The sequence below is a fragment of the Protomyctophum parallelum genome, assembly GCF_964188405.1.
Source record: "Protomyctophum parallelum genome assembly, chromosome: 12".
Classification (NCBI taxonomy): domain Eukaryota; kingdom Metazoa; phylum Chordata; class Actinopteri; order Myctophiformes; family Myctophidae; genus Protomyctophum; species Protomyctophum parallelum.
In genome coordinates, this window is record NC_139712.1 from 27,639,889 (window position 1) to 27,690,437 (window position 50,549).

A 50,549-nucleotide genomic window follows, 5' to 3' on the forward strand; every position below is an offset into this window, starting at 1 on the left:
ACACTGTGATATTCCTCTTTAAATAACTCATTACACAACCTTTAGCACAATCTGGTCATCTTATTATTCATATACTATTAGCTGTTTGGCCAGGGTTTTCATCCTATATACTATTTATGAGCTTGTACCCAAGCTTTGAATTATTGTAATGGAATTTATAATTATATTATAATTTACCATGGTTAGTCTAATGACTTGTACAGCTCCAATCAAATCACACAGTAATTTCATTCAAACAATTTTATTCACATATTCAACATATTGTATTACTCAATAAAGTAATGGAATTCCAACCCATTTGTATGAAACATAAAAGAGTACTTTCGCAAGTTTCTAAAACTACAATATAATTATTTCAGGGGAAGTTCTGCAACCACTGTCTTTAAGTTGTACTGTACATTCACTTGCACCTCTCAAAGCCTTTGCTATGCAAAATGAAACAAACAGAGACAGAAACATAAGTTGACAGGAGTTGGGCTCTGTAGAAATATAGAAATATGAACAGAAGCAAAAGAAAACACACTGGAAACGGTATAATGTCGTGCAGCAAAACAAGACTGTTTCTACTATCTACCGGTATTAGATTGAAAATGATGTCTTAGCTGCAACCTGGGTGCCCATAGTACTTTCCTTGGCAGTGTTCTCCCTTCTGATATTGAGGAGCAATGTGCAGTAATATAAGATTCAATAGTACAGGTTACAAATGCAGCGTTTAAATTCAAACTCAGTGCTAAAGAGTATTTAGTTGTCACAGTAACATGAACAAAAAAGCAACACACAAAAAACAAAACACAAGAAGCAAATAATTATAAATGAGTCACACTGTCAATCACATCAACTCCATGCCAAGCCCAGCTCCTTAGGTAGGGATGCTACCAAGTCGCTCTCCTTGAACTGAATCGCGTTAATGCTGGTGATGTGAAACTCTTCTTCTTGTTTTCTGGGTATGTATGACATCATTTGCAACTAATCTTATACTTGCAGTCTGTGTGATCACCTGTCCGTCACAGAACCCACACCTCCTTTCAACAGTCTGCGATGGAATCTCTTTGGAAGTGCCTCATTCAATTTAAGGCCGGTGCTGAGAGATGTCCCAATGTGTCACAGGAATGGGAGCTAAGGGTCAGTAATCACATTGGCCAAAGGAGCTGAATGCTGCTAAAAAAAACGTCACCCAGGGGTATTTCAAAATGTCCTTCACTTATGGTACTTTACTTATCAATATTACGTCCAACTCGATGAAAAGGCTTCAAACATGCATGTCTCTATAGGAAAAATGTCTTTATGAGACAATGGCTTTGGATCAGGCAGCGGAGAAAAAAAAGAAACACACAGACAAGTGGGTAGATCAGAGAACAGAAACAGGATATGTAGAGGGCTAGAATATCTTTGGCCCTGGAGTTTCTTCTAGGGAGCATCACACACAAAGCGCTCTGGGGAACCTGTACATGGGGAAGACGAGAACAAAAATATTTATTTGGATGCCGCACTGACTAATCTTCCATACCAATATGAGAAAATATTTGGGCCAATACGGCAATTTAAAGGTTTCTATATGTGCCAAGATATAGCATATCAGTGCATTTAACAAGTTGATTACGGGCTCTATTCTTACCTGCCCTCTGTGAACCCATCCATCTCTTCCTCATCATCAAGCTCCATGTCCAGCTCATTGTCAAGGCAGCCTTGACCATACCCGCTCATGACACTGTGGGAAGGAGACCTCGTTTAAAACATTGTATACAGTACATACTGATGTTAACTTAATATTCAAATCCAATATAAGATCGAAGGGCTGCTATTGTGGCTGCTAACCTGACTGAGCGACAGGTGAAGAAAACAATCCTCTTCAGCTTCTTGTTGTAGAAGAAGTAGTTGAACGACCAAAGGCTGCCCTCTTCGCCGAAGGGGTCAGAGTCCAGGTCAGGGTTGTAGCTGTAGGCAGACATGGACACATCCGTATCAAACCAGTAACATACCAAGTGAGTATTAATGCAAAAAAACAAAACATGAATAGCTTTGCCCTTGTGTACACACAGACGTCAGACACACACCTATAAATGTCACAGCCCTGTAGGGCGATCTCCTGCTCGATGACATTCCACAGCTCCGGCCCCAGGGAGTTGAACTCTTCTCCGACAGCTGAAAATAAGCTGCTGTTCACAGCATTGGCCACCTGAGGGAGAGGTGGACAACACAGTCACACGCTTATCCTGTTTGGAGGAATGGAATGGCCTTGTCAGGGGGGAATCCAAATCAGTCCCCAAGGGGGTTGCCTTACGCACACAACTTTCAGATAATTCAATGGTATCCCTCATTTGTCTTTTTATTTATGTTAGGTTAGCAGCAGCACTGACCCAGTTGATGCTTGGCTCCCGGCTGAACTCGTGGGCCCGCGCCGCGCTGAAATCGTAGTCGGGCCTGAATGACTCGTTGAGCGTCGTGATGAGGTAGAATAAAGTCTTCCTGCAACACTTGTCACTCAAAGGGCTCTCGCCATCCTCGCTGCTCTTCGCCAGTCTGGATAAAAGGACGAAGTGCAATAAGAGATGAAGAAAGAATTAGGAGGAAAACCTTCATACCGTAATCGTATCCATCTCAATCTTCTTTTTCAATGTGTATATCACAGAAGGATGTAATATACTCCTTCTCCTATCACGATTAGAGTAATGACTGAGGTAGAACTGCTACTAGTCAAACCATATAGTAACCGGCCCGCACTGTGGTCTGCAGTACTACTCACTGTGAAGGACTGGCGGCAGATGTACCGCTGGCAGACTGAGGTGGAGATAGGGCCTCCAAGACATGCGGCTCCCCCTCCTGGCAGAACTGCTTAAACATGTGTTTGTCATCCCCTGCCATCTTACAGGAGTAGCTCTCGATCCTGCAAAGACAGCCAGAGATGTATCACTATATCATTATACACGTTATTAATAAGTAGTGATACATTTTATGCTTGTGCTATGATGAATATGCATAATGGGCTAATTAAAGGCTGAGTGATAATGTGTGTTGAATTCCTTTACACACAAGTAACACTTGTTTATTTTCAAAGTACGTTAAAGGTATATTCAGTGATTTCACTCAAAAAACCTTAGGTTTCGTTTTTGGCTGTGGGACCCAGCCTTTCGTCCAATCAGGATAGAGAGTCAAAAACGAAACCTAAGGTTTTTTGACCCCCAGGGGTTAACTGGGGACAGGGAGGAACTCCTTATATGGCCAGCACACTCTATAGTAGGGAGGATTATCACAACAAAACAAAAAAATAAGTGATATTTGAATTAAGTGAAATCACTGAATATACCTTTAAGTTTGAGCAAACTTGATAAACTTGGAACAAATTTCAGTTCAGTGTTCCTTAATCTTTACTTATTTTTGTCTATCTGTTAGCAATAAGCTACAGATGACTGTAAGCTACTTTGCAAGCAGAAGGCTGATCGCTGATGATGTAACATGGCAATGTTACAATAACTCCCCTAAGGTGCTGTAAAAGTGTTTCTGGGTCAGAGATCGTAGGCACAGAGATAGGAACAGGGCTGACTGGTGTGTGTTTACTTCCACCCACTGTATCCAACACAGTTATGCAAGAGCAAAGTTTGTGAAACTTAAGAACAGCCTGTCTCAGAGCCTCAGATACCCTGGCTAGTCTAATTATAGGGGCAATGATTTTGCTGAGGGTATACGATGCATTGTATCATTTTGTCTACTAAAACTATGACGTCTACTAAAACTATGACGAAAGTTTGTTGACTACCAGGGACTAGTGGAGAAGAGCTCCAGTATAAAACAAAATAATACATTTTATTCAAAAGACTATGACTGAACTAAATCAAAAGTTGCTGTCAAAATAAACAAAGCATTATGCATTGTTGTGACTGAGTGATGTAGCCCTGGCAGCCCCGCTATCATCCGCAATGCGCAGCATTGTGATCTTGTGGATCTATTTTCATTGCGCAACATGATGCACTTCCAAGTATAAATAAACCAGGCTTTTAAGCTTGGGAACTGCTGCTGTCATGATGGCTGCTGTACTAATCCACTAAGCAGCCTAAACACCAGCAGACTAGTTTTGGCAGCTACTGCAGCACTCAGCTGTGATATGGAGGTGTGTATACGTGTGTGCCCACTCCTATTATGATCTCCATTACAGTCTTCAAATAGCCACAAAGACATGTTAGAGGACACTGTGTGGTGCCTCAGAGCAGGTCACACGGCCAGTGTAGAAGCACAATCGATGTCCTGAAAACGGCTTACGTAGTACCAATTGCTGTTTATGTGAGTACCGAGTATACCGACTGAAATATGCAGAGTCAATGGTCGGGCGAAAACAGCAGGGGTTGTGTTGTGGGGAGTGTTGGTGTTTGTGTGTATACTGTAGTTTTGTCTGTAATCAGACTGTAGCCACTAGCCAGTCACGTTCAGGTTAGTCAGCACAATATAGTGGAGATGTGGGGTGGTGGCATTTTCTACACAAAAAACTCTGGAGTCTGGACTTGTTGTGCAAATGAGAAAGTGATGTACATGTAATGAGGGCGCTCCGTCTGAGAAATTGTTTTACATTTTTAGGGGATCACTGCCGACCCAGGCTGCTGTGACCTCCCCTGTTGTCAGCTGGTAGTCAACGTGGTCTATTTTGGTCGTTGCCGTTTACACTAGGTCCCCCAAAATAACACAGATAGAAGGAGCTTTAACATTTAGACCTGAGGACGATTGTACAAATGTCTTCTAATCATGACAGTTTTGTGAAAAACCTATGTTTCTATGTCAGTGGTGCTCAAACTATTTCATGTGAAGGACCCACAGAATTATATGTAATTGGCCGCGGACCCCCATCTCAAAATATGTTGTTCCAGAGACCCCCCCCCCCTCCCATATATATATATATATATATATGTATTCAAAGATTTGCGCCACATTTTCACGATTAAAAATAAATATTTTTCAATAGCTAAAGTATAACGTAATGCTTAAAACACCAAAAGGGGTTAATGTATCCTGTGGAGGAAGAAATAAGAGCCACCAGAGGCAGCAGAAGTAGTTTTACAGAATCAAAAGGTCAAAAGTCAATGTTGAGTGAGTCATAATTATATTAACCAGAAATTGTTTGTTTGCTCTGCTGCCCTTAGCTATCAGCAGTACTATGTCTGTGATCTCTAGAACAGCCACACCTGATGAAGCAACCTCATACGCCCCCTTTACCTACTTTTATGACACCAGACAAAGAAAACCCCCATTGTATTTGTCAAAGTAATCATGTAGGGACTTGTTAACTTGTTTACACTGACTGCACTACGTCTACTTCCAATGCTTCTCCTTCCAACTACTTGGGCACAAGTGTTTGTCTGGCAGGACTGTTGATGCTGTGCCCATTGAGCTTCCCAGTCTGGACTCCAAAAATAGAAACACTAAACTTTAAGCTAGTCACAAACACACTCAGCAAGGTGGGTGTGAAGTGTGTTGGCGTGCGCGCACACGCACGCGCACACACACACACACACACACACACACACACACACACACACACACACACACACAGAGGGGTATGGCTTAAACGAGCCATGGCAACAAAAAAAAACAACAACAAAGAACAGTGGTATTCATCACAAAAGCTTCAAGACCATCTGTTCCATGTTGATTTGATAGATAATGGAAGTGAATGTCTGCCTGGCCCTGCAAATAGTGCAGAGGTCTGGACGCTGTCACTGTATTTCTGAGTATACAGAGTATACATGATATTACATATTAAAAATCTGGTATTACTGTAATGTTATGGCTAGTCCGCAACAATACAAATACTTGCAGTCTTTGAAGTTGTTTCATTGGTGTGGACTGGCCTTGGAATTGTGACTAGTTGCATTGGTGCAGCCTGGCCTTTAAACAAGACACATTCATGGCATGCAGAGACACCAGCGTTAAAGGGATTGTGACATTAAAAAAAAGGTTTTGGAATTCTTCTTAACATTCAGTAGATTTTCTGTGATCTGGGGTTTTCTGGCTCAAACAGGTGCTCTGATTTGTAGTAAGTGACATCACTTACTGCAAATCCCATATATGTCAATGGGATTTGCCAGCAGATGTCACTGTTTCACTGTGTTGCCTGTTTTCATTGTAGCTCAAAAGGCCCAAAAAACCCCAAAGAAAACTTCAGACCACAGAAAATCCACTGAATGTTCAAAGTTCAGGTTTTTTGGGTGTAATTGAGGTCATAAAACCTAAAAGAAAAATAAATGAAAATGAATGTCATAAAACCTTTAACATTGGAAAGACACCAGATAACATTGGAAAAACACCAAGATTCGAGCTGTTACCTGCCAATGATGCGAGACTCTCCTGTTTCAACACACAGCTGAGAGCTCATAGCCTCAAAGCTGGAGTTCTCCAACAGTTTCATGTTGTCTGCAAGGGGTGTACAAAATGCAAAATACATGTTAAAACATCAAACACAGATACTCGTATGGGGATAGCTGGCATCGATATAAAGGTTGCCGTTTTGTACATTTGGTCCTATTTGTCTTTTGTTTACTGATCTATGATTGTTAATTCCCAGTTCACAGATTTGCAACTGCATTGTAGTTATAAAGAACACCTTATTAGTATTGTGATGTTAGTACACACATACACATCATATGCTGTAACTATTTATTTATTTATTTGGATCACAATGGAATTAAGTCCTCTGACTTTTTGTGCAATCCTGATAATTCTGTACTGCTCTTTTATGAATTGTATCATGAATAAATCAAAACAAAAGCAGCCACTGTTCCGCTAAGCGTCAACTGGCAAGATAATGGATCAAGACTATCAAGACTAACTTTTTTTTATCGAGTTCGACTTTTACTTTCGTATCTAGATATGCAGATGTCAATAAAAATCTATGATAGTCTTGATCTAGCCCTCCAAGCAGAACCCAATGGTACTGAAGTTTCTGACATTTTTGACGACCCAGACCATGGGGTCCTGTTCCAGCAGTACCCTGCCACCTGGTACGCGGACATAAATAAAACATAAACACCGTGGATAACGCCTGTCTGCGCTCTTTGACGACTTTTTTCCGTGTGAGGGCTTCTGAATATGTGAAGTATAAGTACCTATACATCGCGCTGCGAATATCTCCTGTGGCGCGGAAGCCGTTAAGTATTTTTAATCTTTGTTTGACCGATTTGGTCGCTTTGATTCTTCTCTTCCTTCCTTGTTTATTGACACCTCATTGTACCGCCTATCTGGCTAGCTAGTGGCGCTATAGCTATGACAGAGCAGATCAGAGGCAGGGACGTAGCCGGCACAAGCCAACCGCACACCGGGAGGCGGTACAATAAACGGTAAATAAACAAGAAGAATCAAAGCGACCAAATCGGTCAAACAAAAATACTTAACGGCTTCCGCGCCACAGGAGATATTCGCAGCGGTATGTATAGGTACTTATAGTTCACAGATTCAGAAGCCCTCAAAGGAAAACAGGCCGTCAGACGGAAAATATAGATATGTACAGGGACCCTACACAAAGCGACATCCAAATTTCAGAAAAGCTTTATGGAGGGTTCCGAGAGGGGCTAGATCTAGCCATGGTTCATGACTCTCGTATTCATACCATGATAATCATCATGGCAGTCATGTTTCAGGGCTAGTCTTGATCCAAGGCTAGACTACCATAGACATAGATGCATTTGATGGAGTCTGACATTAAGCAAAAGTCAGACACGATCACATTACATGTCTTGATTGATCCGAGGCTGTTGTTTACACAGTCAACAAGACAACAACTTACAAAGAGAACGACGGTTGCAGAGATCATAAAACATGGACGGTTTCGCTCAGAAACATCATTTTTGTGTATAATAAATAATAATATAACTGGTTTTGTAGCATGGACCCCGATGGAAACAAGCCGTACGGCTTTATTATGCTACCCTATTGGCATCCTTTTGTATGAAACTGTACCTCTCTCTTTTTAATATCAATCAATCAAAACTGACAGTATGATAGACCACAGCGCCCCCCTGAGACCAGTTACATACAGTAGGGGGGGGCGGAATTTCCTCTTTCTGTAATCTCTACTGCCCCTCCCCCACCTCAATTCAAGACGAAGTTGCTGTAATTTGTCTTCCTGGTTCTATTTTACAGTTTTACACCCGTTTCACTCACACAACTTACCCAAATAATAACAATATCAAGAAGCGGAAAGTTACGTCTTCTGAGACACTCGAGTCGTAGATAAGAACAGTTATTTCGTCCGCTAATTCGTAGATTTCGACGTCCGTCCCGCTTTGTTGTTGATCTGCGTTGGTTCGCTGGCTCGAGCTGCTGCTTATTTATTTAATAGAGTCTCTTCTTAATTCCAGGCTGATATTAAGCATCTTTCGAAAGCACTCGGTCGAGAATGATTCGTTCTTCTGCAAACGTTCGTCGTCGTACTCGTCGTTATAGAAAAACTGCTCTTGCCGATTAAATGTGACGATATTAAATCCAAAGAACGGTTTTCGCTCTGCAGCGACGGCATCCCTTTTGACCTGGTTTCACAAAAGGCTTTTTTTGTGCGCGAGCTGGATCAAGTCGCCTCCACAACAAAGCGACTCGATCATAAAATTCAACAGTGGGGGAAAACGAGCTGTCTGAATCGAAAAAGCAGGAATTAAGAGACACAATTATGTGAAATACTCCGTGCGTTCCTGTAAAATCCTCTGTGTCGGTCGGATCCACAACAACTGACAACAATCCCTCCTCCTCTACGGTCTCCACTGTACAATGATGAAGGTTGCCAGGTTTGGGTAAAAACAAGCAACCTGGTCTATGAAAACAAGCCCAAAAGAGGCACCTATTATAATGATAATGATCTTTATAGCACCTTTCTTCCCACATAATGCAAAACTCAAAATGCTTTACGAAAAAAGAAAGATCATAACATTTAAAACAATAAAATAAAAATGCAAAGTACAAAGAAATGTGCAGAAATATATAGGCCTATACAAATGAACAGAAAATAAACCCCACTATCTCTCAATACTAATCATCGCGATAAGGAACTGAGCTCAGCTAGGCATTATGTATTGGCTATTTGAAATTGGTTATTTCACAAATCTTGCCATAAAATATTTCCAGATGGGGGGGGTCTGCTGATAAATACATTAATTTGGGCGTCCTCGTCGTCGTCGACATAAATGAAAGTGTTTGAGAACCGCTGGTACAACCTTTACAGTCTATGGGTACAACCCACAAGGCCACAAGTTCCACACTAGCAATATTTAAAAGCAACTTTACAGAAGAATATGATGAAGCCTAGCCCAATTTTCATAGTAATTTATCTTTGCCACACAACACGCCTACTCTGCGTGTCACCGTGTGTGATTGGCTGTTAGACATGTCGTACATTAAATCCGATGAAGCGATTGGCTAAAAATGTTAATTTAGCCAACAAAGCCTTTTTTATATTGAATATTGTTTTGCTTGGGAACAACATTTAGTAATATAACAAAACATTATCATATATAATACAGTTAATACTTAAATTGTAGGCCTGTAATTGGAGCGCAAAAAACAGCCCGATGGGATAGGTTGTTTTTGTTTAAAATTATGTTTAAATAGTCCATTTTGCAGATGCATGATGCAGCTTATAAGCGGCACAACAATTCGAAATACTGCTTATTTGCTCTGTTCCGGTTATTGAAACGGGAGCCTAGGGTAATTCATGGATAGACTGGATATGTGTAACTACTGTTAAAGTTACAGTCCATTTGGTTTAATTTTAAGTTTAGCCTACTCTCTCAGATGAAAATCTGCTGCAGTAGGCCTACTGCGTATACTATTTTTGAGATAAATTGAGAAGAATGTGTGGGTCTGGGTCGTATTTGTCCGCGCTATATTAAAGTTTCAACTAAAAAACATGCAGTACTGCCAACAGTGCAAAGCGCTAATTTCTACATATTTGTTTAAATATACCACTTAATAGCCTGGCCCAGTGGCCTAATGGATAAGGCATCAGCCTCCGGAGCTGGGGATTGTGGGTTCAAGTCCCACCTGGGTCGAATGAAGTCAGGTTTTGACCTAGATGCTACATTGTAAACACTGTTATCTCTTAAAACAGAACGCTTTGCAAATGTACTGAATCTACTTTGACCTAATTCCCTTTCACAGATTTGCAACTGCATTGTAGTTATAAAAATAGCCATCTTTTCTAATGCTATTATGCATTATATCTGCTTTGCAAATGTACTGAATCTACTTTGACCTAATTCCCAGTTCACTTATTTGCAACTGCATTGTAGTTATAAAGAACACCTTAGCCAAATGCATATTTTCTAATGCTATTATGCATTATATCTGCTATTTGATGTCTTATTTGCACACTTCTATTTCATTCTGGTTTTGATATTCAATACATTGCATTTAGCTTGTATGAGTAATCGATTTAATTTGTATAACTTCATATTTGACACAAATGTCAAACTGCTGGACTGCATGAGTCAAAAGAAAAATGATTTATATAACCGCGATAAATATAACCTTCTGATTATTCTGATTCAATAAGTAGGAAGCTTGGACTAAAGAATTTCACCAACTCTTTTACACCTATAAATGTGTCAAGTTGAAAGTAATTATTGGAAAAGGAATCTTAGGCCAGTTGTTTTTAATAAGAAATGTAGTAATACAAATATACAGTAAATAGAAAACAATGCAGTGAGTCACTCAGGGACATATTCAAGCACATTCTCCAGGGATGTGGTTTCATTGTCCAGATACTCCAAGATCACATTACCCCCACTGTATAGGGGTGTCTCTGGGTGAGCCAGGAGGGACTGCAGCGTGTCATCCATCCGCAAAGCTTCACCTGTCTGGGGATGGCACAACCGCAGCTTCTAAAAATCACCAGGACAACGTGAGTAAAGAAGACATGTTGTTAGCTACATGTGTAGAGTTGTGCAACCGTAACTCACAAATGTCTTATAATCCAAAGAAAGCTTTAGCAGAATGTATCTTAAAAAAGATAGATAGGCTGCAAAATTCCTAAATTAAATAAAATGTAGTTTTTTTTATAAATCTATAAATGCTATGTTGATTAATTGAATACATAAGGCCACAATGGAAATAAGTTCCCAGTATCTTTTTTTTTCCTTCTTCCTTTTAGCTTTACATTTTAAATGATTAATTCACCCCAAAAATGACTTATTTTCGATCAATTACACTCCCCACAAAGCCTTTTTTTTCCTCTCGTCACATTTGGATGACCAGGTCATCAGTCAGTAGGAGAATCTTTGAGTCTCAGCCGGTCAATTATTGGCTTAGGAATGTGACAAAAACAATCCATGAATTTGGCTTCATGGGGTGTGTAATTGATAGAAAATAATAATATTTTTTGTCTGAACTACTCCTTTAATGTTACTGTAACACATGCTGTTTATATTTCGGACTAATAAAGTATTCAATCAATCAATCGATCCTCCCTGGGGATGGACTGGAAATATGGTTTGGCCAGGGTAGAGGCGAGGACACTGGATGCCTCGACATTCAAATTAATAAATTAATGTTATACTTGGCTCAGCCATGGTATTGTGATTACCTTAGCTGCCAGGACATTGTTGTTATTTTTTAGGCTGGCTAGAGTGGCAGCATAATCCACCACTTTTCCCACACTCCACTGAGAACAGAAGAACATGGGTTTGCTGGAGTCATCAGACTCTTTGGGGAGGTGCACCTGAAAATAGGTTCTCTCTGTCTGGAAAGCCAAATTGAATATAAATGCATACACGTATCACATAATTACTGATAATCATAAGAAATTTGCAGTCGCATATACCAACATTTTGATGATAGATTAAACAAATTTCACAAAAACCCAGCTCAAACTTATTTTAATTAGAATTGTACCTGTGGTAGTCCCTTGTCTCCCACAGCATGCAGTTTCAATTTCATCAATGCCACCTTTGCTGCAGTTGCACTATTCTTTGCCCCCTTCCGTCCCTTTTTGGTAGGTGCCGACTTTGACTCTTAAGAGGGGAGGAAAAAAATAAGTCAACCAAACAAATATAATTGGAGTATTGGACTATTGTTCCAGACTAAAGTAGTACAGAGTAGTGATACAGAGCAGTGTTCTATACTGCTCCCGTGTGGATAAAGAAAGAATGGCATGAGAAACATGTAGTGACATGTAGGCAATAGACATGGCACATAATTCCATTCCAATACCCCAAATATCGGTCAATCGCTCACTCACACTCAGTCACTCCCAAGGCCCCAGTGAGGCTCTCCAACGTTGAAGCACTGGGCCCTAGTGGTAAGCTGCTGTACTTTATACCTCATACTTTAATGCTTAGTATGAGGTATAAAGTACAGCAGCCTTGTGTTCCTAAAACAGAAAGATTGGGTATTGTATCTTTCAGGACCTTTCACTGCTTTGTCTCAACCATTACTCAATGGCTCTGGTCTCAGCCACAGGCAGTAGATATTTGTCTCCACCAGGCCGAAGGCATGTGGGGAGAGTATGTTTTGCACTCCGTCCGTCCGTTTGTGTGTCCGTGTGTCCGTGACCAGCTAATCTCGGCCACCGTTAACCCGGTCGATGCCAAATTTTGCACACACACTCCCTGGATGCCAACGATGAACCTCTGCCCCAAACTTTCCAGAACGGCCTGTTATAGCGCCACCAAGAGGCCGCTTTGTGCAAAAACTTCACCGTTAACCCGGTCGATGCCAAATTTTGCACACACACTCCCTGGATGCCAACGATGAACCTCTGCCCCAAACTTTCCAGAACGGCCTGTTATAGCGCCACCAAGAGGCCGCTTTGTGCAAAACAAGTTTTTGCACAGTACACCTACAGATTTTGTCCAAACATCACGCAAATTGGTACACAGTCTCTCTAGAGCCATTCAACGAAACGGGTCTTTCAGATTTATCACACTCCATCCTGATTGGTTAAGATTGGCTTCCAAAGTTCACAGGAGTGCTCAGTTTCAAACAAAATGCTGCAAATCATGAACACATCGCGTGATTTCCGTGAAATTGTGCACCCACATTCCCACTAGGCCGAGGACGAAATGCCACATGAACAATTTCAACTCAGCCTCAAGGTGGCGCTATAACTGGCCGAAAAGTGTTTTTACCTCTAACTGCACGGATCTGTGGATAACCTGGTGGAGACCTGTGCCCGGAAGGGCACTTTTTCTAGTTTGACATTACGTTTTTTTTTAATGTTGCCACTACTGTTGGAGCAGCCATAAACTACACAGGTTCATCCCGATGTTCTGGGCATCTTTGTAATGTTAGTGTTACGTTTGAGGCAGACTAACATCAGCCACTTTTCCATTCACTGTAGTAGAAGCTTGGTGCGGGGAAACCGCAGATGTGTTGTCTCTGCCTACAGGAAATACGTAGACCCGTTATAGAATCGGTCCATACTCTATGGGTCACTCCAGCTTGGCAGTGTTACGATATATGAAGTCCATGATGGTCACCAATTTAACCGTAACACCACCATGCTGGAGTGACAGAGTGTGAGTGAGTGGGTGGCTGAGATTTGGGGTATTGGAATTCAGATATAGAGTAAGACATGGCTCTGCTGCTACAAACCTGGTTTATAAAACAAGAAATAAATAGGATAGGCCGAGATTTGGGGAATTGGAATTTGGCTTTAGCCTTAGGTTGTCAAAATTGTCACAGACCCACAATCCTTTGCACTAGCGCTTTGGTGGCAGCCATTCGAGGCTTGGGTGTCTCCAGTTTCACACACTTGTGATCATCTTGATGCCGATGGCTGTAAAATAAAACAAGCAGTGTCACAGGAGAAATGGGTGCATTGAAATAGGTTACACACTACAGTTTGAATCACTGAATTGAGAGGCTTCATACAACAATATGTATAGTAGTGTACAAATAACATTGGCTTAAAGAAGAGTGTGAACCTACGCCAAACAGAAATGATTTTCACACTGTGGGCAAATAACTGGTAACAGTTCTTTTCCCTTGCAGTCTTGAAATGAACATGGATAACTTGAACTGCCGCCCGATGTCTGACACTCCCTTTGCACCGACACCTGTATAATGAATATACAATATTGATATTATGTGCAAAAACGTATATGTATAGGCCAAAGGCAAATTCATTCCAAAGGTGACAAATGCTCTTGCCGCTGTTGGGTGGAACCTCATCCTGAGTTATCCATGTCCAAAACTATTCCTTTGTATTATTAAAAAGAATAATACACACCGCTCTCGTGAGCGATGCAATTTACGTGTCACATCGCATTGTGAGCTTTTAGATCAAAATTACAGACTAAAGACAATAAATATTTTAATTGAAAAAAATAGAATCGTGTGAGAATCGTGATCTCAATTCTTGTGGAGAATAGATTCACATTTGATAAAAAATCGTGCAGCACAACAACATGTATTTGTGTTAGTTTGTTTAGAGGTTACTACACATTTGAGTGCACTATAGCCAGCCTACCTCTGGACATGAATGGGATGCTCTGCTTCTGTGCTCAAGACTGTAAAAGAAGGTAGCGTGGACATTTGATACACAGTACAGGAACACAAACACCCAAATATCATTGATAAAGTGGTTAAATGATGTATGGTATGGGATGGGATGAATTAATCTTACCAGAACATGCCACTACATGAAGCACATACAAAAGGCAGGAAATCTATTGGAAGAAGGAAAATACGTTATACGTCTGACACTATAAAGGGCAAGTTCAAAATGATGATTAATTAATAATACACCTGATATGCAGTTGACATTAAACTTTATTTAATGCTATAGCACAGGCGTCCGCAACCTTTTTGACATGTAGTGCCATATCTTTATTTTCTTGATAATCAGTGTGCCACCATGTCAATAAAGGCAGATAAAGCCCAAAAAATATATATCTTTAAAAATATATATATTTCCAACAGATTTTGATTGTCCATAGGCTGTCCATATAGCTTTAGAAATATTTTTCTTTCACATCAGGACATTGCAATAAGACACCCATCTCCCAGACTCCCTCCCCATTTAGTTTGAATGAATGTAGAATTTGTAATCCCCTCTCACACACTTTATTAGCCCCTCTCGGAACCCTACATAAAGCTTTTCTGAAATTTTGATGAGTTTTATGTAGGGTCCCTGCTCATGACTATATTTTCGTATGGGAATTCTGGAACGCGGATGATAAACATGCTCTCTAAGATCGAATCTGCGGCGTTTGACGGCCTTTTTTAGTTTAAGTTATTCTGAATTCGGGAACTTTAAGTACCTATACATCCCGCTGCGAATATCTCCTGTGGCGCGGAAGCCGTTAAGTATTTTTTTGTTTGACCGATTTGGTCGCTTTATTTCTTCTTGTTTGTTTACCGTTTATTGTACCGCCTCCCGGTGTGCGGTTGACTTGTGCCGGCTACGTCCCTGCCTCTGATCTGCTCTGTCATAGCTATAGCGCCACTAGCTAGCCAGATAGGCGGTACAATGAGGTGTCAATAAACAAGAATCAAAGCGACCAAATCGGTCAAACAAAGATTAAAAATACTTAACGGCTTCCGCGCCACAGGAGATATTCGCAGCGGCATGTATGGGTACTTATACTTCACATATTCAGAAACCCTCACACGAAAAAAATTCATCAAAGAGCGCAGACAGGCGTTATCCATGTTGTTTATGTTTTATGTATGTCCGCGTACCAGGTGGCATGGTACTGATGCAACAGGACCCAATGCACTGGGTCTAACAAATGTCAGAAACTTCAGTAGCATTGGGTTCTGCTTGGAGGGCTAACACTTTATATGCCAGTGAGTGATCAAACCCCCTTGTGCCAGGGCCAATTAGACAGGTACATGGGTCTACCCCTGCTATAGCGTGTTTAGATTATTTATTAACAGTTTGGAGAATTACAGTACATTTCAAGCACGACTCAATACAAAACTGTTAACTGTGGACGACACCAGGCATAAAGAATTACACTTGTTTACAATAGGGTCCACCTAGCCCCTCTCGGAACCCTCCGTAAAGCTTTTCTGAAATTTGGATGTCACTTTACGTATCTGGGTCTCAAAAATGTCAGAAACTTCAGTAGCATTGGGTTCTGCTTGTAGGGCTAGGGTCCACCATGCTCAACTATAATGAACAGTAGCTATCTAACGCAGCAAGTTCTTTATCAGTGACAGTTTACATTTTAAGCCTAAACCATCTAACAGTGAGATGGTACTAAGATTAAACAACTCGGTGCTTAGCCCTGAAACATGACTGTCATGATTATCATGAAGTATGAGCGTCATGTGAACCATGGCTACTCGGTGCTAAGCCTCAGAATTTAGCGTTAGCCACCGTGATAGCCAACATTGACAAAACGACTCTGACAATTAGATTAAGTGATCGCGATTAACTGGTCAAATGGACATTTGTATTCGACACTTTCGACACAAACCTTGTTGATTACATGTATCGATTTGGCAATGACTCCCGATGTCTATTTCAGCCATGATGATTCTGAATGAATGTCAACATCAACTTTGACCCGACGAGTCATATATCACGTGACTTGCCCCGCCCCTCCTTTGGCTGAATTGAACAATGTGGACCCTGTTGTAAACAAGTGTAATGCTTAATTGGGTCGTCTGGGGACCCCCAGTAGGCCTACCTACCTGTCGTTTCTTTTTTTAATGAATTGAACAAGGTGGACGACGTCCACTCACAGTTAACAGTATTGAGTTTGTGCTTAAATGTACTGTAAATTCTACAAACTGTTAATAAATATTTCAATCAATCAATCAAAGGCTCTGCCCCCCATAGATATATGCTGCCCCTTACTCTATGGCTGCCCCCCAGTAAGAAAGAAAGAAAGAAAGAAAGAAAGATTAGACCAAATACAGTCTTGAAATATTTAGGTGAAAGAGAAAACTGCATATGACAGAGTCAGACAGGCGTATTTCTGATAAATTAATTAATTGTCTCCACCACCACCAGGCCGAAGGCTAGCCCCTCTCGGCACCCACCGTAAAGTTTTCTGAAATTTGGATGTTACTTTACGTAGGGTCCCTATGCATTTATTCCACGCGATATGGTATACAGATGTACATACCCTCCGTGCTGGCCGTGCTGCGGGAAGCACCCATAGAGTATTAAAAGGATAGAGACTGAACTGGCGCGAAGCTCCGCCCCCTCCGCTATTCATGTCAGTGGAAGTTGCTCAGTGGCGTTTTGAAGCACCCGGAAGGCTGCCGGAAGGACCGTCTATTTCCGCATTTTTTCGCTGATTCAGCATTTGGACACAAATTGTGGTGTCCAAATGGGGAAGTGCAGCTGGGCTTTAACATTGGGCGCTCGGTTGCACGGGGTTTCCTCGTCAAGAATCCACGGGTCCGCCTGCAGTCCTTCCTCTTACCACTAGGGCCCAGCGCTTCAACATTGGAGTGCATAGCTGGCCCCTTGGGAAGCACCCTATGATCCGACGGACCATTGCTCCAAAGGAGCATTGGGCTGCGGCCTTTTCGTGGTGGTGAGATGTTTCAAAAGAAGCATATATCGGCTATAGGAGACAACAGAAACGTGAGAGAATTTTCATTTGGCGCAGAAGCCGTTAAGTATTTTAAATTTTTTAACTTTGTTTGACCGTTTTGGATGCTCTGAAATTCTCTCTTCCTACCTTGCTTCCTTATTGACTTCCCATTGTACCGCCTCCGGGCTCCCGCACCTAGAGTGGCTATCTGCGCGACCCTACGTTCCTGCCTCTGAGTCTGATCTGCTCTGTCTCAGACTTTTCTGTTTGGACATGGGCTGTCTGTCTATGGGAAGTTGCACCTAGTTAGCACCTTGCTGACGAGATGGCAGCCGTGTGCTGCCATAAACCAGGTTTGTAGCACCAGATCCATGTCTTACTCTATGGAGCCATGTCTTGATGTATATATGGCTCTGTGTAGCACAGAGTACCAGAGATGTCACATGTCACCTGGAGGTTCAAAGGGCGTCAGTCTTCAAGGCACGTAGAGTACGTCATGCAGGTGGTGTGAAAGTTCACTGGCTATGTCTGCTTTTTAATGCAGGTAGAAAGCATAGACTGTAATAAAAGGATAGAGGGTAGAAAGCCGTTGGGCAGGAAGATCAACTTCTTACTGAGATACCGACCAAAGTTTTGACCCTGCGGTTAGCTTATCGTCTAAAAAGTAGTGAATGCAGCTGTAGACCCGGGCAGTGTGTGTACCAAAACAAAAAACGGCTTTACAATGAGCAAAATATCGAAATTGTTCGATTGGTCGCGATCGGGATCGAGTCCGACCCCACAGGAGGCAATCCACAGGCTGCGAGAAACCGAGGAGATGCTGTCCAAGAAGCAGGCCTACCTGGAGAAGAAAATAGAAGAAGAAATAATGGTAGCAAAGAAGAATGGCATGAAATACAAACGGGGTATGTAGGCTGTGTTGTCTTTTGCAGTGTGTTTGCGCAGAGCAGACACATAAAATTAGTGTAGAGACGCTACACAGTGCATAGAAGTCGTCCCACATAAGCCAAGGAGCAAGTGTATAGGTAGCCCCTCTCGGAACCCTACATAAAGCTTTTCTGAAATTTTGATGTGTTTTATGTAGGGTCCCTGTTCATGACTATATTTTCGTATGGGAATTCTGGAACGCAGACGTAAACATGCTCTCTAAGCTCGTATCTGCGGCGTGTGACGGCCTTTTTTTGCTTGAGTTATTCTGAATTCAGGAACTTTAAGTACCTTTACATCCCGCTGCGAACTTTGTTTGACCGATTTGGTCGCTTTATTTCTTCTTGTTTGTTTACCGTTTATTGTACCGCCTCCCGGTGTGCGGTTGGCTTGTGTCGGCTACGTCCCTGCCTCTGATCTGCTGTGTCATAGCTATAGCGCCACTAGCTAGCCAGATAGGCGGTACAATGAGGTGTCAATAAACAAGGAAGGAAGAGAAGAATCAAAGCAACCAAATCGGTCAAACAAAGATTAAAAATACTTAACGGCTTCCGCGCCACAGGAGATATTCGCAGCGGCATGTATGGGTACTTATACTTCACATATTCAGAAACCCTCACACGAAAAAATGTCGTCAAAGAGCGCAGATAGGCGTTATCCATGTTGTTAATGTTTTATGAATGTCCGCGTACCAGGTGGCAGGATACTGATGCAACAGGACCCAATGCACTGGGTCTAACAAATGTCAGAAACTTCAGTAGCATTGGGTTCTGCTTGGAGGGCTAGTGTATAGGCTACTTAATTTTTAAAACTTTCTAGTTACTTTGAAGATTTAGGTTATTTAATATTACAAAACAATTTACAATTTAGGCATTTAGCAGACACTCTTAGTCTTAATCCAGAGCGATTTACAGTAAGTAAGAACAAAAACATGGTAATACATCATATACATAAAAATCGTCATCATGTACGGGATTATGATATTGATATCTATATATTGAAACTATGCATAATAGGCCTACTATAGTGCTATGTCTACATAAAATGCTATCTTAAGTTAGATGAGTTGAGCCTGAACAACGCCTGTAAAGTTGTCTGGGCTATATTTGGGTCATTTATGGCACTTCCGTGACCGTGGAGAGCAATTAAAGGTCTGGTTCTCAATGGATTTGTCATCTAGGACTAGGAGGGTTAACAAATTTGGCCAGGGTGAATTTTTAATGGTTTGACCTAGAAATGATGCAGAATACATGGTCTCAGAATACATGGTCTCAGAGCTTATTTTGGTCAAGGAATACATATTTGGTATATAACATGAACAGATTACTGTTGCAAATAAATCAAATATCAGAGGTAGCCAAGAGGCTAAGAATTGTGTTGTCAACTCGTGAAAATATGTGAATCTTATTATATGTGATCTTCTGGAAATCCTTAGAAGATCTTTTAAAATAATAATTGAGAGACGGCGAGATCCGGACGGTGAGATCCGGACGTGACTAGTTTCTTACTAGTCAGGACTAGTTGCTTACTAGTTGCGACCTGGTTGCGACATATAGCTTCTGGTCGTGACCAATAAGAAACTAGTCGCGACCTGGTCGTTGGTCGCTATACCGGATCTCGCCCTCCCTGGAATAATTGACAAACGTTAGGAAACAAAAACATGAAGGTATATTCACTCGTAACCCATGGAAATGGATCTGTGACCCACAAATGGGTCCTGACTTAAGCATTGAAGTTGTTGAGTGTTAGCAAAATGGCACAGGGCAGATTATGACAAATAATCATGGGGTTGATTTAATTTGGATTTCAAACAAACGGCAAACATTTATTTTTTGTGTAATGTAATGTTTTTGTTTCAGATGCTCTGCAGGCCCTGAAGAGGAAGAAGCGTTTCGAGCAGCAGCTCACCCAGATTGACGGGACCCTCTCCACCATTGAGTTCCAGAGAGAAGCACTGGAGAATTCCAGCACCAACACTGAGGTTCTGAAGAACATGGGCTTCGCTGCCAAGGCTATGAAGGAAGCCAACCAAAAAATGTAGGCTAAGTACCACTGGGCAATAAAAAATTATATATATTTAGATTAAATAATTTTTAGATTCAATAACAGACTTATATTATAGTTTTTTTGGATATATATATTTTTAAATAATAAACTAACTCAATTAGTCTGATCTTTGATTAACCACCATTTTTGTACAGTGGTGAAAATAGTACAAATTGTGAAAATAGCCGCTGTACAAGTTTACAATGCATCGCGTTGTGAGCTCATAGATCTGCTACAATTTTTCTTTTTTTATGAGACATTCATTAATCGTAATCGAGGCAAAAGTTTAAAATAATTGTGATGTTGATTTGAAGTCAGACATACGACTATCTTTTCACCACATGACTAGGTGTGATAGGCAAGAATTGGTAGCGCGTTGTGAGCTTGTCGATCATTGCTGCATTCCACGTTGTTTAATAAAAAGGCATTTTTATCCGAGCGCCCCGGCTATTTCTTTCAAACGGGGTGTGTTCGGAAAACTCACCTATTAGTTTGTATTGGCAGTCCGGTCAGCATGCGTATATAGAACACACCCAGTGTTTCAGAGTGAAACACTCCTTCCCCACCGATAGGGGCACGTGGTTGAAAGCCTATGGCAAAAAAACAGCTCGGATAAAAATGCCTTTTATTAAACAACGCAATATGCATAAATGCTAATCGCTTTACAAGCACATTTCTAACACCCATGGCCCACGTGTTGAGTACTTTATATTTTAAATCGGAATGTTTATGTACACGTTTTCACAGTAAATGTAGCGATCGCGTAACACAGGCGGAAGTTAAGCCATGCTCGTGAAGTAAATGTGAACCATGGCTAACGCTGGGCAAGACCTACTCTGTAGACGGTATAATTTGTTTTTGTCGGCAGTTGCAGGATTTGGGCGGAAGTACCGCTCAAGGAAATGACGTTGACGCTTTACAAATTTGAAATACATTTGACGGATGTTCCGACCCGCCGATACCGTCTCTGCCTTAGGTTGTGCCCAGGCTTTTCTCTTTGCAGATGAGTAAGCCTCATGGGACCGAGGCTAATAGGATAGGGGGTTCCAAATGAAACCTTACGGGACTGTAACTCCATTTGTACACTCTCAGAGTTATGGTGGTCCTTTACTTTTGAGAACCACCGGTATTATAATTATATAACAGACATGAAGTCGGTTCCAACTTCCAACCGATTCTGGTTCCTTAATGTTGGATTCAGTTCCTCCGGTTCCGGATCCCAACCCTAGTACTGTATGGAATGCATAATGGAACATGCCACAGTCATCAACTAATTTAATTTCCTAATATGATACCGTGTGATCTGATATCATGGTTTGATTGATTGATTGATTGAAATATTTATTAACAGTTTGCAGAATTACAGTACATTTCAAGCACAAACTCAATACAAAGACTAACAGTCTTGTGAGTGGACTGTGAGTGGACGACCCAATTAAGCATTACACTTGTTTACAAGAGGGTCCACCATGTTCAATGCATCAAAACATTTAGAGACGTACAAATAGACACTTCTATATAGTTAACTATATATTAATTATATATTAACTATATATTAACTCTTATTATTATAATAAGTATTATTATTATTATTATTACTATATAGGCCAAATCTAAGCCCTGCTTAGATTTATTTTTCTCAGAATCTATGGCCAGAACTTTATAGTTTATTTTATTTAATTTTTTTCATGGAATCTAAATCTGACACTATACTCTGCTTAGTGTAGTCTGTATGTACTCCTTTTATTAACCAAAATAAAATCTATCTATCTAAAACTATATGGTTAACTCTATGTGCCTGCTTTGAAGACAAAACGCATGTATTAGTAACAGTGTGTTCTTACCACTCACTCTCTACTCTCTCTTTCTCAGGGACATTGATAAGATAGAATCCATCAGAGAGGATATCACAGAGCAACAGGAAGTGGCTCAGGAGATCAGTGATGCAATCTCCCGACCTTTCGGCGAGACATTTGATGAGGTAATGACATTTTTAGTCATTGATCAAAATGAATCCCATATCTATGTTTTTCCTCCTTTCTTTGTAAATCCATTTGTTACCACAGATCCTACTATGGCACATGTCATGTTAATGATCTATAATCATAGAATGCATCTGAGAAAGTATTAACTTGTGGCTTTCTGCTCATTATTTTCTTTTTTTTAGGATGAGCTGTTGGAAGAGCTAGCAGAGTTGGAACAGGAGGAGTTTGAGGAGAGCATGAAGAACAGGGGCAGGCTGCCCAGTGAGCACTCCTCCCAACTCCCCTCCACACGACCGAGTCAGCGTGCATGTAAGTATTACACAATTTCACTTTTCAACTTTAAATAAACAACAATTTGAACCCCGGCATCCATATTCTGTGTGGATTTTGTGGAACATTAGCCCAAGAAAAGCAGATCTACTCAAGCTTGTACGTAGTTTTTGTAGAAAAAAGTGGCCGATGTACAGAGCCAACTCGGGTCCAGTTTACTAAGTCTAGACTAGAGGGTTGAATGGAATAGTATGTGAGCCCTTAGAAATGGCTAGTTTTAAATGTCAACTAAATTGGCAGCCATTGTCACTCATAACCAATGATAATGATTTCCTACCATATAATATTATTCCCAAACAATAGTGTATAAACAATTGTATATAATATGATGTACAGTAATAGAGAGTATGCGTGTGACATCATCATCATACCCGACAGTCCATACATCCAAACAATCATTAAATGACGTTAAACAACATTTAACTCACTTTGCCACTCGATATGCAATTCACTTTATGCCTGTGCATACCCTCTATTGTGCCTCCTCCATTTGCAGCATCCAAGAAGAAGGTGGTTGAAGATGACGATGACATGCAAATGCTCGCTTCCTGGGCAACTTAAGTACAATAATGTGAATTGATTCAGATTGATACAGCACACATTTTGTATTATTAGCCATTTTGATGGTAAATATGAAGTACTTTCTTTTTTATGCACACATACTGTCATGTGTCTTGTTCTGTGGTAGGCCCAGGAATGCATGAAGGATTCAATATATGGCTCTATCTATGCTATTTTCTTCTTCCCATTGTTTGTTTCATGTTTGCTTGCTCATTGCTAAGATAATGTTGTATAGTTTAATTGATATTAATTTATTCGTGCATTACATTTCCCCATGGATATGAATGGGGAAAATGCGAAAACTCACATTAAAGTATGTTTTCCGCATTCTGCATTTGTCAGACTTTGTCAGAATTTGTGTTCCGTGGTGTGACTATACCAACATCATTGACATGTTTCTACAGCTATTCATTGATCAGTTGATCATTCATTGATTCATTGATCAGTGCTTATATTTGTTAGAAAACCACGGGTCACAAGTTAACAGTCATGTCTGGCTATGCTGTTCCCAACATTCACACCTGGACAGAAACACATGAGATCAAATGCATATAATTTCCTACGGCAGGCCGGCAGCCATCAGCGCCTCAAAGGTAGAGCATAGCTCTACAGGTTTTTTGGGTTCATTGCGAAGACAGATTGAATCCCACACAGTGGTCACTGATATTTCTTTATTTATATTTTATTTTCATCATTCTTTCCCCTATTTTCATAATTCTAACTGTTTTATAAGTTCATGTTGTCACTGTTTCATACAAGTGAGATTCCACAATCGGAAGGATATGTAATGATCTTTATTGAAATAACTAGAAACTCTCGCTTTTAGCGCCACATGTCGTTGGCTCCCTCGTGACGTTGTCACCCTTGCAATGTTGCACTGCTAATTGTAGTGAGCAAGGAAGGTGTTGGTGTGAGTAATGAGTGTTCTTTTTTTGCACATGGAGATAGGGTGTAAATGCAGATGGGTAGCAGTGTTTGTACTGTACCGTACTGTACAGTACTATTCATACTGTACTGTACTGTACTACTTTTACAGATAGACACTCCGCAAACGATGCATCGCGATTTCACCCGTCAATTGTATATGATACACAGTGACTGAACCGATGCACTCGCATCACGCACATCTGTATCAATTTTCCGATACGTATCGATTATTTTCCACATGCCTTGTGTGTGTGTGTGTGTGCCCTGAGTCAGTCCAATCCATTTGTGCTATAGCCATTTGTGCTATAGCCATTTGTGTTATAGCCATTTGTGCTATAGCCATTTGTTCTATAGCCATTTGTTCTATAGCCATTTGTTCTTTAGCCATTTGTGTTATAGCCATTTGTGCTATAGCCATTTGTTCTATAGCCATTTGTTATATAGCCATTTGTTCTACAGCCATTTGTTATATAGCCATTTGTTCTATAGCCATTTGTGCTATAGCCATTTGTTCTATAGCCATTTGTGCTATAGCCATTTGTGCTATAGCCATTTGTTCTATAGCCATTTGTTCTATAGCCATTTGTTCTTTAGCCATTTGTGTTATAGCCATTTGTGCTATAGCCATTTGTTCTATAGCCATTTGTTATATAGCCATTTGTTCTACAGCCATTTGTTATATAGCCATTTGTTCTATAGCCCTTTGTGCTATAACCATTTGTGCTATAGCCATTTGTTATATATCCATTTGTGCTATAGGCCTAGCCATTTGTGCTATAGCCATTTGTTCTATATCCATTTGTGCTATAGCCATTTGTGCTATAGCCATTTGTTCTATAGCATTTGTTCATTCGTTCTATAGCCAAAAGGCTAATCTGGTGGCTTTTGGCCTGCCAGGTAGGGTATAAAAGATGCATACAGTACTTTACCCTGCTCACTTGTTCACAATGAAACCACCACCAGCCAAGAAGAGATTTTCCCGCTGTGGCGGGGGGTGCGCGGGCCCCGTGACAATTATAAGAACTCTTCGTCTCTGCTGACTCGAGTCTAGATTGATTCTCAGTATATATGTCTCTTTATTTTTTGGGGAAAACTCGTTATTGTCTCCACCAGCCGAAGGCATGGGGAGAGTATGTTTTGCACTCCGTCCGTCCGTCCGTGTGTCCGTGTGTCCGTCCGTGACCAGCTAATCTCAGCCACCGTTAACCCGGTCGATGCCAAATTTTGCACACACACTCCCTGGATGCCAACCATGAACCTCTGCCCCAAACTTTCCAGAACGGCCTGTTATAGCGCCACCAGGAGGCCGCTTTGTGCAAAACAGGTTTTTGCACAGCACACCTACAGATTTTGTCCAAACATCACGCAAATTGGTACACAGTCTCTCTAGAGCCATTCAACCAAACCGGTCTTTCATATTTCTCACACTCCATCCTGATTGGTTAAGATTGCCTTCCAAAGTTCACAGGAGTGCTCAGTTTAAAAAAAAATGCTGCAAATCATGAACACATCGCGTGATTTCCGTGAAATTGTGCACCCACATTCCCACTAGGCCGAGGACAAAATGCCACATGAACAATTTCAACTCAGCCTCAAGGTGGCGCTATAACTGGCCGAAAAGTGTTTTTACCTCTAACTGCACGGATCTGTGGATAACCTGGTGGAGACCTGTGCCCAGAAGGGCACTTTTTCTAGTTGTTGTTGTTTCATTTGTAATATTTTACATTTTTTATTACATGGCATGATGCCAATAAATAAAAACGTAAAGGAGTAGCGCCAGAAACAAGAATCAATATTGTGTGTCTACAATTTAGACAAACAATCTAACCCTCTGAGATTAATTTCTACTTGCAAAAAATAGATTTCAACCTTACTACTACTTTGTACTACTAAGACAAAAAAAAGATCAAAAAATCAAGTTTGAAAGACATTTTTAATTTGTGTGAATTTCAGCCTCTGTGGGGGGTATTTATATGCAAATATCATGACCAATGGCATTGAAATGGCATTGCAATGAACATCACTGATGACGTTTAGGTTAAAAAAAGAACAGAAAAAAAGAATAATAATTAAGTAATTAATTTAAATATAAGCAACGCTGGGTCTTAGAGGGCTAAAGGATTTGGGAGATGTGTTTCTGCTGTTGCATCAGGAAGAATCAGCCTCTATTACAGATAATCTGGTCACAGTTGAAGTGAGTGAGCACAGTGATATGCTGCCCCCTAGTGTCATTTGTTCATGTAAAATGTCTGCGGTGTCCTTTTTTTCATTACATGTTGTGGTATATCAAACATATATACAAAAGGCAGGAGGGCCAGAACCAGATTTAAATATTTATCCCTATCCTATTGATTTCTTGTTTTATAAACCAGGTTTGTTATAATGGCTCTGTAGCACAGAGTAGCAGAGATGAGAGATGTCACCTGGAGGATGTTCAGACTCAGAGCTGGTTCAGAGGGCGTCGGTCTTCAAGGCACGTAGCGTGACGTCAGGCAGGTGGTGTGAATTTTCTGTGAAAGTTCACTGGCTGTCTGCTTTTGAATGCAGGTAGAAAGCCGTTGGGCAGGAAGATCAACTTCTTACCGAGATACCGACCAAAGTTTTTGACGCTGCTACGCTGGACGGTTAGAACTTAACTTATAGTCTAAAGTAGTGAATGCGGCTGTAGACCCGGGGAGTGTGTGTGTACCAAAACAAAAAACGGCTTTACAATGAGCAAAATCTCGAAATTGTTCAAGGGGAGCAGCTCCTCCAGCTCACATTCACATTCATCCAGTAGTTCTTCGAGGTCCAAACAGAATCGGTCGCGGACGGGACCGACCCCACAGGAGGCCATCCACAGGCTGCGAGAAACCGAGGAGATGTTGTCCAAGAAGCAGGACTACCTGGAGAAGAAAATAGAACAAGAAATAATGGTAGCCAAGAAGAATGGAATGAAAAACAAACGGGGTAAGGCAGGCTGTGTTGTCTTTTGCAGTGTGTGCTGCTTGTTAGATTTGAAAGCATAGAGACAACAACAAAGTAGCCTTCAACAGATTTATCAGGGCTGCCATATTTCAGAAAATGTCAAGAGTGAGACTCTATTGTCTTAATGTGTTCGACGCCGTTCCGAAGGGCGGCGGCGAAAAAAATGGGCTTTTTTTTATGTCGATTTGGCCCGTTTTAACGTTGATATTTAACCTTAACACTGATGTCTTCACCTCCATGCCAGCTGCTCTCCCTGCACTGACAGCCTCCTCATGCTTAAAGTAGAAATGAAAAAGATATCTATCTATGCTCCTTAGCCCCTCTCGGAACCCTACATAAAGCTTTTCTGAAATTTTGATGAGTTTTATGTAGGGTCCCTGTTCATGACTATATTTCCGTATGGGAATTCTGGAACGCGGACATAAACATGCTCTCTAAGATCGAATCTGCGGCGTTTGACGGCCTTTTTTTGTTCGCGTTATTCTGAATTCGGGAACTTTAAGTACCTATACATTCCGCTGCGAATATCTCCTGTGGCGCGGAAGCCGTTAAGTATTTTTAATCTTTGTTTGACCGATTTGGTCGCTTTATTTCTTCTTGTTTGTTTACCGTTTATTGTACCGCCTCCCGGTGTGCGGTTGGCTTGTGCCGGCTACGTCCCTGCCTCTGATCTGCTCTGTCATAGCTATAGCGCCACTAGCTAGCCAGATAGGCGGTACAATGAGGTGTCAAGGAAGGAAGAGAAGAATCAAAGCGACCAAATCGGTCAAACAAAGATTAAAAATACTTAACGGCTTCCGCGCCACAGGAGATATTCGCAGCGGCATGTATGGGTACTTATACTTCACATATTCAGAAACCCTCACACGAAAAAAATTCGTCAAAGAGCGCAGACAGGCGTTATCCACGTTGTTTATGTTTTATGTATGTCCGCGTACCAGGTGGCAGGATACTGCTGGAATAGGACCCAATGCACTGGGTCTAACAAATGTCAGAAACTTCAGTAGCATTGGGTTCTGCTTGGAGGGCTATATGCTCCTCAGACCCAGCAAGCCACACACATAGTACTCAGACCCAGCCAGCCAGCCAGCCACACACATAGTGCTCAGACCCAGCCAGCCAGCAAGCCACACACATAGTGCTCAGACCTAGTCAGCCACACACATAGTAAGGGAGTGGTTGCACCACTCAAAAAATCTTCAAAAAGCTGAAGAGGCTACTGGAGATTGGAGAACCTGATTTGGACATGATCTGATGCAGGACAATGTCACTATGACAGAAAGAGAAGATGGGTCTGGCCACATTAATTCACCCCATAATCTCAGTGGAAATTGGGGAATATGTCAGAAAACTGGAATGTGGGAAAATTCCTTATTATTACATTTTCTTAGTTCAAACACATCTGTGGGCTCTCTCTCTATGAACAGAAACAAGTCGCGATGCGGCCCCTCCCCCTTCACTTCACTTCTCACACACACACACACGCCTATAATGTGCACGGGCTATGGCACCGTTCCACTTCCTCATATCACGCAAGAGACGCCACACACCAGTATAGAAAAGAGATAGTCACAGGTCACTTACTCACTTGTTGTAACTTGTGGGGGCTATATTGTCTTCCATGAAAAATATTTCGAAGCGATGTTAAACTCACATGGCTCATTTCCATGCGTCACACAGTCAGGGACCCTGCTGACGATTTGGTCCACTGTTTACCCTCCTGCATATATCAGAGCTGCATGTAGCCCTGGAACATGACTGCCATGATGATTATCATGACAGTCATGCAGAAACTTTGCCCTGTTTTTTGCGCTCGCTGCATTTACAAGATATCCGTATATATAAACATTCAGATTTCAAATATAAAGTACTCACAAAGTGTCCCACGGGTGTTAGTTAGTAGCAGCGCCAGCGATTAGAATTGCTGCGTCCCGCGTTGTTTAATAAAAAGCATTTTTGTCCGAGCTCCCCGGCTACTTTTTTCAAACGGGGTTCGTTTGGGAAATCCACAGTTGCACACCGGGAGTGCACTCGCCTATTAGTCTGTATTGGCAGGGCGGTCAGCGTACCTATATCGCACACACCGAGTGCCACCCTCCTCCCGACCGATAGGGGCGGGTAGTTGAAAGCCAATGGCAAAATAACACCTCGGATAAAAATGCTTTTTATTAAACAACGCGGGATGCAGAAATTCTAATCGCTGGAGCTGCAACTAACTAACACCCGTGGGACAAATTGTGAGTACTTTATATTTGAAATCTGAATGTTTATATATACGGAAATCTTGTAAATGCAGCGAGCGCAAAAAACAGGGTGAAGTTTCTTCATGACTCTCGTATGAATACGAGAGTCATGAACCATGGCTAAGCTGCATGCAGATCGGCTATTTTACCATTTGTGAGGACGCACACATGAGCGTGCGTTATTACGCGGCGGAGCCGCAGAGAAAATTGTTATTTATCATTATAATGCGTGTGAAATGGCATGTGTGGCGTGGTGCGTGGTAAAGGGTTAAATTGCGTGACTGTCACACTCAAAGGGTGAGACATGGCAGTTTTGGCTTCTCTGAAATTCTCTCTTACTCAATTTCTTAACTTTCCATTGTACCGCCTCCCGAGCCGCGACTGGCTAGCTGCACGTCCTAGTTACTGCCTCTGATTGGCCGACCGCGTGCATGCATGATGTTTATAATGCTGTTGTGTCGTGGGAGGCGGGACATGGGAAGTGAGGAAGAGAGAATTTCAGAGAAGCCAAAACTTTAAAAAAAGATTAAAAATACTTAACGGCATCGGTGGTTAATGCGATTCCGCCCACGTTTCCGTTGTCTCCTATAGCCGTGTTATGCATCTTTGAAACATCTCGCCAACACTCAAGCGGCGTGCCGCTCTCCATGAACGGAGGGTATATCTGCATCCCATGGAGGGCTTAATAACCAATTAGGGAACCTATAGGGCTAGCGATGTCCAAACTTCAGAAAAGCTAACAATGACTTAACAATGATAAATTAATATGATAATACCTTTTTATATAATCACCAACATGAATTATGTTTGTTATTTACAGCTAGGTAGAGTAGTGGGGCGAGATGGAAAAGGGGCGTGTGTATATATGTGTGTGTTACTTTGAAGTTTTAGGTTATTATTTAAGCAATATTACACAAGAGGGTGTTGTTTAACGTGATTATTGCCACGACTTGCGGAACTCTACTTCGTCTTGTTCCCCTACCGCATCACTGAAGTGGCAATAATCACGTTAAACAACACCCTCGAGTGTAATATTGCTATTCTACAACAGTACAAAAATATATATTTTTAATGACAGATGTAGTCACTACGACCACAAATGTCCAAAGAAACTAGCTAGCCTAGCCACCGAGTTTGCTAGCGCTCTGGGAGAACAGAGCAGCTGAATTCTTTGTTTTGATTAGGTGGTGAACAGTGCTGGTAAAACCACCAGCTAGGAGGCTCAGATTGCTTCCTCTTAACGACCTGTTGTAGAATACAAAAGATTAACTAGTAAATGATTATTCTAGCTCAGTCCCTGCCCCTTTCGGGACCCTCGGTTTTGGATGGCATGAAAAGAATGCTATAATTTAGTTGTCAACTTGTGACGATATGTGAATCTTTGGAAATGTTTAGAAAATCTTTTAAAATGAATGACAAAGGTTAGGAACAACAGTCCACGGTAAGGCCTTTAGGAGGGCCATTCAAGCCACGGAGCCTGCCACCGTTCCCCTGCAGGTGGAGCCTGCGGGGCCATTGCGGCTCAATAATCCGTCACTGCTGAATTAAGTGTCTGGTGCTGGGAGTCTGGTGCAACGCACAGGTCCTGGGCCTGGTGAGAGCAGGAGCAGACCTGGTGAGACGTCGGAGGGGCCTGGACATGAGTCAACCCACAGAGCCTAGTCCTTCCACACGCCAGACCTCCCAGTCCCGACAGAGTAGTTTGGGTGCGACCGACTGTGTGGCCCTGGTCTTTCCCTAATGGGACTGATCGTGGGTTGCTACTGGGACGTAAGTCAGGACTTGATCACCCCGGCTGGGTCACCTGAGTAAGGGTTATGATGTTGCGAGACCCGAAACCCAGATGACCTTGGGATACATCACTGAGGATACGTCGTCCCAGGTGCATCCATGCAATGTTTTTTCTTCGTTCTTAAATTCACACGCAACCCATGAAAATTCATCCGCGACTCACAAATGGGTCCTGACCTACTGTTTGGAAAGCAGTGTTCTAGCTTATGCTACCGCAGGCAGGGCTTGACATTATGGCTTTTCCGCTTGTCCGGGACAAGTAATAAATCTTACTCTTGATTTCACGTTTTCTGTGACTCCTATTAGCCAACAACATTGTCTGGCACTATTGTCTGGCTTTCCTAATAATCACCTTCCCAATATTGTTAATAGTGCTAGAATGTCTGTGATCTTGTATACATTTCATGTGTTCCAAATACACAGCCATACACAGTCAGTGGTCACAGACAGCAGATTGACCACGTCGTTGTTTAAACTACACACGCAGTACAAACTGCGTGAGTAGTTCTTACAACTAACTCAGTATTTAATTCCCAAGATTGGAGTCAGATATTGTCTTCTAGTTTCATATCCATTTGAGAGTTCTGGCAGAAAAAATAAAATATCGCCACTTTTCCAAGAGGAAAAGCTGGACAAGGAACAGTGTTTGGAAAGCACAAACGTATGCGGCACACAATTGACAGGTGTGTTGCGATTGGTGTGGGCCGTGGGGATCACACCACCTATTTTGTGGGCCCCATACATTTGTGCTTCCTAATGGCCCTTACACACTGTAGGAGTCTGCGAGTCATCAGATCGTTATGTATTTCACACTACAGGAGTCTTAAAAGAAAATCGGCTGTCATATTATCTTTGTGGCTTTCACACTAAACGATTGATCGCTGACTAGGCATTACACACGGCAAGAGTTCACCAAGATGCGATCCAGACCCAGATACATATAGGCTATATCATTTGTTTTTTATTCCAATTCATGTTGACATCTCACGCACGTGCAGGATGCCGTGATACAAGCACGAGACGGGACCCACACTCTCTCTCTTTGTGTGCACGCCACACACAGGAATAGCCAGGCTACACAGGGCAACATGTTTGTGATAGCGCTGCGCTATAGCGAGACAGGACGTTATAATCTTGAGTTTCATTAAATAACTCTGTCTCTCTCCGCGCATACACACACACAGCGCACAAGGTCCAAAAGTTTGCTCTGCACTGTTGATTCTGATGCGGTTTTATCAACATTATTCAAGTGAAATGCAGCGATATTGGGCTAATATATCAATATGTACGACACTGGGATTTACAGACGGAATGAAGAATCTTATCATCTGATCATCAATACAGACAGATAGACAGCAGTGCTGTGAGCAGTGTGCTCTCATTGGCTGTAATACAGGCCGTAAAAACTTGGCGATCAAAGTATGATCTTGCATCAGATCGAGGTTTTTTCGCCAAGCGCCAGAAATGCTCCCCGACAGCATAATCGGAGCATATATCGGGGAGTGTGTACGAGGCATAACGGAAGTTTGATATGTTCAGTCCTACATTCATTCCGGGCCCCTCACCAGAGAGAATGTCATCCGTGTACAACAGATATTTTACAGTACAAAATACACATTTTCTGCCAGAACTTTCTAATTAATATGAAACTATTCCCCAAAACTACTACTAGTCTTAGGAATTTATTATTGGGTGAGTGCACACGCAGTGCTACAAGTTTAAAGGCCGACGAGGTCAGTCTGCTACCCGTGTGTGAATAGGACCTATCTATGGCTGTGAAATTGGAATACATATAATGTATTTAAGATCAGACATTCTAGGGCTATTCACTTGTAACCTGAGAATATTCAAACATGTATTCACCAAAACCCAACTTTCTTACAGTTAGTTGATTGTCTCCACCAGGCCGAAGGCATGGGGGGAGAGTATGTTTTGCACTCCGTCCGTCCGTCCCTGTGTCCGTCCGTCCGTGTGTGTGTGTGTCCGTGAGCAGCTAATCTCCGGCACCGTTAACCCGGTCGATGCCAAATTTTGCACACACACTCCCTGGATGCCAACGATGAACCTCTGCCCCAAAATTTCCAGAACGGCCTGTTATAGCGCCACCAGGAGGCCGCTTTGTGCAAAACAAGTTTTTGCACAGTACACCTACAGATTTTGTCCAAACATCGCGCAAATTGGTACACAGTATCTCTAGAGCCATTCAACGAAACGGGTCTTTCAGATTTCTCAGACTCCATCCTGATTGGTTAAGATTGGCTTCCAAAGTTCACAGGAGTGCTCAGTTTCAAACAAAATGCTGCAAATCATGAACACATCGTGTGATTTCCGTGAAATTGTGCACGCACATTCCCACTAGGCCGAGGAAGAAATGCCACATGAAATTTTCAACTCAGCCTCAAGGTGGCGCTATAACTGGCCGAAAAGTGTTTTTACCTATAACTGCACGGATCTGTGGATAACTTTGTATGCCAACTCCCTAGTTTACTTTTGTTGCCCTTTTATCCAACCACCAGATGAAGGCAAGCTGCAATGTCCTACATTCCTATCCTGGTGGAGATCTGTGCCCAGAAGGGCACTTTTTCTAGTTTAAAATGTATTTGTGTGTGCTCCGGACAAGTGACTTTTGTGCCCGGACAAGTGAATGGCAAGTGAATGCCTCAAAAAGTCAATGTCAAGCCCAACTACCGCTACCCTGTAGTCCAAAAGTGCACAGGGCAGATTATGACAAATAATTGTGCGGTTGATTTAATTTCAAACTAACTAAAAGGCAAACATTTTGTTGTTGTTGTGTAATGTAATGTTTTTGTGGTGTTTCAGCTGCTCTGCAGGCCCTGAAGAGGAAGAAGCGTTTCGAGCAGCAGCTCACCCAGATTGACGGGACCCTCTCCACCATTGAGTTCCAGAGAGAAGCACTGGAGAATTCCAGCACCAACACTGAGGTTCTGAAGAACATGGGCTTCGCTGCCAAGGCTATGAAGGAAGTCCACCAAAAAATGTAGGCCAAGTACGACTGGGCAATAAAAATTTATACATTTAGATTCAGTAACAGACTTTTTGTGTGGTGCAACCACTCCTATAGACAGCTACAGTGTGTGTGTGTGTGTGTGTGTCCGAGCACGGAAATAGCATATTGTCACCACCAAGTGTCACTGTTGTGCAGCCTAACACACAGACACACAGGCCAGGGAGGAGAGCTTGTACAGTACAGTACAGCACAAATACAGTACAGCACCACTCACTTCAGACGGGTCTGATTTTTTTGGATATATATTTTTTTAAATAATCAACTAAGGAGCATATACTTATTTAAACGCATGTCGACAGTGGGTGCAGGGCCAATGAATCCTTTACCAAAATAATGGTGTGCGGACCCTACCTCCTTCCAAATAATCAACTAACTCAATCGTAATCGAAGCAAAAGTTTAGAATAATTGTGATGTTGATTTGAAGTCAAGACATACGACTGACGTGAAATCTTTTCGCCACATGACTAGGTGTGATAGGCAAAAATTGGTAACGGTTTGTGATCAGACAACTGACTTCCATTTTAAAATGTTAAAAAAATATATTTTAGTAGTCTACTGCCTACTAACGGCGTGCACAAGAACTCTGGTGCTGCTACCATTTACTTCACTCTAGGCTATATGTACGGATCAAGTGGTTCATACGATCTAGGAATTGTGTAGTCTTGTGCAGCATCTGTTTCTTTTCTGAGTCCGTTTTGATTTACGTCTGTCTGACTCCTGGACACTTTTTGACACAATTGTATCAGAGAAGATGACAATCAGGAGAATGACACTAGCTGGCCTTCGACACCGTAAACTCCCTGCCAGCAAGCTCGTACTGTGGAAACCAACACACAGGACAATCACAAGGACATCTCCACACCTAGTGGGGTTGTGCTAAAGAAAGATGCCGATAGCACAAACGAGCTGGCCAGATGTTTGGAGAATTGAGATGACTGGATAAGCTGATTGACATTTTCATTGATAAAATGCATATACATGAACATTATGCTCTCCCTATAGGATAGGGGGTTCCAAATGAAAACCTACGGGACTGTAACTCCATTTGTACACTCTCAGAGTTATGGTGGTCCTTTACTTTTGAGAACCACCGGTATTATAATTAATACAGACATGAAGTTTGTTCCAACTTCCAACCCATTCTGGTTCTTAATGTTGGATTCAGTTCCGCATCCCAACCCTAGTACTGTATGGAACGCATATGCCACATCAACTAATTTAATTTCCTGGTTATGATACCGTGTTATCTGATATCATGGTTAACTGTATGTGCCTGCTTTGAAGCCAAAATGCATGTATTAGTAACGGTGTGTTCTTACCACTCACTCTCTACTCTGTCTCTTTCTCAGGGACATTGATAAGATAGACTCCCTCATGCTGGATATCACAGAGCAACAGGACGTGGCTCAGGAGATCAATGATGCAATCTCCCGACCTTTCGGCGAGACATTTGATGAGGTAATGACATTTTTAGTCATTGATCAGAATTAATCCCATATCTATGTTTTTCCTCCTTTCTTTGTAAATCCATTTGTTACCACAGATCCTACTATGACACATGTCATGTTACTGATCTATAATCATAGAATGCATCTGAGAAAGTATTAACTTGTGGCTTTCTGCTCATTATTTTCTTTTTTTTAGGATGAATTGTTGGCAGAGCTAGCAGAGTTGGAACAGGAGGAGTTTGAGGAGAACATGAAGAACAGGGGCAGGCTGCCCAGTGCGCACTCCTCCCAACTCCCCTCCACACGACCGAGTCAGCGTGCATGTAAGTATTACACAATTTCACTTTTCAACTTAAAAAAAAGGTTGACATTTTTTTTTATCCATATTCTGTGTGGATTCTGTGGAACATTAGCCACAAAAAAGCAGATCTACTCAAGCTTGTAAATAAGCGTTTTGGTGTAGATGGGGAAAAAACGGTCCATGTACAGAGCCAACTCGGGTCCAGTTTACTAGTCTTTAAGTGGTTAAACCATTAACAACTATAATATATATATTAGAATGTGATCCCTTAGAAATGGCTAGTTTTAAATATCAACAAAATTGGCAGCCATTGTCACTCATAACCACTTGCAACTGATTTCCTACCATATATTATTACGCACAATCAATAGTGTATAAACAATTTTATATAATATGATGTAATTGTGCCTCCATTTGCAGCATCCAAGAAGAAGGTGGTTGAAGATGACGATGACATGCAAATGCTCGCTGCCTGGGCAACTTAAGAACTGATACAGCGCACATTTTGCATTATTAGCTATTTTGATTGGAAATATGAAGTACTTATTTTTTTTTCTTACGTATTTTTATGCACACATACTGTCATGTGTCTTGTTCTGTGTTAGGCCTGGGAATGCATGAAGGAGTCAGGCTCTATCTATGCTATTTTGTTCTTCCCATTGTTTGTTTCATCATCCTCAAATGTTACTAGCAGTCATTCTAATCCTTATGAAGACATGGGTGATATTTTAATATGATTGATGATTCATGTTTAACAATGTTAGTCATTAAAAAAAAGAAAAAAGCTATGTAGGTCTATATATTTTTTTAATTTTGATCTGTTTATACCTTTATACCTGGGCCCGATCCTGTTTTTACTGTGCATATTGCCCCTAGGGTTTATCATAACTAAACACAACATCTCATTCCGCTGATGATATTCAAATATATTTACCTCTTTCACTCAAACCAAACAAAAATAATATTGATTATAATCCATTAAAGTTATTGCAGGACTGCCTCATGGCCTCAAATGTTCTCAATCTTAACGCTAGCAAGACAGAAATCATTTTCATCCTCGACTCTCCCACCCCTCCCACCGACATCCTAGATCTCCTCAATTCTTACATCCACTCCTCAGTCAAAAACCTTGGTGTCATCTGCGATTCAGCCTTTAAAGCGCAAATAACATGTATTTTAAAACTGCTTTTAATATTTAATATCATATTGTCTATGTCCCTCAAACCTATTTCTAATGGTTTGAGCCTCAATCACTACTCTGATATAACCAGTCCTTGTCAATTCTTTCTGGACTTTGAAAGCAGTTTTAGCTGCAGTACCACAATGTCCTGAGGTGGTGGGGTGCTGATATGCAGATTATTTAATATTTGAGTCATTATAATACTGATGCTAGATAAACCCAGGCTTGTTTCCATTCCATGCCAGCTTGGAAAATCAACAATGGTGGACATTGTAAACAAAGTGGAAATGCAAATTTGGAACTGAAGACTGAAGAAGAGGAGGAATTATATAAGTAGGGTGACATTGATGACATCAAGATGAGGTCAAAATCAGTTGAGCTGTTCCTGAGCGCAATTTCCATTAAAACACCCATATGATATGAAAGCCTGATTGTTCAAAATTGGTTATTTGTGGGGATAGAAAACACATGGGAACCCCCAAAAACACAAAATAAATGGAAAAAGTAGAATTTTATGTTATAGGTCCTTTAAATTGGACAAACGGGTCAGCTCGGTCGTCAAAAAAGCATTTTTCATCTCCCGACTGCTAGCTAAAGTGAAAACATATCTCCCATAATGACCTGGAGAGGGTCATCCACGCATTCATCTCATCTAGATTGGATTATTGCAACTCAAGGCCTATTCATAGTCTGGATTTTCGGTGATGAGGTGACCACCGCTCCGGTGGTGAGCTGACCACCGGAGCTGAAATAACATTGAGCGGTGGTGAGTAAAAACAGAGAAGGGCTTGAGCGGTGGTGGTGGTTTGCTCTTCACCGCGGCTCGTGACGTCATGTTGTAGTTCAGTGGTCACCTAACCACCGTAAATCCAGACTATGTATGAGCCTTTACTCTATGTCGGCATTGACCAATCGTTTCTCAGTCGCTTACAGCTGATCCAAAATGCCGCTGCCCGTCTCCTCACTGGAACAAAGAAGCGAGAGCACATCACTCCAGTCCTAACCTCACTAGGACTGGATTCCGCATTGATTTTAATGTATGTTTTTTTAATTTGCAGTGGGTCAGCACCCTCATCCCTTGCAGACCTCATTTCTAATTACAACCCACCTAGGCTTTGAGGTCGGCCGACCAGCTAAAGCTGGATGTGATTGCGACCAAGGTCAAAGGGTGACCGGGCCTTTGCGGCAGCTGCCCCCAGGCTCTGGAATACCTTGCCTCTTCACATCAGAGCTGCCCAGTCCATAATTACCTTTTAAATCTCTGCTTAAAACATATTTATTCTCCTTAGCCTAACCTAGCCACGGGGCAGCACACCTAAACCTAACCGTAACCCTCTCCCAACCCTTAACGCACCCCTCACCAACCTTAATCTGGTCGTTTTAACACACCCCTCACCAACCTTAATCCGGTCAGACCAATGCTATATGTCTAACCAAAGTATGCCTCCCAGCCCTGCTCCCCTCATTTGTGCAAATGTCTGCTTTTGTTTGTGCTTTTTGGATTGCCTGCTAAAATCTGTCTACATTGTATTTGTTCTTTTTTGCTTCTATTTCAAATGCCTGCTTAAGTTTTTAGGTAGGTTTACGTATAGTTTTACTGAGGTTAAGGTTTGTTTAGGCTGTCAATCACAGCGACTGGCCAATCACAGCACACCCCTTGCACAACCTGTGTAGGCTTTGGTATGACACATCCTTGACCACTGATTTGTAGAATCAGCTCAGGACTTCATGGGTTAAACTTAAAACCTTGGCATGCGTGTACTGATATGCAGAGATCATGGTGTCTGGAGGTTTCCAGGCTAACAAGTTGTATCTGCTCTGCATGTCAACAAACCAGGAAATCCACCACTGGGGCAAACTTGACACTAGCAGAGAATGCTTTGGAGGGGGTTAATGTTGACTTCAGAATGTGAGAAATCTAATCCGGAGTATCTGGAATGATTGGTCTACTTGGGCTGTTTATTGTTTCCTGGTATGTTCATTTTTGAGTGGTGCTAGCCACTGAGTGAGTTCTCAACAGGCCTGAAAATTAAGGAGGCCGGCCCTAACTGCTCTTGCCCGAGGCTCGGTCCGGCCTGACTAATCAGTAATCAGCATATATTTTAGGCCTGAGTCCAAATTGTCGTATTGGGTTTGGGCAGAATTTGAGAACTTGAGTAAAAGTGAAATGCCAGTCAGCACCGCATATTCATAATATAAATACAAACAGACGGAACATCATTATTTTTATTATTGGAAATTAGGTAGCATAGCCTACATTTTAGACCTGGCCAGGCCTAAAATGTATCATGCTAATCAAGGACATACGCCATACCGGTATCTATACGCAAATGCATCGCAAAATGTCAGGCAGGCTTGATAAAATATATCTACGATCGTCTTGATCCAAGCCAAGGATAAATAAATAAAATAATCAGACAGTTTTATTTTGAAGTCCAAGACCGGACGTCATATGTCCCTTTAGTGACTCACTTTTGTTTTTGAAACTAGAGCCGGAAGTCCTTGTTTCTGTTTCTTTCTTATTCTTGCCTAGTCCCGGCCAGGTCTCTTCCCTAAAGTATAATACAAGTTGGTCTTAACTAGTATAAACTCAAGAATGGAAACGAATACACCGGAGGAAGCCACCGGTGAGTTCTCAAACAAACAGTTATATTTATTTAACCAGTAACAAGTGTTGCGAAACAACGGGAGATCGCGGGACTTTACTTTGTGAGGAAGCGTCGCTTTTACCGGGAATGTGACACGTTTCATACGCCAGTTCAGTGTCACTGGTTTAAGTTTACAAGGCCAAAATGTCACACAAGGATGAATTAACGTTAACGTTCTGATCGTAAACACGTCCAGAACAAGCTCACCTTGCTCTGACTTTGACTGAACTGAACGCTTTATGTAACTTGATCCTTGTATATTATCAACAGAGGCTGCCTGCTACACATAACCTGCTGAACGGTTCTGGCTGAACCTTGTTTTATGTTGATATGCTGAACGTTTGTGACAGGAAAGCAGTACCAGACCAGTGCATAGGAAAATCCGAAAACATGTTTTATTTATGTATTACAATTACGAGGACACACACACACACACACACACACACACACACACACACACACACACACACACACACACACACACACACACACACACACACACACTACAGTAGGCCTATATCAGTGGTTCCCAAACATTTTTAGTGTAGAAAATAATAGATGTACTAATTGCTTCACTACTTTTGAATAGCCAACCTATAGAATATGGAATATGGAAGTGGTTAAAATGATTATGATGCTATAGCCTACTATTAAGAAGTTCCTGGGTACCCCCACCTCTGGTACCCTCTCAAGGACCCCTGGGGGTTCCCGAACCCCACTTGAGAACTCACTATCTCTCTCATGGATATATACAATTGTATTTAACCAGACTTAGCAACTCCTGGTGGAAAGTCAAGACGATAGTGGTGTAAAGTGCACAAATGAATATAGGCCCCCTCCCTCCCCCCATTATGTGTTTTGTATTCACATTACTACCCTGACTTGCCACTACAGGGACGACAGGAAATGGCACGCCCGGCCCTGAGAAGGAGAAGCGGGAGCCGGCGGTCGCCTCCACCCATCTGTCCGAGCTTCGACTGGTGCTGCTGGGCTGGAGGTGGCCCGGGAAGAGCCTGACCGGCAACACCATCCTGGGCCGCGAGGAGTTCCGCTTGGAGCGAGCGGCAGAGTTCTCGGTGAAGCGAGAGACCGAGGTGGCGGGGAGACGGGTGATCGTGGTGGACACACCGGGCTGGTTCACCTCCCAGGACACGCCCGCCTGCTACCAGCAGGAGATAGTGAAAGGTCCCACCATGTGTCCTCCGGGGCCCCACGCCTTTTTGCTGGTCATCCCGGTGGGCATGTTCTCGGAGGTCGACCGCGCTCGCATCGAGGAGCACGTGGGCCTGTTTGGGGAGAGCGTGTGGAGGCACACGATCGTGGTGTTCACCTGGGCCGAGGTGCTGAGGAACATTTCCATCGAGAGGTACATCCGCAGGGAGGGCAAGGACCTGCAGTGGGTGCTGGAGAAGTGTAAAAAGAGATACTTTGTCATCAATAACTATATCTTCGGGGAGCACCCCCAGCTGGGGAGGTTAATGGAGAAAGTGGAGAAGGTGGTGGCGGAGGAGGGGTGCGGCCTCTACAACCCAGAGGAGGAGGTGGAGCGACAGAAGAGAACCCTGGATCAGAATCAGAACCCTACTGCTCAGAGCCAAGCCAGGGAGGGGCGAGAGCTCGGGGCGCGGCCCAAACAGATCTCCTCTGCTGCACTGGCTCAAGTGGTGGACCCTCCTGTCAGTGAGTGATGTATTGAATTGATCTTAACTCGCAGAGTTCAAGTGTGATTGCATATATCAGAACTCAACATTCAATCTATATTAGTATGATTAAGCTGCTTAATATGCAATGCCAAGCTGCTTAATACGCATTCTTGTCTACTGGTATGCTAACCAGAAAATGCAGGTAAAATGGGGGAGCACATTATCCACCCCTTTTCTGGTGGGTAATGGTGTCAGGCAGGGGGGGATTTTATCCCCAGCCCTCTTCAATTTATATATGGACGTCCTGTCAATGCAGCTGGGGGGGTGCATAACAGGTTGTATGATGGGTGATAGCCTAATTAATCATTTTATGTATGCGGATGACCTTGCCATACTTTACCCTAGTAGCAGTGGGTTCCAACAGCTACTCAATGTATGCACAAATTATGGTATTGACTTCGATATTCACTATAATGCCAAGAAGAGCATGGTACTTATATGTAGAACTAAAGAAGATCTGGAACTTAAGTTTCCTGCCTTTCATCTGTCTGGTCAAATTATGAATGTGTCCAAAATTACAAAATATCTTGGGCATATCATAACAGATACCTTAGAGGATGACGAGGACATGTTTAGACAGAGGAGAATGCATTATGTACAAGCCAACATGCTGGTCCGTAACTTTCATCATTGTACTACGGATGTTAAGGTAAACCTCTTTAGAGCTTATTGCACCCCTCTCTACACAGCTCCACTGTGGGTGAAGTATAAGAAGGAGAGCTTACGCAAACTGCAAGTAGCCTATAATGACTGTTAGAATCCTGTTAAAAAAGCCCAGGAGCACTAGAGCCAGTGGGCTTTTCTGTTCATTGGGTCTCGCTACGTTCATGGCTCTGTTGAGGAACCTGATATTCAAGTTCATGAGCAGGCTGGATCGCTCACTGAATGGACTCATTGGACAGATGACAGACCCAGGCCGTAGTTCTGTAAGGTACACTTCTACCATCAGAGGACACTGGCATGAGTGCCTCGCTTAAGTAGTAACCTGTGGGGCTGGGTAAATGTACTGTATTTTTTTCCCCATTTTTTTGTATTCTCGTATATGTGATGTACTGTCTTACCTTGTGGGCCACGAGCCTGTAATAAAGTTTATATTAAAGGTAGCTGGCTGCACTTTTAGCCTGTTGATCATGATTTAACCAACTGGAAAGGCGCCTGTGTCATTTTAGATTTTTGCGTTGGCTATTAATAAAATAGCAGATGTACAAGCTCACAGCGCATCAGTTCATACTGCGATGCAAGCTTGTACATCTGCTATTTTGTAACATTTTTTAAAAATCTTGAAAGTGTGAGAACTGCTGATTTAGAAGGCAGAGTTGTAGAATCGACCTCAGGTCGTAATGGGTTAAACCGCAGAAGCGATGTAATGTAATTGTATGCTCTACAGTGTACATCTTTCCCCAACTGCCTCACTTTGTGAGAACAAAAGATCTGTCTGCTTAGTGCTAAATGGCCGTCATGACCTAAGAATTGACCTTTAACAATTTATCTGTTTTTGATTTCAGATTAACTGGACACTTCCGCTGTCTGATGGATCCTGCAAGCTGCCACTAGGGGGACACTAAATAATCTGCTTCTTACCTGATCGTAAACATGCAGATTTTATATCCTCTTGAAACGTAGCCTACTGAACATGCAAAGTATGTATGTTTATTTTTGTGGAGAAAGCATATTTTGGATTTGTTAGTGTGGACTCTGGGCAGTCTTTATTATGCAGAATCTTCCCTGCTGGTTTGGTGTGTCCGACTTTGTTTTTGCAGTATCACACCATTTTTCAAGTTCAATATTTGGGCGCAGCAATTTCAACAGGCGGCCTTTGCTTGGGGCTTAGATTTTCATTAATGTCTGTGATTTTTAATAGACCAAGAAGGCTGTTGGTTTGTGATGGTAATGGCACGAGACAGCCTTAATTGGTTCTGTAACAAGGAAGAACATGCTGTTACTCAGGCAGCTGTGACGAATTGCAAACCCTTGATGAACAATTATCTTGTCTTTACTGACAGACACCCATGGCACATCTGCACTACTACATTGTTACTGTAACGTTCAGGGGAAGATATCCTATTTATTGTGACCAAACTCTTGCTTCCCTTTTACTCTATTATAAGTGTATAGTTGTTCAGCCGCCCAAAAATTACTTATTTTATATTACACACCCCACAAAGCCTTGAATTCATGGAGATTATTAGTTTTTTGTCGCATTTCCTAAACCAATAATTTGATGACCGGCAGAGTCTCTGGGAGTCTCCTATTGACCGATGACCCAGTCATCAAATTATTGGCGTAACAATGTGATCAAAAACTCCACAATCACAAATTGGGGTGTGTAATTGATAGAAAATAAGTCATTTTTGGGGTGAACCACCCCTTTAATGCTACTGCTTGTTTGTTTTTCCTTCTCTTGCAACAGTGCTTACTTGAAAGCATGTGCTTTTCTTGACCATGAATGTATTTTTACTGCACTAGCACTGCAGTGTGTGTGTGTGTGTGTGTGTGTGTGTGTGTGTGTGTGTGTGTGTGTGTGTGTGTGTGTGTGTGTGTGTGTATATATATATATATATATATATATATATATATATATATATATATATATACATACATACATACACACAGTATGAGTGTATGTTACAGTACAATTGGAAAACCAGTGAAAATGGCACGCCACCTGAAGGTGACTTGAGCTACGAGAGGCACCGCCGAGTGAGCTTAAGGCGAGCGAGTTGCGTTGCGAAGGCAGTCACCTTCATTCGACTCAGTGCGGTCAAGTTATGTCCCGATAGGGACAGAATCATAATTCATCCCCCCCAAACACACACGAAAACGAGCACTCCTATTTTCAATCTGACTGTGGCTTTTCAATCATACTGTAACATTTACAGTATATAACGTATAGTCTGCTATAGTGCATTTTTATTTGTGTGTTTTGCTGTGTACAGTATACTATATATACATTTATCTGACAATCATAACATGCACTATAACTGTCTTGAAATGTGGCCAGATACTGACTGTTGAATAGTACTGACGTAAAACCATAGTCCTAAATGTAGTCCAAGTTTAGCCTGTTATTGAATATTGTGTGTGTGTATGTGTACAGTACACAATACACATTGCATGTAACTATCCCTCATGCTGCATGTACCAGCATGTGAATCAAGTTACTTTTAAATACTTTATATGGGAAAGAGGGTGTTACAACTCCATATTTTAATCTCCATGTCCTGTTGTAGCCTATAGCCCTAGTTACAACTCTTGTTTTCCTACAGAAATGATCAAAGTTTCCTATCAAGAAAATAATTTCTATCTTTTAACAATACAAGCACTGGTCTTGTCTCTTTTCTATTTCATCAAAATAAATGTCTATTTTTGATTAAAGTCTAGACCTAGTTCTTTAAATTCTTAACAGACAGTGACCCTCCAGATCATAGTATTTTGTGGTGTTGGCAAGGTAGAGTTGCCCATTATTTGTTTACCCCTTTTTCTCCCAATTGTAGGTGTTATGTCAATTAATTGGTCCCTACTTTCTGTATTGCCACTTCTGTTGAATCCCACTGGTCCACCTTTACCCCATAATTTAGCCCACATGCGTACCCCTACCCTAGCTCCATAACTCACCTAATAAACTCGAATAGGGGAGGTACTTTGGCTGTGCAACTTTGACATTGTTGTTTGTACCACTAGATGGCAGTAAGATATCGCATTTCATGACAGACAACATGCATAATAATGTACTTTGATGGGCATTGGTGCATAATTGTAGTGAACTTGCCAACAACAGAATCATGTTTCCTTCACCATGATATAGAGGACAATGACATGCATAAAGTGAGTGGCAAAGTGAGTTTAATATCGTTTAATGCAATAGGATAGGACTTTTCTGTTTGGATGTATGGGCTGTCAATGCCAGAAAGTAGTTTTATGCCAGTAGGTGATCCCACATAACTTTTGGATATGATGATGATTATGTCACGCGCATACCCTCTCTATATGATGGGTGTCCAACTATCACCTCACCTATAATGGGGTCATTCCTAGTATTCAGTGCCATTTGTGTCCCCAGGTTATAATACAGCATATCTTGTGTAAAATAAGCAAAAACACTAATTCCAAAAATCTTATATATTAAAGGTTTTCCACCATAGAAAAAATATTTGTACCTCAGAGTGAAATCCTGCATGTTTTTTCAGCTTCAGTTACAAATATATCTAATCAAATTCAAACTAAATCTAAATTTTGAAATCGTATTATATAGTATAGTTCTAATGCTTCTCACCAAATGTTATTAATTGTGATAAATGTAATTTCACTGCTTAAGATCTTGAAATCTATTTTTACTATTACTCCAGCCAAATGACTTCAGAAAGTAGCACTGTTTAATTTGCCTTTTTTTCTTCAATGTTTTAGGTTGCATTACTGATGTGGTAAAGCATAAATGTTGGTTGATTAATGTATTAAAGATGGAGTGCAGCGATTTCTTTCCCACCCTAAAATATAAGGAAGAACTTTTTTCAAAAAAGTGTACAGTATTTGTTAAAATTATGTTTTTATGTGGACATGCTCACCAGTTCATTAAACGCCCAATGCATTCTCAATGGCAATAGCACAAACTTTGGCATGCTACTAGTCCTACATACTTGCACTTATAAACCCCATTAAAACCTATTTAGTTTATGTTTGCCTGAAAAGGAATCTTTGAAATGTTTCATAGTTTTAAAAATATAGTGCTTTTTCTAAAAAGTTATTTTCGTCTTTTTTTCAAATCCTCAAAAATGATGAAAAACAGGATACTATGGCCTAGTATGCTTTCCGAGACCATGTGCTATAAATTATAAAAACGCCCATGGTTAATTTCGTCTTTTTTTTTAAATCCACAAAAACGATGAGAAACGGCGTTAAATTATGAAAAACGAGGATTTGAAAAAAAGACGAAAATCACTCCGAGAACATGGGCTATAAAATGTAGAAATTATGTATGGGCTGAACTTGAACCCACGAGTCCACGACCTGTGTCTCACATAGACAGCAGCTTATCACAGAGAGCCACCATGCTCTCTGAGAATCTCCTCAGCTTTCCATTGTTCTTCTGGGTGTTATTCTCCAAAATGTGGTCTACAGTGAAGAGTAGAAGGAACTCAGCAAGACTTGAACCCACAACCTGTGGCTCACATAGACAGCAGTTTATCACAGAGTGCCACCATGCTCTCTGAGAATCTCCTCAGCTTTCTTCTGGATGTTATTCTCCAAAACATGCTGCAGAGTGAAAGTAGCACAAACTCAGCAGGATTTGAACTCACAACCTCTGGCTCACATGGATGTCTTAACAAGGGTGCCACAGAGCTCTCTGTGATTTTAAGTTGTAATTTGTTCCTCTTGGTGTGACCTTTCAAATGGGGCCTTGGGATCATGTACACTTGTACAGAGCATTTAAATGGTGTTTGCTGCAGTGCATCAACGGTGTCTTTAGTGCATTTAAGGGTTATTGTGGAAGTTAATCAGATAATAGAGGAGAAAACATGAAAGAACATGACAGGATACGGAGAGCCTGGTAGCTCAGTGTGTTAAGTGGCTGTACACATAATCCAGATGTTGTTGGTTCAAATCCCACTCTGGTCTTTACTCTGGAACTTTACTTTGGAGAAAGAAGAAGATAAAACTGCCCAGAAATCTCACTCAGTCAGACTTGGTAGTGATGGAGCAGTTGGTAAAGAAAATAACCTCAAAGTTTAGGCATCGTGGTGTGGTGAACCACTCGCAGGTTCAAGCCTAATGCCACTAACTAACATGTCCTGATCCTGCTGGTTGACCACCATCCTTGCGCAGTAGTGCCCCCCGGTCGTTTCGGACAATAAAATGAGATGGATACGAAACTCAAATCCAGATCTGTCTGAAATATTAATACAAGGAGAGAGAGGAAGAGGTGTCTCAACTCTATTCACACATTTTATAATTCAGCTTACTGTTAGACACATGCTGGAACTTTTTACTTGGAAATGTTTTGTAGTTTCTGAGTTATTTAACTTAAACGCCCAATGCATAGTCCTACATACTTACACCTAGCAACCCCATTCTAGCCTACTTAGGTTCATCCTATACGGTGGACATGTTTGCCTGAAAAGGAATCTTTTAAATGTTTCATAGTTTTAGAAGTATAGTGCTTTCAAATTTACAATGGGGCTCAATGGCAGACATTGGCACGTCAAAAAAGCACTTTCACCTAGAAACTCCATTCACACTTTATAAAATTCAGCGTCTGTGGAGACACATGCTGGAACTTTTTACTTTGAAATGTTTTGTAGTTTCTGAGTTATTTAACTTAAACTCCCAATGCATTCTCATTTCTCAATGCCAATAGCACAAACTTTGGCATGTCCTACATACTTAAACCTACCAACCCTTACGGTGGACATGTTTGCCTGAAAAGGAATCTTTGAAAGGTGTCATAGTTTTAGAAATTTGAGACTTTTAACATGGGGCTCAATGGCAGATTTTGGCACATCAAAAAATCACTTTCACCTAGAAACTCCATTCACACTTTTTATTATTCAGCTTACTGTGGAGACACATGCTGGAACGTTTTACTTTGAAATGTTTTGTAGTTTCTGAGCTATTTAACTTAAACGCCCCATGCATTCTCTATGGCAATAGCACAAACTTTGGCATGCTACTAGTCCTACATACTTAAACCTACCAACCCCATTCTAGCCTACTTAGGCTCATCTTACGGTGGACATGTTTGCCTGAAAAGGAATCTTTGAAATGTTTCATAGTTTTAGAAATATAGTGCTTTCAAATGTACAATGGGGCTCAATGGCAGACATTGGCACGTCAAAAATTGAGCCCCATGTTAAAAGTCTCAAATTTGTAGGACTAGTAGCATGCCAAAGTTTGTGCTATTGCCATAGAGAATGCATTGGGCGTTTAAGTTAAATAACTCAGAAACTATAAAACATTTCAAAGAAAAAAGTTCCAGCATGTGTCTCCACAGTAAGCTGAATAATAAAAAGTGTGAATGGAGTTTCTAGGTGAAAGTGATTTTTGACGTGCCAATGTCTGCCATTGAGCCCCATTGTAAATTTGAAAGCACTATAGGCCTATTTCTAAAACTATGAAACATTTCAAATATTCCTTTTCAGGCAAACATGTCCACCGTAAGATGAACCTAAGTAGGCTAGAATGGGGTTGCTATGTGTAAGAATGTAGGCTTCTATGTTGTTAGCAAAACATCATCATGGGTGTTGCAGAGGATGAGAAACATTAGTTTCTCATCCTCCGTAACACCCATTCTCATACACCGCTATGCTTTTATGTATGTAGAGAACGTCATCATTTTGGACCATGGGCTATAGCCCATATCGTACGGCATACTATAGCACGCCGTTTTTCATCATTTTTGAGGATTTGGAAAAAATGAAAAAAACGATGGGTTATAGCCCATCGTTTTTTGAATTTTTGAATTTTTTTTCTATCCTCGTTTTTCATCATTTTGGACCATGGGCTATAGCCCATATCGTACGGCATACTATAGCACGCCGCTTTTCATCATTTTTGAGGATTTGGAAAAAATGAAAAAAACAATGGGTTATAGCCCATCGTTTTTTGATTTTTTTTTCTATCCTCATTTTTCATCATTTTGGAGCATGGGCTATAGCCCATATCGTACGGCATACTATAACACGCCGTTTTTCATCATTTTTGAGGATTTGAAAAAAAATAAAAAAATAAAAAAACATGGGTTATAGCCCATCGTTTTTTGAATTTTTGAAAAAAAGATTTAACCTCGTTTTTCATCATTTTTGAACATGGGCTACAGCCCCTACCGTACGGCATACTATAGCACGCCGTTTTTCATCATTTTTGAGGATATAAAAAAGAATAAAAAATAAAAAAAACATGGGTTATAGCCCATCGTTTTTAGATTTTTTTGAAATAATAACCTCGTTTTTCATCATTTTTTACCATGGACTATAGCCCATACCGTACGGCATACTATAGCACGCCGTTTTTCATCATTTTTGAGGATTTGAAAAAAATGAAAAAACATGGGTTATAGCCCATCGTTTTTTGAATTTTAGATTTTTTTTAACCTCGTTTTTCATCATTTTTGAACATGGGCTATAGCCCCTACCGTACGGCATACTATAGCACGCCGTTTTTCATCATTTTTGAGGATTTGAAAAAAAATTAAAAATAAAAAAAACATGGGTTATAGCCCATGGTTTTTTTATTTTTTTGAAAAAAAATTGAATCCTCGTTTTTCATCATTTTTGACCATCCCACTGAGCAATAGCCGGCTAGCCTCGGTACCAGGCTTTCATTTTTGTTGGTGCAAAAAATTGAAAGCCTGGAGGAACGCATTGGCCGCTCCGGTCTAAAAGTGGGAGTCAACCCTTCCGGGTGGGCGTCGCTCCAAATGACAGATCGATGAGATCCAATCAGGGCGTGCGCAAATCTGAGCCGCGACCCGCCCCTCTAGACCAGAAACCTAACACGTTAGCTCAGGCTAACAGACAGCTATTAGACGTGCGTCTAAAAATGGGATAAAAACCGTCTAAAAATAGACGTCTATTTTTAGACGTTTTTTATCCCATTTTTAGACGTTTTTTGAATTTTTGAAAAAAAGATTTAACCTCGTTTTTCATCATTTTTGAACATGGGCTACAGCCCCTACCATACGGCATACTATAGTACGCCGTTTTTCATAATTTTTGAGGATTTGAAAAAACCCCCAAATAAACATGGGTTATAGCCCATCGTTTTTTGATTAAAAAAAAAATTGAATCCTCGTTTTTCATAATTTTTGACCATCCCACTGAGCAATAGCCGGCTATTAGACGTGCGTCTAAAAATGGGATAAAAAACGTCTAAAAATAGATGTCTAAAAAACGTCTAAAAATAGACGTCTAAAACACGTCTATTTTTAGACGTGTTTTAGACGTCTATTTTTATCCCATTTTTAGACGCTCGTCTAATAGCCCATATACTGTAGCACGCCGTTTAT

General features: G+C 41.4%; 5 protein-coding genes across 6 annotated transcripts; 3 read left to right on the forward strand and 2 right to left on the reverse strand.

The window, feature by feature from the left end:
• Positions 1–225: 225 nt before the first annotated feature.
• Positions 226–8,728, reverse strand: maf1b (MAF1 homolog, negative regulator of RNA polymerase III b). Its single transcript, XM_083778022.1, has 8 exons — positions 8,152–8,728; positions 6,309–6,396; positions 2,744–2,884; positions 2,358–2,520; positions 2,055–2,176; positions 1,816–1,935; positions 1,616–1,708; positions 226–1,442 (listed from the first exon to the last, which is right to left on the reverse strand). Exons 2-8 carry the CDS (start codon positions 6,389–6,391, stop codon positions 1,418–1,420), a joined length of 747 nt encoding a protein of 248 aa, XP_083634148.1. The 5' UTR covers positions 6,392–6,396; positions 8,152–8,728; the 3' UTR covers positions 226–1,417.
• Positions 8,729–10,610: 1,882 nt separating this feature from the next.
• zfand1 (zinc finger, AN1-type domain 1) lies at positions 10,611–16,467 on the reverse strand. Its single transcript, XM_083778746.1, has 8 exons — positions 16,395–16,467; positions 14,594–14,636; positions 14,438–14,477; positions 13,897–14,024; positions 13,653–13,744; positions 11,860–11,978; positions 11,552–11,707; positions 10,611–10,850 (listed from the first exon to the last, which is right to left on the reverse strand). The coding sequence occupies exons 1-8, from the start codon at positions 16,447–16,449 to the stop codon at positions 10,677–10,679; spliced, it is 807 nt and encodes a 268-aa protein (XP_083634872.1). The 5' UTR covers positions 16,450–16,467; the 3' UTR covers positions 10,611–10,676.
• Positions 16,468–18,147: 1,680 nt separating this feature from the next.
• On the forward strand, positions 18,148–36,797 carry LOC310867870 (charged multivesicular body protein 4c-like). 2 transcript variants are annotated; one of them, XM_083778024.1, is made up of 6 exons: positions 18,148–18,218; positions 26,988–27,190; positions 34,063–34,240; positions 35,621–35,729; positions 35,916–36,042; positions 36,441–36,797. In XM_083778024.1, the coding sequence occupies exons 1-6, from the start codon at positions 18,190–18,192 to the stop codon at positions 36,503–36,505; spliced, it is 711 nt and encodes a 236-aa protein (XP_083634150.1). In that variant the 5' UTR covers positions 18,148–18,189; the 3' UTR covers positions 36,506–36,797. The 2 variants fall into 2 exon arrangements, with proteins under 2 accessions (XP_083634150.1, XP_083634149.1); XM_083778023.1 differs by lacking the exon at positions 18,148–18,218 and having other exon boundaries at positions 26,790–27,190.
• On the forward strand, positions 18,190–23,419 carry LOC310867872 (charged multivesicular body protein 4c-like; the record flags this gene model as incomplete). The annotated part of the gene is made up of 5 exons (XM_083778026.1): positions 18,190–18,370; positions 20,252–20,429; positions 22,311–22,419; positions 22,606–22,732; positions 23,250–23,419. 5 exons carry the CDS (start codon positions 18,190–18,192, stop codon positions 23,312–23,314), a joined length of 660 nt encoding a protein of 219 aa, XP_083634152.1. The 3' UTR covers positions 23,315–23,419.
• Positions 36,798–39,691: 2,894 nt separating the features above from the next.
• gimap4 (GTPase IMAP family member 4) lies at positions 39,692–44,059 on the forward strand. Its single transcript, XM_083777984.1, has 3 exons — positions 39,692–39,827; positions 40,743–41,528; positions 43,057–44,059. Exons 1-3 carry the CDS (start codon positions 39,797–39,799, stop codon positions 43,059–43,061), a joined length of 822 nt encoding a protein of 273 aa, XP_083634110.1. The 5' UTR covers positions 39,692–39,796; the 3' UTR covers positions 43,062–44,059.
• The last annotated feature ends 6,490 nt before the right edge of the window (positions 44,060–50,549 follow it).

Excerpts from the sequence above, each read along its gene's own strand:
- LOC310867870 (XM_083778023.1), top strand. The coding sequence starts at position 26,953 with ATGAGCAAAATCTCGAAATTGTTCAAGGGGAGCAGCTCCTCCAGCTCA. Across the intron at positions 27,191-34,062 it reads TGGAATGAAAAACAAACGGG|CTGCTCTGCAGGCCCTGAAG; the intron begins GTAAGGCAGGCT and ends GTGGTGTTTCAG. Across the intron at positions 36,043-36,440 it reads ACGACCGAGTCAGCGTGCAT|CATCCAAGAAGAAGGTGGTT; the intron begins GTAAGTATTACA and ends CTCCATTTGCAG.
- gimap4 (XM_083777984.1), top strand. The coding sequence starts at position 39,797 with ATGGAAACGAATACACCGGAGGAAGCCACCG. Across the intron at positions 39,828-40,742 it reads TACACCGGAGGAAGCCACCG|GGACGACAGGAAATGGCACG; the intron begins GTGAGTTCTCAA and ends TTGCCACTACAG.
- zfand1 (XM_083778746.1), bottom strand. The coding sequence starts at position 16,449 with ATGGCTGAAATAGACATCGGGAGTCATTGCCAAATCGATACATGTAAT. Across the intron at positions 11,979-13,652 it reads GCTAGTGCAAAGGATTGTGG|AGTCAAAGTCGGCACCTACC; the intron begins GTCTGTGACAAT and ends TCCCCTCTTAAG. Across the intron at positions 11,708-11,859 it reads GAGACAAGGGACTACCACAG|ACAGAGAGAACCTATTTTCA; the intron begins GTACAATTCTAA and ends TTGGCTTTCCAG.
- maf1b (XM_083778022.1), bottom strand. The coding sequence starts at position 6,391 with ATGAAACTGTTGGAGAACTCCAGCTTTGAGGCTATGAGCTCTCAGCTG. Across the intron at positions 1,936-2,054 it reads CAGGGCTGTGACATTTATAG|CTACAACCCTGACCTGGACT; the intron begins GTGTGTGTCTGA and ends GTCTGCCTACAG. Across the intron at positions 1,443-1,615 it reads GATGGGTTCACAGAGGGCAG|GTTCCCCAGAGCGCTTTGTG; the intron begins GTAAGAATAGAG and ends CCCCATGTACAG.